Source organism: Silene latifolia, chromosome 11 (genome assembly GCF_048544455.1).
Source record: "Silene latifolia isolate original U9 population chromosome 11, ASM4854445v1, whole genome shotgun sequence".
NCBI classification, from domain to species: domain Eukaryota; kingdom Viridiplantae; phylum Streptophyta; class Magnoliopsida; order Caryophyllales; family Caryophyllaceae; genus Silene; species Silene latifolia.
Window position 1 is genome coordinate 51,121,467 of NC_133536.1, and position 72,089 is coordinate 51,193,555.

Here is a 72,089-nt window from a genome sequence, read left to right on the forward strand (position 1 = left end):
GATTAGATATGGGACAAAAAGTAAGAGAGTAAAGTAAGGATCAAAACTTTATAGGTGAACACTAATAATTATTATTATTAGTATAAGATGAGCAAAACTAATTACACATTGGAATTGAAACAATGAATTGGAGAATAAGAATCGTTTTCTAACTAATTACTATTTATGCATATTATAACACTATGATAAGATCAAATTGACATGTGTATCGTAATTTGGCTAAACAATTTGATTTGTAACCTGTTTGACAAAGTAAAAATAAAACATAAGTGTTACAAAGGAGACTAAAGTGTATGAAAGAGTGAAGGACAATAATGCAACAACATGTCAACAACTTATTAAAGATTTTTGCTACCATTCGATATTTCTAATACACCATTGTAGAAAAATGAAAAACTGACAAAAATGAAAGAGTCATCCAAACCAAGAAAAAAATCTGTAAAGAAGATCCATAGCCATTATTTCGAATCTCGTGCATTGTTATTGATATGTGAGTATGTCATCCTCTTATAATATTAATACAAACACACACACAAAAAATAACTAATAAAATTCTAATTAATTCAAAACATAATAAAAATAAAAAGTGAAACAATTAATTTAGTTCTCATTGTATAGTTTACCTACCAATTTTTTGAATAAAGTTGAAAATTCATTCTCCTGCAATATTAATATAGACACAAAAAAGTGACTAATAAGATTCTAATTAATTCAAAACATAATAAAAATAAAAAGCGAAATAATTAATTTAGTTCTTTAGCTATACCTTACCTACCAATTTTTTGAATAAAGTTGGAAATTCATTCTCCTGCAATATTAATACAAACACAAAAAATAATAACAAATTAATACAAAACATAAGAAAAATGAAAAATGAAAAATGAAACAATTAGTTTACTTTTCTATGTATACTGTAGGTGCTATTTTTTGAATAAAATTGAAAATTAGGGTGAATATAATAGTTATATATATGAAAAATTCTATTACAAATTCTCTCAAAATTTTATGAATGAAAGAAAAATAAAAAAATATGGTACATAAATAGGAGTATATATATAGTAATGATGAAGGGAAAGTTAAAAGGTCATTTCATTAAATAAAGGAAATAATGGTATTAAATAAATAAGGTAAATAAATAAATAAAAAATTATGAGAGGAGATCAATGGTTTACAATTTTTTTTTCTTTTTTTTTTTGTGTTTATCCCTTATATTTTTTTTTAACTTTTTTTAGCTTATATTTTTTAATTTTCTTAAATTGGTAATCCATATCACTTTTTTTTACCATGTCACATTAAAAGTTATCACATCACAATTAAACTTGCAATGTCACATTTTTTTTGTTAGCCTTTTAATAAGATTTTATAGATAGAAACTATTATAGGTTTTATAGCCATTATACAACCATAAAATCTAATATTTTAATTTTATTTTTAATTTATTTTGTGGTATTATTTAATTAGATAATTGTTTCCCGAGAAATTCAAGAGGTGAGTTAAATAGGAAAAAATGTTAATAAAAATTATTGGTGTTAACTGTTAAGTAATATAAAGAGTTTTAATCAATTTATTAACATATTATATTATAAAAATTGATTAAATAGAAAAAAAAATTTAATTACTTTGGTGGATGTTAAGTATTATGAAGAGTTTTAATCAATTTATTTCCGTGTTTAATTAAAAAAAATGAATTAGATAGGAAAAAAATGTTAATAAAAATGGTGGGTGGTAAGTAATATGAAGAGTTTTAATTAATAAGTTTTAATTAATTTATTAACATATTTTATTATAAAAATTTCAATTTTAATTATAAATTTTATTAACATGTTTTATCACAAAAATTTCAATTAAAATGTCAATATTAACTATAAATTATGAAATTTTGATGTAATTTCTAAGGTTACATAAATTTGGGAAAACAATATATTTAGTATACAAAAATCATTTAAGAATATAGATAATATCTTTTAATATTATAGATAATTGAACTAAATTAATTTATAGATAAATGAATTAAATTAATGCCATGTAATAATAAATTAATGCCGGTTAACAAAATGAGCGGAAAAAGGGGGATTGTCGTTGTCGGTAGGAATAGTGATGATAAGAGACGGGGTAATTAGGTATGAATGTGTATGTGGCATTTGGGTTATGGGGTTGAAGTGGGCTTCAAATGTCTGCGGGGCTTTTTTTATCCTACGTGGCATTGTCTACGTGGACTTAATTGAACATTTTAAGGTAGCATTTTAATAGTATTTATAGATATTACTAGGATTATTAATATTATAATTAATATTACCTTTACTTATTTTATTATTCTCCTTATTAATATTATTATTAAATCCCGAAATAATTCCCGACTACTACTCGTACTAAGCCATTAAAATCTAACCCTACAATTATAGCACACGGCCCAAGGCCCTATTATTAGCTAAGCCCAATTACCGACTTGCTTATTTATTTTATGATTTAATTAACGTCTTATCTGCAACTATTATTAGAAATGCCATTAATTAACTATTTGAATTACATAAATTATTCATACAAAATATTATCAAAATACGGGGTATTACAGTCTTCCCCCCTTAAAATGAACTTCGTCCCGAAGTTCGCCCACAACTACTACCACAACACTCACCACAACACTCATAGACATTCTCATAACTAAGCATCATCCAACACAGTTATCATATTACGATTATCAATCATGCCAATCTTATCACAAGGTGTCACAACAATAACTCAAAACATTCGTAGTATTACATTCCTTCCCCCTAAAAATAAACTTCTTCCCCGAAGTTTGAAATAACAAACAATAGGAACAACCAAATCCTTGTTGAAATGCCACAAAATCAAGAACGCACACCGTAACACAAGTCAACTATTATTTCAAACACAACTCCAAGTAATGATTCAATGAATAACAAAATCTTTGATTTTCTTCCAAATAGCAAACCACATCATATAGGATATTCGAACTAAACTTTACTTAAACTTAAACTTCTTACTTTAGCTATCGACGAATACATTGCAAGAGTAAATAATAATCTCTAACAAAATACGCATAATTGTTTAGTTAATCTTGTCTTAATAATGACATCTAACTACAACATGGATGTAATTAATGTGAACATGTATATATGGTTTAGAGAACACATTCCGCATATCACTAGACATGATAATCTACTTCACATAATTTACAACATCAAATTATCAACGTGCAAAAGATAAGAAACAAAAACTTATACTTTTCAAGGCTAGGAAAATATGTTATAACTTCTAAAAATCAAAAATAAATAATAACTTAATTACTCCCGGAGAACTTATACTTTTCAGAAAATACAGAGAGTTAGTAAATTATGAGAAAAAGAATCAAGTCAAAAACTCATAAGGTTAATTTATAATACATTTTACAATTTATTTGGTCAAAACAGAAATTTCACAGCAACTTGTCAGAAACTTAGGTCAACTTGTAAAAATCACTATTAATTGTCAAAAATTTACCTTGCAACGTGGCTTATCAATTTAGAAACATATACGAATATTTTAAACAATGGAGTTGGAATTACACCAAATCGACAGGTAGTTTTTACATGTCAAATTTTACAAAAACATGGCGCGAAAACATCACTGTACAGGAATATTCTGACCACTGTCCACTAAAATATTTATTTTTCCTAACCCGTATATTATTTGAACATGAGACAGTGGCATATGAAATTTAACTCACAAGGATATCACACCTAAAAATCTCGAAAAAGAACTTTAAACAGACAGCAAATGACAGCCACAACAATCAAGGGTAAAAATCTTGTGAAATCAACCAAAATCACATTCTTCCCAATTCCACACAATAATTAATACCTCACATGCTTAATCATATTCACACCTTCCACATACATGCAAACATATTTCCTCATATCAACATACTTATAACAATGCTTACAATAAATCATATCACATCCCTTCACCGAAAAAGCAAAGTTACGTCCACATAATCGCAAGCATTAATGAAACAACATTCACACAAGGCAACAAAACTTTCAAAACAAAATAAGCAATGTTCCTTTTAAATTACCCCAACTCTCAAGGTTCCCGATTCGAAACTGAGAGGGCCATGGTACGAATTAAGGCGCGCTTCTTAACCGCACTAAGAGGGGCTCCTAACAGTTTCTACCCGGGGTTCATTTTATTTAGACACATCCTAAGTTCATTATTATTCATTAGTTAGGCCTGAGGATTGTATTGCTCTGATACCACTTTGTAACACCCCCATTTATTCGGGAGCCTTTAGATAGACATTCCCAAACAAATAAAACTGTTACCATCTCGGTTTCCCGAGGTAGTGAATAACAAAGTACAACAAACCAAAGTACTTTAAATTAAAACTTTAATGATTACATATGTTTTACAATTTTGATCAACTAAGACTTAATATAAAATAATACAACTCGCAGCGGAAATAATAAATAAGTGATATAACTATTATATGTGATCTAGACTTCATCTAAGGTTCCAAGTTGAGCTCTCATCCCAATGCTTCCAAGTCAGCTAATCTTTAGTACCTGTCAAATCTGCTCCCCATAAAACGGTTCACCGCAGGTGTTCACGAATACACTGTCAACCACGAGGTTGAGTAGGAAACTAAACAATGAATAAGAATAAAGCAACCCGCAATATCATTGATAAACAAATAGATTCCACAGTTACACACTACTACAATATTAATCTAAGAGAACGGTTAGAGACCGTTCTTAAAGGAGTTTTGGACCGTCCTGTGGCCAAGCGTTCTCTTTGATAAAAGAGAACGGTTAAAATAAAGTCAACCCGGTCTCTTTGTAACAACAATTAGAACGGTTGTGCTTCACAACCGTTCTCTTTGATACATCAAACAGAACGGTTAAATATGAGAACCGATCTCATTGATAAAACTTCTCTCCTGTTTGTTAATTTCAAAGAGAACAGGTTTTACAAGGAACCGTTCTCTTTGATTCTCGCATTTTTAAAAAAAAAAAAATTCTGTTTTTATCGTAACCCCTACACGATTGAATCGTATAGCTCATATGACTTAAACCTGCATTACAATTCAGAAACTCCAGCATGTTTTACGCAACAAAGTTCTTCAGATTTAATTTTAATTCATAAAGAGAAATCCTTGAAAAATATACAAACATGCTATGATATTTTTATGAGACTAAAGGATATAAATATCAAAATACGTAAAACATAGATAAAAATCCTTCAATCGTCATCACTTAGTCGCATCTAAGTGCAAAAATAATGAACATCAAGAAACTCTAATAATCGTCTTCATCCACCATTACTTCTGGGCTTAAAATTGAGTGTGAATTCGGCCCAAATATTCCGCACCTCGTCAATTTGCTCAACCGTATATGTCTTTGGGGCATTAAGCATGAACTATATAAATAAGACACCCAAGTAGTTAATACACTATATATGACGAGTAAAGTAAAACAACTACTAAGATGGAAATGAGACAAAGAAAGAAATGAAAATGATTGAAATGAATAGGTGGTTGAAATGAGCGGGTGCTGACATTGGATAGATTAGCTAAAATGGGAATTACCACTCAAACATTGTGTTTTCTATATGGAATGTATAATGAGGATCATAATCATCTATTTGTAATGTGCCAGTATACCAAGCAATGTTATGAGAAGCTGTGTATTGGCTCAATATCAGTATACGTGGGAATATATCTATTGAGGGTATGCTTAAGCGAAGGAAATGTTCGTGTTTAGGGTGAAGTTGATGGAATGCAATATGGGGACAATCAGGCATGGGGGTATTCTATGGTGCAGGCTCTGCTTATATATTACTTACATTTCCAATAAAAAAAATGATTGAAATGAATAATATAAAAAAAACTTACATTTGGGGTAATATTAATATATCTTCCTTTGATAAGCTCCAACATGTATCAGAACTTTACTAAATTGGCTGAAGCACCTTCATTTCTTAGATTTGTCAAAAAACCGTTTGAATGATACTTAACGGTATAACCACCAGTCAATTCTTTCACCATCCCTGTCAAAATAAAACTCCGTTTAAGCCGTCAGATTTAAAGGAGAAGACATCGTCTAAGTTAAGATATGAAAAATGCTCACCACTCAACATCTGTCACTTACTCCCTCCCTGCCTCTTGGGCTTGTTACCATTTCTTCCCTGGCTCATGGGATTTTTGAGTGTAGTTATTTGTCTGAATTCGGGTTTGACATGGCCAAAAGCGACCCTTATGACAAGGATATTAATCCTAATGGGATAATGCAGCTTGGTGTGGCAGATAATTTGCTACATTAGATTCTAGATTATAGTCTGACATTAGATTTTATCATAGTGATAAAAAGGGAAAAGACACTATTTTTTCTCAAAAGTTGAAAGATTACAACAGCAAGAACTTGAGGTGTTACAGTAACTTCTTGGCCAATTATTTAAAACACAAATCCTTACAGTTGTATAAAATTTCAGAATAGATAATGTTAAAATCCCCTAATACATAGTGAATACCACAAAATTAGAGCTATGCATAGGGATACTTACAGTGCGAATTGCTTCCAGTAAAGCCGTAAAATTAACAATAACACCGTTAACTCCCGCATTGTTCACCTGCAAAGCCCAAAGAGTTATTCTGATGAATTTGATCGTATCTAAATCTAGTGACCAAAGAAAAAGAAAACATTTAAGATGATGAGTACCAAGATATCAAGCTTGCCAAAATTAGCCTTGATGGAATCGGTTAGAGCAGCAAAACTAGGTGGGTCAGTAACATCAAGCTCATGATATTAAATATTTTCGGAATTAACTCCTGAATTCTTGAGCTGCTCGATGGCTTCTAAACCTCTCTTTTGATCCCTGGAAGTCAGCAGTACGACCACCCCTTGTGAAGCAAGTCGTCTGCTTATTTCTGGGCCTAGTCCTTTGTTTGATCTTGTCACGACCGCATACCTAATACACAAAAAACACAGTAAGACTGCTTTGTTGGCTGAAGTGATTCAAACATGATAGTTGGAGGGAAAAGAGGATAACAAACCTTTTGTGTGTAAGAAATGAAGGTGCTTCAGCCATTTTATTTATTTTGCAGCAGGAAGTTAACTGAGCACAGAGCAATGATACCTGAAATAAGTATGAAATTTAACTACTTGTGATTATTGCGCAGGGGAAATTGTTCCTGATATATCAATATCTGTCTGACAGTCTGAGCATGGACTTTCATGAGTCTTAGCATCTTAATGAGCATCACAGCAAGATCCTCATTCTAACTCGCTAAATCATCAGTTAGGTCTAAATATAGCAGCAAGATCCTTGTTAATGTTTTTCTGTTTCCGAAAACTCAAGATCCTCATTTAATGAAACATCAAAAGATTACCTTCATAGCCAGTTCTTCAAAGCACTGCTCAACATTTTCTCGATTTTTAGCGCTACACTCTGTAAATAGACTCCCCAGCTGCTCAGCAAGAGCCATACCTTCTTCCCTACTTACACCTCTTTCAGAATCCTGAAACCAAAGTCAAGTTAGTACTTCATTAGCTAGAACTACTGAACACACCAATAGACAACCCTGCAAGAAATTTGTGTTAGACTTAATAGTCGTAACTAATGATTTAGTGAGTTAGAATGGTGGACAGGGTCCTGAGAGAAGTTAACTATATCTCTTGTTTAAATGTTTCAGTGCTTCCTTTTATACAAGCCAAAAAAATTAAGAACATTCAAAACCCCTCTCTGAATCACAAAAGAACATAAGGCCTTATTTGTATTTCAGTTTGGGGTAATATTACCCCAATTTTACTTTTTTTTTCTCCCTGGATGAGCAAATTGCTTAAACCCTTTGTCCCAACCACCAAACCTTCATCTTCCCCATATTCTCGTAACCATCATCTCCCCCAAACCCAATACCCAAACACAAATCCAGTAAACCCTTTGTCACCATCAACCTAACCATATCCCTACCCCCAAATCATCAATTACTAAGAATTAAGTGAACCGTTTACTAAAATCGCTACCCTAACATCACCAAATACTAACCCTAACATCACCACAAATTGAATTAATTATACATGGGGTTCATGTTTAAGTCATGGATATTGTCTTAAAGTAGCAATTTAATGAATTAAGTGAAAAATATAGTGTCGATTGTAGTATTATCTTAAAGCTAACATTAAAAAGTAGCAAAAAATGGTCTTACCAACAGCAAGAACGATCGGCAACGAGAAAGGCGAGCGACCAGGGACAACCAGGTGGTGGCCGGAGTACGAGGGATGACGGAGAACAAGGGTGAGACCGTGCTAGATAGGGCAAATGCGATGATTGTCGGTGTTTGAAAGAAAGCAATGGAAGTGTAGAGGCCGGGTAAGTAATTAGGGATTTACAAATAGAACGGTGGTTAAAAGGGACCGTGCTCTTTGTAATTTCAAGGAGAACGGTTCTAGCTATTGACCGGTCTCTATGTTATTTTAAGACGGTTGGTCAAATCTAACCGTTCTCTTTGTTAATGTACGAGAACGGTTCAAAGAAACAACCGTTCTCTTTTGAAGTCATATATGCGCGCTATATCTAAAAATAAGAAACACACCGGTTCCGCTATCAACCGTTCTTTAAGTGGCGTTCTCGTAGCCTTAAATTGTAGTAGTGACATTTCGTCCACTTCACCCCACGACACACAACCACTTCTAGACACACAGTCATACTCCACTTCTAGACACACAGTCATACTCCAGGACACACAGCCCAATGGACACACAGTCCCGCCTCAGACACACAGTCTGGTTCCACACAAAACTCATCTCCAACAACAATCGATAATAATGACAATCTCAGTAATATAACCAAACCAACATGATATAGAATAATGGCATAAGACAAAAAATCCAGCAAGATAATAATATCGTTGTAAACAGTTAAACATATCCTTCACCAATCCACCACCTCATACATTTAATCCATCTTTAGAAATAACAGAAATAAGACAAGATTGAGTAGTTTCCTACCTGATAGCAAATCTTCAAGTCACACAAGCAATCAAATCGATCCTTTACAAATCTGATAGGTCCATTTTATATATATTTTGACCCCCTATTTTAGCTCTATTTTACATGTCATTTGCACTAATGTTAGTGTTTGCGAGCTAATTCCGTGTTCTAGTTGTGTTTGCTTGTTTCCATTGTGTTTTGTAGGAAATTAAACTTTTAGTAGCTTTTTCCCGTCAAAGTAACTAGTACAAGAGTTCACGAGGCTAATAAGAGCAAGTATTGATCATACAAAGGTGTTTCGGGAAGCATAGGGGCATTTTGGGAAGAAATTTGGAAGCCCGAACAAGAAGAAACCAATATTAGTTGGTGGATATGTAAAGAAATGAAATACAAGTAAAAGCCCAAGCCATATGCAAGCATTGGATGCCAAATGATGCTTAGGATGCCATAGACGGACGCATTAAGAAACAGGCATCGGATTCCGCATCAAAAATAAGTGCAAAGTTAAGACGAATTTAAGAGAAAAATGAGAAAAGTTACGGCCCCGATAGGGGTTGGTATCCCCGATCGGGGTTACCCCCCTGTAGCTTATTTCCGTTACTCCCTTCACTCCTATAAATAGAAGCTTTGGTCGACACTTCATAGACACTTCTTACACACCTTCTACACTACTTTTATACTCTCATTTTAGTTCTTAGTTTAGTTTAGATTAGGTTTCCCTTTATCATTTCGTTTATGTTATATACAATTTCCTTAAGCATTTCAATTTATATTACAAGTTCATTTACAATTTCCATTTCAAGTATTTGTTCTTCTACATTCAAGTTCTATTTCCATTGTCAAGGTAATTTCATTTCTAGTATTATTTTGTTATTTCTTAGTATGTTTATCTTTATCATTTCGTATGTCATTACATTAGTTTTCATTATGCATAAGTAATTCAATTGTCTAGGGAATAAGGGAAACCATGCATAAGTAGTTCTTGCAATTGTTGAACAAGGGTCTTATAATATTGTCTAATTGTTTCTATCACATATTTGCATCGTCACGTTTAATCTTTGTTTAAAGGCCTTATTCATTGATTAAGTTTGTTAATTCGTTCTATAAGTCGAGAGGCACGGAATCGGATTAGACTAAGCATGTGTAGTAGGACGACCTAGTCATAAACGAGAGTTTCTCTAGGACTCGGTCTATGGTTGACACTAATATCGTGAGGTGGGTGTCTTTAAGCCTAAATAATTGACAATGTTATTATTTCCGAGTTTAACATGAATATATATTTACATTCGCATGTGTAACCCGACTCCCCTAGAATCCTTTAATCATATATTGTTTTATCACTTTATTTGCTAATCATCAAACCAAACCAAACGTAATCCACCTTGATAAAATTCATTCAATAACAACAAATTAACAACTCTCGTCTCTCTGTGGATTCGACCCCTACGTACTACATTAATTTGTGTCTAGGGTGTTTACTTTTGCATAGGTGTGCGATAGCCTATCAAAATCCATAACCTACATAACATAATTATGTACAATTACAACATAACCAACAAAATAATCATGCACTTATCCTAAGTCAATCACATCCTAATCCTTTTGACAACTTCAATGTTAAATCTCTAATTCTACCGTTTTACAGTACAGTTCAGTCTCGCTATAAAATTCATAATTAATTCACTAAAAATCCAAACGATGCAAGACCAATGGGGTTTGAACCCTAAGACACATATATACAGTTCTTGTGAAATAGACTTTCTTCAAATTCTGGACTTATCAGGGTTTTCTTGAAGGAATAATAAATACTAACGAATTCCGTCGCATAAAAAGTATTAACCTCTAAAATATGTTTAACAAATCCTTTTCAAGTGAAACAAAAGCCTAACATCATCTAGACTCTCCAATTTTAATGTATGAAAAAGACCTAACTCAATTTCAATTTATAAATTAGGTTTACAAAATAAACTTTAGACTTATAGTTCATTCGCGGATTCTCAGTCGACACGTTCATAAAGAATTTATTCTGGAAAATCTACACGTTCAATTGCTACGATATTTTACAGGCATCAACTAGGCTTGAAAATAACCTAAGTCTATTCTTTACGTTTTCGAAGACAACGACTTTAGTATGGTCTGATACTTCGTTTAAGACAACTTACAAATTTACAGAATTGTTGTAACTTTATTCTTTAACAAAATTGTCACAAACTTAACTATAGATGATTATATTTAATCTAGACATGATTAGGTGATGAAATAAAACTTAAAACATGTTTATAAGGATTAAAGATTAAAACTTTGAAAGATTATAGATGAACTTACAAAATAAAAGATTCAATCTAATGGAAGCAGATGCTAAAATCTCCAAATTGATTACTACCAAATTCCCTTTTCCCTTTTTATCTTCCTTCTTATTCTCCCTATCCCTCCCCAACTTTTATGTGATGTTGTAAAAGTGAATAAGTGATTTATGAATATACTACCATGATATATATAGTAATAAGGTAGTATTATTTTAGGAAAGTTTCTCTCTTTATTATTATTATTATTATTATATTATTATTATTATTATTATTACAACTACTACAACTATTATTACTATTACATATTATATTTTAGTCTTTTCATAACTAGGATAACCATATACTCCCTTTACTAATTTATTACTAATATTACTAGGATTATTAATATTATAATTAATATTACCTTTACTTATTTTATTATTCTCCTTATTAATATTATTATTAAATCCCGAAATAATTCCTGACTACTACTCGTACTAAGCCATTAAAATTTATCCCTACAATTATAGAACACGGCCCAAGGCCCTATTATTAGCTAAGCCCAATTACCGACTTGCTTACTTATTTTATTATTTAATTAACGTCTTATCTGCAACTATTATTAGAAATGCCATTAATTAACTATTTGAATTACATAAATTATTCATACAAAATATTATCAAAATACGGGGTATTACAAATGAAGGTCGGCTTGATTTCAAAATATGTCGCACCGATTTGGGTAGTGACAATACCCCTTGGAAGCGTAGCTTTGGTGGGCTTAAAATGATCGGATAAACGAACCATCTTCTTTGTTGTTCGTTGGGAACAAGAAGCTTCCTCCTCAAGAACATGGAGATCTTCGATGTAAGATTTTCGAATACTTTCAAAATCCGCAAGAAACGCGGCTTCGGAAATTTCCTTGAGGAAACGTAACCGTCTACGCAAGGTTTTCTCGGGTTCGGGATCAACGGGAAGTAGTTCACCGATTCGAGAGGACCTGGGCATAAGATAACAACCTAGAGAAGATTGTTAGTAAAGGTCAAGGAACAAGTGTTCCCAAAGACAACGCAAAACATGATAGAATTCAACTAATCACAAGCAATGAAACCGTGCTCCCTGGCAACGGCGCCAAAATTTGATAGGCTTATCGTGTACCTAGCAAAGATAATTACCCTAAGCTTAGCTAACAAACAAGTGAATGTAGTTAGGGAAGGATGGGTCGATCTCAGGGAGACGGTGGATGCAATATGACAAGTTATGGGTAGAATTCTATCAAGGTCGATCACGATTTGATTTGGTTTGGTTTAATTAAAATAAAAGCAATAATGAAAAATAAATTGTAAACAAAGTTGAATAAGGATCTAGGGGGAATGCGGTCACACATATAGATTAGCATAAATCCATGTCAAATTAAAAGAACATAAAATCGGTTGTTGTTTAGGTTTTAAGTAATTTCCACTTGGCCTATTACAAACTATAGAACGATTACTAACGACTCTCGCACAAATTAGATTGAACTATTATATCATGCTTTGTCTGAATCTAATCCCGACTTTCGCTCTTAGGAAAAGAATAACAATTTAACCAAAGATTGTGATCAAGAACCAAAGGCTAACAAAAAGAACAAGCATGTATATAAACAATAATTTAAAAATATAGTTCTCTAATTCAACATGTGTAAATGGCTAATCAAACATGGCTTTCCCTCCCCTAGATTAAGAAACTACTCACACATAATTACGGGTAAACTAACAACGGTTAAACAATAGAACTTAAGCATAATAACAATATGGAAATGGAAATTGAAATGGTAAATAAACTAGAGAAACAGAGAATACCAATTTATAGGAGATAGAACAAGAACTTGAAAAATAAGAACAAAATAAACCCGTAAACTCACTTGAATAAAGCTTGAACGATTATTGAAAATGATTACAAATTAGGATTATAAAACTAGAGGTTTTAGGAAAAACAGAAAGATAAATTATTTTATACCTACAATGACGGAAAACCTAGGATTATATAAGATAAAGGGGAGTAGATGAAGAGCTTTTACGTTGGAACAAGCCACCCCGGGTGCCCGGGGTCAGCCACCCCGATCGGGGTCATAACGATTTTCCTATTCTTCATCAAATTCCTTTTTATAATCCAAATAAATATCACCTCGTGAGGCCGAGGTCACTCACCCTGACAGGGGTCGTAGCTATTTCATTTTGGTGCTTATTTCTTCACAAATGCCTAGTGAGTTGACCCCAAGAGGTAGGGGTCAAGACTCGGGGTTGTGTGAAATCCTCCTTTCTTCACTAGAACTCCATTTCTTTATTCATGTAGCAACCAAATCTCACTCTTTTTTCCTCGGGTAGCATGAATCTTCCCAAAACGCCTTTCCATGGCCTAGACTCGCTTCAAGCAACCTCGTGATACTCGGTGAATGCAAAATTAATAAGCCGGAAAAACCAGTCAAATGCTCCATTTCCTACAAAGATACAATAAAACATGCAAAGCACCTAGAACACGGAATTAGCTCATAAAATCACTTTGTAAATTGCAAATGTAAATTAAAAACGAGCTAAAAGAGGGATAAAAATCATATAAAAATACGACACATCAAAAAGTAAGGTCCTAAACTCCTAATTATGTTTTCCGTCCAACGGAAATATGATTTTTTTTAACGGCAATTACCATATGGTACATCTCGAAAAGTCGACATAAATTTTAGGTACCTTTGGACCAAAAAAAAAAGTTAGGTACCTTAGTGTCAAAGAGGCTTTTTTTGCTGGAAAGATAGAGTTTTACATATTGGAGACTAATTGCTAGGTATTCCCTAACAAAAAAACCCATAAGAATTAACTATGACGTTTAAAGACATCAAACCATGGGCGGATCTAGGGGCGGGTGGGCAAATACCCACCATGAACGCCTACAAATAAATACGCGAAAGTGGTAATTTGCCCCCTTAACTATGTTTAATGGTGAAATTAGGCCCCTCAAGTTTCAATTGTAGCAATTAAGCCCCTTAATTTAACAAAAAATGAAATTAAGCTCCGATTTTTAATAATCACTTAAAATTCAACAAAAATTCATTTTTATATTTATATTACACAACCAATAACAAATAAAAATTGCTAATTTCAATTTTAATAATTTATACAAAATTAATTATTCATCTAAACAATAATTTTACATTCATCTATAATAAACAAAATAAAAATATGATAAAAATTGATGAACTATTCTAACATTTATAATAAATTGTCTAACAATTGTAAAATTATCAACAATACTCGTTATTACAATTATAATATAAAATTATAAAAATTAAACTTTGTACTTGATTAATTCAATTATGAAATTCAGTTTGATGGAAATTCATGAAAAAGCATATAATGGGGCTTAATTTCACTTTCGGTCAAAGTTATGGGGTTTAATTGCTACAAATGAAACTTAAGGGGCCTAATTTCACCATTGACCAAAGTTAAGGGAGCAAATTATCACTTTCGCGTTTCTTAAAATTAAGAACAACCTTTTAGTTACAATAGAAGAACTTTTTATTTTAGGTTCTTATTGATAACCCCAAGAATAAGAATCACTATTACTATTGCTCTTATCACTCAACACCAATCCTATGTGATAACTTCTCAATTTTTATGATTATATTAGGACAATAAATTTTCAACCAGACATATTTAACTATTTGAAAAGTCAAATAATGACGACTTATATCGAGTGTTATTTTGTTATCCACTCTCAATTTCATTAATTCTGTTAAATTGTTATTAATTCAATGCAAGTAAAATCCATGTTGGTGTTTGGAATAATTAGAACACCGAAGAGGAAGCAACTAACAAGTTAAACATTTTTCTCATAGTAAGGGAACCCGCATCCGTTATTTTCGGTGTGCACTGTGTAAATCCCCAAGTATGGGTAAACTATACCATGCATCATCCGTTACTCCCTTTTCTTAATTTTTTTCTTATAATAAATAAATTATAAATTTAATAAATTAGAAAATAATAAAAAAAATATTATTATTCATAATTTTTATTCCTCTACAAATTGAGATCAAATTTGATATATTTTGTTATTTGTTTTATTTTTCCTCACATATTCACATAACGTAATTGACATATTCATATTCATATCATATCACATAATTTTTTTTCCTTCAATTATTTTGTATTATGCGATTTTGGTATGAAATTAAACGTTCATGATTATTGTTCAATATATTTGAACAAATAAACTCATATTCACTAAACAACTAGTTTTATACCCGTGCAAAAAATGCACGGGTCATAATAGCAGACGTTATTATTATATACATGAACATATAATTGAGCGTGATTAAATGTTCAATATTGTGACAATATAAATAGTGCATATTTGGAGATTCGAATATTTGATAAATATTAGATTTGAATATTAGATAATATAAAACCATATTTTATAAGAATTATATTAAAGGTATTTGACATGTTTGACCCGTTGCATGGATGTAAATTGTGATATTTTAACTTATGTTTTAACATAAGTAGTTAAAATAGAAGAAAATAAGAGATAAGAATAGGAATTGTGTTGAAGAGAGAGAGAAATTAAACAGAGTAAGAAAACATGGGGACCCACATGTAAAAACTCAACAGCCAATCAGAAGCCAAGAAAAAACTCAGCTTTTATACTATGTAGATAAATGTCATATTCACTAAAGTGAAAGTAAATATAATAGAACAATCGGATGAACATCACACCCCATAATACATATTCATTAAACTACACTGTCATATTCATGAAACTGAAAGTGAATATGATAGTGTCCTATTGTGAATATCGCACTTTAAAGCACATATTCATTAAGCAATATTGTCATATTCACTAAACAAATGAATATAATAATGTCATATCGTGAATGTAACACTTAAACTGAATATAACCGTCCTAACTTTTCTTAAAAATGGAAGTTAATTTTTGTTTTAAAATTTTAAAAGAAAAAAAAAAGTAAAAGAAGAAAAAAAGGAAAAAAAAAAAGGAGGAAGTTGAGGATGAGTGGGGAGTGGGGGGTTGGAGGGAGTATGTAGTATCCTACACATGGGTGTAAGATATAAGAATTGATATGAGATAGCCTGCAAAACACTTATAACATATTAACCACCCTTTTTTAGAGGGTGACAGACTCGAAGTCTAAAAGGCATAGCCCAAAACAATTTTACTCCCACAAAATTGCTCTTGATGGGACTTCAACCTAAAGTCTTCTCAAATTTCATCCAAATTTTAATCGAGACACCATAACAATCAGCAAGTTAAACATTAAATTAGTGGTACTTAACGGAGCTATCAAGGTAAGGCATCAGATTCTTATCTGAACGTGCAAGCGTGCCTCGGTTCCTTGTGTTAAGACTTAAGATAAGATGCAAAAGCAACTCCTTCCTTTACCTATCTTTCGGAGTTATCTTCCAAATTAGTAACCCATCCAATTTTTGGCTTCTTTCTTAAGCTTCATCTCTATTCAACCCAGACAAGATTTTTACAAATATGATAATGATATTTAACATTATTCTTCTATTTTTCAACCAATTGGCTGTCACTTGTCGTCATTTGCCAATCAAATTACGATTAACAATTTTAAATTTTGGGGTTAAAATGTAGTAATACTTCATCCGTTTCGGTCACTTGTTTACCTTTAATTTTGAGAAGAGGAGACCAATTATGGGAGACTGACCACATGGGGTTGTTATTGAGTGACAAGTGGACAATAGATTATGAGAACAATAGGTCTTGGTATAGACGGGTGGGGCGAACGGGTAAAGACCTCTAATAAAATGGGTAGGGGGGACAAGGTGGGGCACCCCCCATGTGCTTCCCACTTTATGCAAATGGGTATTTTGTGAGGGGAAATGGTATCCGTCTATACATATAGACGGATAGTGTCCGTCTATAATGAGAATTTGTGTTATGAGGATGATCAAATTACCTTTAAAAATATTCTCAATATAGAAAGGTAAACAAATGACTGAGGTACTCATAAATGGAATAGGTAAATAAATAACCGGTACATAGATAGCATACTGGAATATTTGTGGGGGTGATTATGGAGTATAAAGCAATTAGAGGAAGTGAGAAAACAATTGTAAATTTTAACTAAAATATTTTTTATCATGGTAAAAGGAAGCAGTCTCGATCTCTAAATTCATAATCAAATGGCTCCATGATAGGGGTGCATTCTCTCATGAAAATTAGTCGAAGAAGGGTGACGACGACGTGATTGTGAGTCGTAAAAATGGTTGTTGTAAAGTGAGATTTTGACATTGTGGTGTTTGAAGCGGGGGCGGACGCAGGAATTTTGTATAAGGGGGGCACCGAATTTTTTTCGATGCTTTATTTTTATCTTAAAAAATATTTCAATATTTTGAAACTTTTTTCTCTAAAATAATGTCGTAAGAAGTAAAATAAAATGGCAAATTAATTAGTTAGATCGATATTTTTTTTTAATAAATAACGTTTTCCGTTGATTTTTTTTCTCCAAAATGCTTTAGATTTCACTGAATTTATTTTGTACACCACTTATTATAGAATATATTGTATTCTAATAATTATATGTGCAATAAGCACAAGTGGTTCAATGAATATGTTGTTGGTATATTATTGTGAGGTCTAGAGTTCAATTCTCACCACTAACGAAATAACACACAGAAATATCAGTTAACAAAAAAATAGACAACAATGGGAGTCGAGCTTGAGACTTTCCAGGTTCCAACTGCATGAACACACCTCTACCAACTGAACCACCATAGCTTGTTGTACAATTAAAAGACTTATACATATTGATTTGCGCGAAAGTGGTGATTAGCCCCCATAACTTTCACCAATTGTGAGATTAAGCCCCATAACTTACAAATGTAGCAATTAGGCCCCATAACTTGGAGTAAAAGTGAAATTGAATCCATTTTTTTTATTTCTAACCAAAATTGCACCAAAAAAAAAATCAATTTCATCCATTTATACAATTTATCAGTACAATAATTTTTTTTTATATATTTATAAATTGTATGAAATTAATTATACATTTTGGGAAAAAAATATTCAAATGAATTACATAAAATTTATAATTTGTAGAGAAATTTCATACGTTTATATCAATTATATTAGAACTAGTAAAAGCATTTTATCTAAAAACTATGTTAATTAATAAATTATATAAATACTTTTAAAATATTAAAAATAATTTATGTACAATGAGTCTAAATATAAAATGATTTAATGATATGTTTTTGTTAAAAATAAAAATAGGGTTGGATTTCACATTTTGTCAAAGTAATGGGGCCTAATTGCTATATTTGTAACTTATGGGCCTTGATCTCACAATTGGTAAAAGTTATGGGGGTTAATCTCTACTTTCGCGTCCGGCTAAATTATTAGAATTTTAAAATTTTATCAAGAATATTTATATTAATGCAATATTAGTATGAACCTTGTGCAATAAATGCATAGTATATATAGAGTTTTTGATTTTTGTATATTACTTATAGATTTAAATTTAATAGCTCATTAATTGTTCATATTTCTCATCATTACATTTTGTATTTAATGGAAACAAATTGAAGCTGAAAAAAAAACCAAAAAAATTGAGTAAATAATGTGAAATGTATATTTTAATGAAAATAATTTTCTACCACAAAGCTAATCATTTCAATATATAAAATTTCTAAAGCTAATCATTTCAATATATAAAATTTCTCAAAATTTTCACTAAGATAATAGTATACTACTCGCAGTTAACAGTTTTATTTTATACGATCAATTAAAGGTGCGTCAAGTCATTATCTAATCATAACACCATTGAAAGATTTAAGAATTTGTACTATAAAATCAATATTATGCATCTCATCAACCGAATCCTAGAATGGACAATGCCGATATGACGATATTTATACCCCGTACAATAACTCCTACAAAGCGTCTTGCTTGTGACGGGCTATTCCCGTCACAAGCTGAAGACCTCTCACAAAAAGGGAGAGGGAATAAGGTGGGACATCCCCATGTGCTTTCCCACTTACCTCTCATGGGTATTTTGTGAGAGAAAATGGTATCCGTTTTCAGCTTGTAACGGATATCGTCGTCTTCAATGAGATTTTGTGTAACTCCTAACCCATGACCCATGTAGAGAAAAAGCCCCACAGTGTAGAAGACACATGGTATGCAGCAAAATAAGGTGCGATGAAATAGGAAAAAACAAGGAGGGAAGAATAATAAAGAAGCCCCTGTCCGTGACCTGGACATATAAACATAGACCCACGCGAAGGGTGGTTATTTTCCAATTTACAAAACCAATTTAATCAAGTGACAGGATCACATTCAAAGCCAAACACCCAAATAACCAAATTAACCAACCCCACCTTCCCACACTGTCTCACACTGTACTCTTCAACCTTCTCAACTCCATTCCCAATTTAAGTGTGTGTCTTTCTTTCACTTAATTAACTCTCTAAATATTTGTCACATTCTTATCATTATTATTATTATTATGGGCATTTACTCAGCAGCCACCATTTTCATTGTCTCTATCTTTCTTCAAATGCAGCTTTCCTTTTCATTAGCTATGTCTGCAGGTATTACTGCTCTCCTTTTTTTTTTTTTTACTGTTTTTGGGTTGTTCTGACTCTTTAGTGTTTTGGGTTTTACCGTTTTGTACATTCTACTGTGTAAATCTTATGTGGGCAGTTTTGTTCAGGTTCTATTAGTGTATTAGGTTGATGAACTCTATGTTTGTTGGACTTTGGAGCATTTTGACTATTTGGGTTTGGGAAAAAGTGATGTTCTTGAAAGCTAATTACTTTTTCCGTCTCAATCATTTGTTTACCTTTTGTATTCAGTGTAAGCGGTATTTTAGTCAAAGGTGAACAATTGATTGAGACGGAGGAAGTAGTTGTCCAACATAGAAATGTATGACTAACCAAATTTACTGGTTTGTACATTGTACTGTATAAATCTTATGTGCCCACTTTTGTTCAGCTTGTATTACTGTATTAGATTGAAGAACTCTTAAGTTTGTTGGACTTTTGCTGCATTTTGACTATTTGAAAGTTAATTACTATTTCTGTCTCTGTCATTTGTTTACGTTTTAGATTCATTGGAAGGGGTATTTCAATCAAAGGTAAATAAATAATTGAGACGGAGGGAGTAGATATTTAAGATAGAAATTTGTGATTAAGCTACTCAGTTAGTGTTGTTTTTGTTCAGTGTTTTGATTTGATTGCATTTTGTTGTTAAAGGTTGAGCGGTATTGTATGAATTATGCAATGTATTTTAAGTTTTTATGTTTGACTGAATTTTTGCATAGTTAAGAAAGACCCAACTGAGAAGTCTTATCCTTTTAAATTTGCGTGTTGCTTAAACTGGCATACTTATGTCTTTCCCAATCTGGGTTTGGAGCTTTGGTTGTGCAATAAGTCTCGCTTGTGACCTCTCACAACCTCTCTCCCACTTGCAGTTTGTGAGAGGTCACAAGCTTGTGACGAAAAATGTCCATCACAAATGAGAATTTGTGTTGATTGTGTATGATGAGATTACGAGCATTTCATTGCTCTTTCGGAGTCGACAAATTGTTGCTTTCATTTTAAGTCACATTTTTTTGATAATAATCACATGGCTGATACTTGAGGTGTTTAGAAAATCATCTCATTGCATGTTTGTTAGCTTGATGAAGTTTTCTTTGTGACACCCCTCGATGAGGCAACTAAATATAACTAGTAAATCGTGGCGGAAACACGAGATTTTTAAAACTTTTAAGACTTCTAATGAAGTCCAACGCGAGGTATCACCAACACGATAAATAAGTTTAGATAGTTAGCTTTAAGTTTACAATACAAGTCTATTTATTGGGGAAAAGATATCCCACGAATTAACATAGATTCGAAAAGTAGGTGAGTCTATTATGTGATAACTAAATAAGGTCCAAGGTAAGAACTCGCTAGCTCACACGGTCTTGCCCACTTAAGCTTCATCACCAACCTGTCATTCATAATAAATATGAAAGCCACAGTCAGTGGGGAGTAACTCAGGGTTCTCCCAGCCACAATATGTCAAAATACAAGTAATTAGGAATGTAATTAAACAAACAAGTATAAGAATAAATACTTACGGTAACAAGGGAATCATGATTAGTATACAAAATGCAATAAGAGTAGTTATGCATAAATGAGAGAAGAATAATTAGGTCCAACGGTCAAATATTGACTCAACTCAAATGTAAGACAAATTACAAAGTATAGACTCAAACAAGACAACCCTCTAGACTCCAACCTCTTGGTAGGACAACGATCATAATACGGTCCTATTCTAAACCTGGCCAGACTCTCGGGATGGACGACACCCGATTCGACAAACGATACCAAATCGTATCCAAGACTCGAAATATGGTACATCTAACCGTGCCCGAAAGTCGAGTAACCTCAAGCGGAACCTTGTCACCTAACCGTGACCCCCGGTCCGAAAAAGGCGGAAGGAAAAATAGCCCAACTCGGAAACAATGGCACCTAACCGTGACCTAATGTCCGAGGGCAATTAAACAAGGAATGTCGAGTAGTCTCACAATGTAAAACATCACATTCGGGTCACAAATACGAGTGGAAAAGATTGAACAAACATAACGTAAACAATTCATGTGAAGCATGTATAAGTACGAGAGTATAACAAATGTAAAGTACTCCCATGATAAAAGAGTCTCAACACACCGTACACAAGTGTTAGAACCAAGGTTAAGATGCATACCCAACAAGAAACTCAAAACCCAATCTATAACAACAAGTTTAGTACTCGACTACAACAAGGGTCAACTTCAAACGGTCATAACTTGAGTTCTAAATATCTAAATAAGGTGAAAATAATTTGAGATGATAGATTATCCTTTTACGGTTCTAACGGTAGGTCATAAGCCTCAAACAAACATGTAACGAAGAAGTTATGGCCATTTTACGAAAAAATCGTCAGGCTTAAACCGCACTGCGATAGTGGCGAGCTGCGGTGGGTGCCGAGCTGCGGTGGGTGCCGGAGTCTGCGGTGGGTGCCGGAGCTGCGGTTTTCCCCTCCACCGGCATTTGCACGACAATTTCCTACCCTTTCCGAAAGTCGATTTCTACCAATTTTTCATCCCAAATTCCTCTTAAATATACATGTTAACACAATAATACCTAATAGAAACCTCAAGAATGTAATTATCACACATCTTGATGGATTCAAGCACAAGATTTTGACCCAAAATCAAACAATTAATTCATCCAAACATCACAACTTTACCCAATTGAAAATCAATGTAACAACATGCTTAAAACTCTTCAACCAACCATGAGATGGTTGTTCATACAAACTCATTCAACAACATACATGTGAAACAAGAAAAGATTCAAACTTTAACATACATATGAACAAACTACAAAATATAAACACACAAATTTGACATAATGTCGAGTAACCCATCACCGTTACCTTTTTGCACTTCAATCTTCTAAAGACTCGTCAATGATGTAGCTATCCTCCTCCGGGTTGTCCAAGTTCTCCCCTAAACACAAAAATAAAGGTATTAAGTCAAGAATCCATATCCTTGTAAGATGAGAATTTCGAAATAGAGGAAAAGATGGCAACTTTCTTACTTAGAAAGAAGGGAAAAGAGAAAAGGAAGAGAATGGCGCGAAAAGGAACGAGATTGGTGAAGAATTGAGTGAGATATGGTGATTTTAGGGTTAGTAAAGGAAGGTTCAACAATGGTGGGGTGGTTGTTGGGAAATTTCAGAAATTACAAGTGAGGGAGATGAAGTTGTGAGGGTTTAGGTGAGGTTTTGTGTAGAGAAAAGAGGGGAAAAAGGCCCATGAGTCAAGTTAAGCCCAATAATTCAAAATGAGTCGGTATCCACTAGAATTTTCGTCCCAAGTCTACTATAACTCGAGTCGGAGAATAATATTATTAAAATCTACACTATTATTACCGTTACACGGCTACGGCTATATTTTATGAAAATAAGCTTTAAATAATAATTATTTAATAAAAATTACTTAAAAGTTTATTCAAAAATATTAGGAAAGCGCGGGTGTTACAATCATCCCACCTTTTAAAAAGTTTCGCCCTCGAAACTTGAAACGAAAAGGTATTACCTTAAGAAAACAAACTAGGGTACTTGACACGCACGGAAGCCTCCCGGCTCCCAAGTCTCTTCTTCTACATCACCACACTTCCACAAAACCTTCACCAAGGGCACCACTTTGCTCCTTAGCTTCTTCTCCTTCTTATCCAAGATACGAATCGGTCTCTCCTCGAAAGAAAGACTAGGCTCAAGCTCGGGAATCTCATTTTGCAACACATGACTAGGGTCGCTAATGTACTTCCTAAGTTGAGAAACATGAAAGACATCATGCACTTTACCCAAACTCGGGGGCAAATCCAATCTATAAGCCACGGCACCAATCCTTTTTATCACTTCATACGGTCCAATGTACTTCGGGCTCAACTTCCCTTTAACTCCAAATCTCTTTACTCCTTTCATCTAGGACACTTTCAAGAACACCTTATCTCCAACTTCAAACTCCAAGGGTCGACGGCGAACATCGGATAAGATTTCTCGATCTTGGGCGGCTTTCATTCTTTCACGGATGAGCTTCACTTGATCAATCGTCTCGGCTAACTTGTCGGGTCCTAGATCACGAACATCACTTGCTTGGTCCCAACAAATTGGACTACGGCATTTCCTTCCATAAAGGGCTTCATAAGGGGCCATCTTGATAGAAGCATGATAACTATTGTTGTAAGAAAATTCCACCAAAGGTAAGCTCTTCTCCCAACTAGAATGAAAATCGAGGGCACAAGCACGCAACAAGTCTTCTAGAGTTTGAATTGTCCTCTCGGATTGTCCATCGGTAGCGGCATGAAAAGCGGTACTCATCAACAACTTACTACCCATAGCATCTTGCAAAGCTTTCCAAAATCTTGAACAAAACCTTGGGTCACGATCCGAAACGATCTCCTTAGGAACACCATGGTAACGAACGATCTCTTCAACATAAGCACTAAAGAAGACTGGTCTAAACTCCAAGTCTCTTTGATAGGAATGAACCTAGCACACTTGGTCAACCTATCCACAACAACCCATACGGCATCCTTTCCACCAACGGTCTTAGGCAAAGCCATCACAAAATCCATGGAAATGGACTCCCACTTCCATAAAGGAACATCCAATGGTTGTAGCAAACCACCGGGTCTCTTATGCTCGATCTTTACTTGTTGACAAGTAAGACATCTTCCAACATATGACACGATGTCATTCTTCATGTTAGGCCACCAAAACTGAAGCTTCAAATCCTTATACATCTTATCTCCTCCGGGGTGAATCGAATAAGGGGATAGGTGAGCTTCATCAAGAACTCTCTTCCTCAAATCAACGGCATCGGGCACAAACATGCGTCCTCGGTAACGGAGGTAACCTCTAGCATCAATCTCACAATCCTTTGCTTTCCCTTCAAGGAGCTTGGCTTGAAAACTTTTAAAAGTAGCATCGTCCACAAGGCTATCAAGGATCTCTCGGTGAAGAACGGGCTCGGCAACCATAGCACCAAGATAATCAAAACCACTCTCCACAAGTTGCAAACTTAGCTTACGAAACTCGGCACAAAGGTCGTCGGGGAGCACACGAATGACACTCAAGGAATGAGTAGACTTCCTACTAAGGGCATCGGCAACCACATTTGCCTTACCTTCATGATACAACAACTCCATGTCGTAATCATTCACCAATTCCAACCATCGTCGTTGTCTCATATTCAAATCCTTTTGGGTGAAGATGTACCTCAAACTCTTATGGTCGGAGTAGATACGGCAATGGACTCCAATGAGGTAGTGTCTCCACATCTTCAAAGCATGAACAATGGCGGCTAACTCCAAATCATGAGTGGGATAATTCACCTCATGAACTCTCAATTGTCGCGAAGCATAAGCAACAACTCTTCTATTTTGCATAAGAACACAACCCAAACCCATCTTAGAAGCATCACAAAACACATCAAAATCAACTCCATCCTCGGGCAAGGTCAACACGGGAGCGGTAGTCAACCTCTTCTTCAACTCTTGGAATGCACTTTCACAAGCTTCGGTCCACATAAACTTGGTCTCTTTCTTCAAAAGTTGAGTCATCGGTCTAGCAAGCTTGGAAAAATCTTTCACAAAGCGACGGTAGTAACCCGCCAAACCCAAGAAACTACGGATCTCACCAACATCGGTTGGACTCTTCCACTCAATCACGGCTTCAATCTTCGAAGGGTCTACCATGACACCATCCTTAGATATCACATGGCCTAGAAAAGACACCTTAGACAACCAAAATTCACATTTGGAGAATTTGGCAAACCACTTTTGACGACGGAGGATTCCCAAAATGATACGGAGGTGATCGGCATGCTCTTCTTCGGACTTGGAAAAGATGAGGATATCGTCGATGAAGACCACAACACACTTGTCTAAGAACTCACCGAAAGTCCTGGTTCATTTGGTCCATGAAGATAGAAGGGGCATTGGTTAAACCAAAGGGCATCACCTTAAACTCGAAATGTCCATATCTCGTGCTAAAGGCGGTCTTAGGGATATCGGACTCACGAACGGGGATTTGGTGATAACCGGATCTCAAATCAATCTTGGAGAAAGTAGAAGCACCTTTGAGTTGATCAAACAAATCTTCAATTCTTGGTAGAGGATACTTGTTCTTGATGGTAACACGGTTAAGCTCACGGTAGTCAATGCAAAGTCTCATGGATCCATCTTTCTTCTTCACAAAGAGAACGGGAGCACCCCAAGGCGAGGCACTAGGTCTAATGAATCCTTTCTCAATCATCTCATCAAGTTGCTTCCTCAACTCCTTCAACTCGGTTGGCGCCATACGGTGCGGGGCTTTAGCAATCGGTCCTGTTAAGTACAAGGTCGATAGAAAATTCTACATCACGCTCGGGAGGGATTCCTGGCAATTCTTCTGAAAGACGTCGGCAAACTCACAAACCACGGGCACTTCTTCGATCTTCGGTAAGGGAGGGGAGGTCGAAGTCACCACACAAAGAAAGATTTGGTAACCTTTCCTCCTCATACTCATCAACTTCAAAGCGGAAATCAATTTCACACCTTCTTGGGAACGAACTCCTTTATAGGATACGCGAGTGCCTAGCGGACTCTTGAGGCGGATCTTTTGGTCTCTACACTCGAATCTTGCATCATACTTTGACAACCAATCCATACCCAAAATTACATCGAATTCCTCAAGGGGAAAACGAAGTAGGTTAGCGGGGAATAAGGTTCCCGAAATAGAGATAGGAATGTCGGAGAATGTGAGGGAACAAGAGAACGTTTCTCCGGAAGGTAAGGATATAGAAGTTTCCTCACTAGGAATAGGCTCAATGGCTAGTTTTTCCGAGAACTTGGAAGATATAAAAGATAAAGATGCGCCGGTATCAAATAAAATGAGGCAAGGTTGATCAAAAATTGAGAACATACCCGTAATGATATCGGGATGAGCGGCGGTTTCGGCTCGACTCATGACAAAGATAGTTCCTCTTGGCTTAGCATTTGGAGTAGGAGCATTCTTCTTCTCGGGGCAATCGGCAACACGATGTCCGGGCTTCTTACAATGAAAGCAAGTCAAGGGCTTGCCATAGCATCCAACTCCGGGGTGTAGAGCTTGTCTACAATGGTAGCACTTACGGTCCTTCTCAAGTTCATTAGTTGGTGAGGGAACTTGTCCTCTAGGTTCTTGAACTCTTGGTCCTTGTCTTCCATGGTCTTGCATCCTTGGCACAAACCTTCTCTTGTTGGCATAGTTTGGAGTAGAAGGCACAAATGGTCTCTTGCCATGAAAGTTAGAACGATAAGAATGAGAAGAGGAGTGGATTTTGGAATCTTCTTCAATGGCCTTCAAAGAGCTTTCGGCCCAAATGGCATCGTCATAAACTTCCACAAAGGTAGTTGAGCTTCTTCTCACCATGCTTTCCACCTTAGGATTCAACTTGTTCTTGTAGAAGTAGACACGATCCTCTTCATCTTTCACGAACTTGGAGGCATAATGAGCAAGTTCATTAAACTTGTCGGTATAGGCTTGAATTGATAGCTTCCCTTGCTTGAAGTCCATGAATTCCTTCAATCTTTGTTGCTTGAGCTCCTTAGGGTAGAAGCGGGTCTCCACAAGTGACTTGAAGCGGCTCCAATCAAAGTTGGGGTCTTGAGTAGCGGTAGGACCGGTCAAAGTCCACCACCTATCGGCTTCCTTCACAAGAAAGTGAGAGGCTAATCTCACCTTGTCCTCCTCTCGGGCATCAAAGAGAGAGAAGTTCTTCTCCATATCACGAAACCACTCCGAGAGAGCAACGGGATCCACTTCACCACCATAGGTCTTAGCCTTGTTCCTTGCTAGTTGACTTGCAATCCAAGCATAACTTCCTTGACGGTTAGCTTCGGGTGCAAGGGGAGCGGGTTGAGCATTTTGTTGATTAGCAAGTACTTGAGTGAGGGCTTGCATGATAGCATTTTCCACTTGGGTTGGTCGTGCCATCTTTCACAAGAGCAAACAAGTTAGAACCTAACACAAAACATACACAAAAAGGCTACCAACTTAGGTCCTTAATTCTACCCATCTCTCATTCATTATTCAAGGTCAAGTGAGAATTTTAAGTTGGGGTACACGTGTGTGCGTCGGGAGCGATATGGCTCTGATACCAACTGTGACACCCCTCGATGAGGCAACTAAATATAACTAGTAAATCGTGGCGGAAACACGAGATTTTTAAAACTTTTAAGACTTCTAATGAAGTCCAACGCGAGGTATCACCAACACGATAAATAAGTTTAGATAGTTAGCTTTAAGTTTACAATACAAGTCTATTTATTGGGGAAAAGATATCCCACGAATTAACATAGATTCGAAAAGTAGGTGAGTCTATTATGTGATAACTAAATAAGGTCCAAGGTAAGAACTCGCTAGCTCACACGGTCTTGCCCACTTAAGCTTCATCACCAACCCGTCATTCATAATAAATATGAAAGCCACGATCGGTGGGGAGTAACTCGGGGTTCTCCCACCACAATATGTCAAAATACAAGTAATTAGGAATGTAATTAAACAAACAAGTATAAGAATAAATACTTACGGTAACAAGGGAATCATGATTAGTATACAAAATGCAATAAGAGTAGTTATGCATAAATGAGAGAAGAATAATTAGGTCCAACGGTCAAATATTGACTCAACTCAAATGTAAGACAAATTACAAAGTATAGACTCAAACAAGACAACCCTCTAGACTCCAACCTCTTGGTAGGACGACGATCATAATACGGTCCTAGTCTAAACCTGGCCAGACTCTCGGGATGGACGACACTCGATTCGACAAACGATACCAAATCGTATCCAAGACTCGAAATATGGTACACCTAACCGTGCCCGAAAGTCGAGTAACCTCAAGCGGAACCTTGTCACCTAACCGTGACCCCCGATCCGAAAAAGGCGGAAGGAAAAATAGCCCAACTCGGAAACAATGGCACCTAACCGTGACCTAATGTCCGAGGGCAATTAAACAAGGAATGTCGAGTAGTCTCACAATGTAAAACGTCACATTCGGGTCACAAATACGAGTGGAAAAGATTGAACAAACATAACGTAAACAATTCATGTGAAGCATGTATAAGTACGAGAGTATAACAAATGTAAAGTACTCCCATGATAAAAGAGTCTCAACACACCGTACACAAGTGTTAGAACCAAGGTTAAGATGCATACCCAACAAGAAACTCAAAACCCAATCTATAACAACAAGTTTAGTACTCGACTACAACAAGGGTCAACTTCAAACGGTCATAACTTGAGTTCTAAATATCTAAATAAGGTGAAAATAATTTGAGATGATAGATTATTCTTTTACGGTTCTAACGGTAGGTCATAAGCCTCAAACAAACATGTAACGAAGAAGTTATGGCCATTTTACGAAAACTGGTCAGGCTTAAACCGCAGCCTGCGATAGTGGCCGGAGCCTGCGGTGGGTGCCGGAGCCTGCGGTGGGTGCCGGAGCCTGCGGTTTTCCCCTGCCACCGGGCTGTTTGCACGACAATTTCCTACCCTTTCCGAAAGTCGATTTCTACCAATTTTTCATCCCAAATTCCTCTTAAATATACATGTTAACACAATAATACCTAATAGAAACCTCAAGAATGTAATTATCACACATCTTGATGGATTCAAGCACAAGATTTTGACCCAAAATCAAACAATTAATTCATCCAAGCATTTGTGTCTACAAAATACGGGGTATATTGTAGTGGTGTAGGTACAACATTGGCCCTCTAATTCTTCTGCAAGTTCAACCTATAGTATTTAGTTTAACCAGCTTTGTTAGGGGGATGGGAAAACATTATTTACTGTGGTTTTTGCATGTTACATCAAATTTTTTGTTGTTACCTTTTTAAAGGATCGAATTTTTACTTTGTTGAAAAGACGACATAAAGTCATACGATACAATATCTGTGATAACCTCTATCCCATCATCCACCCAGACCGTCATTGAGCAACCCAATAGGGTAAGATTTCTGAACTGGAGCATGGCCTAATTACCTTTTCTCCTGACAAAACTAAACCCAACCATTAAATTTGCTAGCTAAACAGTAAATTGATCTACCAATGTTATCAATTGCATTGCTGTTTTTCATAATTTGGCTTAAAGGAGCTCACTTTTCCATTGTAGGATGCCCCTTGGATTTACATGGTACCAACTTTACTCTTGTGGCTACCATGTGCTCAAATCCTGCTGCTCGTGGAAAATGCTGCCGCTACATCAATGCATATGTCGCACTTTCTATTGCTCGTTATTCCAATGCAACAAGCAACCTTGGTGTAAGTTCAGATCTTTCTGAGGCCTGCCTCACTTCAATGTCACAAACCTTAGAACTCTATGGAATGCCGGCAAATGCAACCGTCTTTTGTGGATTCGGGACCAAAATTCCAATAAACTATGAATGCAAAGGTAGAACAAGTGTAGCACAAATGCTGCAATCTCCAGGCTTCAGTGATGTAGCTGAAAATTGCCAAGTTTCACTTTCAGAGGGAACTGGGTGTAGGAAATGTATAAATTCTAGCCTTATGTATCTTCGTCAAACAATAGTAGCACAAGACAATATTACACTTATCACTTGTAGAGATGCTATATTTGTCACCCTTGCCAGTCAATCCGACAATACATCAGCTCTTCGTTTTGCCAGCTGTTTCCTTGGTGTTCCACGGCTCCGTTCTGGAGGTATGTATTACTTCCTCTGTCTCGCCCATTTGTTTATGTATTCCTTTTTTGTCCTTTTGAGCCATTTATTTACGTTTCCTAGTTACTGAAGTATTTGAGTTACAATGTTTGTTTTATCCCCCATTGCATCCGAGTTGTACACTTGTATCCTTGTGATAGATCGATCCCACCATTATTACACTCTAAACTACCTACAACTTACCCTGCCTGTATGTGCCTCCAAATTAACCGATCCAAAGCACACATCAACAAATGGGCGAGACAGTAGGAATATTACATATTAGCGTCTCTCATGACTTAAATTCTTAAACCATAAATTTCGGTATCGTGTGTCAGACCATAAGCTTTATTTGTTTAATACGATCAAAGTAGCCTAGTCAAGAAACAGGACCTTAAGGTTTATATATTCTTCAAGTTATACGAAGTAATATTTTTCCAGCAGTCAAAAACCTTTACTTGTTGTCCGGACCTAGGATACTCCAAATCGGCTTCAAATGTCGACACGGTACGATGTTGGGAGTGTCGGATATGGTTATTTTCTGCTAAGTTTTCTATTTTTTGGTCTAAGTTGAAGTGTCAAAGTATCGTGTCATGTCGTGTCGGACACTTCGACACACAACCAAAGTGGAGTGTTGGAGTAACACGGGTCCTGACTATTATCTCTTTTGATAAGAAGATCTTTTAAAACCTGATTTAGCTCGTGCCATTAACTGTAGATCATATTTGGCTATAACTATGTATGTTATAAGGACAGTGTTGAACTGGAAAACTTGCGTTGAAACTTTATTATGTAATGTATAGTCTGACATGTACTGATGTGTAAATTATAGACGGCTTACTTTTCTGGGTTTCTGATTGTTGCCCTGTCGTCTAGTCATGCAAGTTTCCGGGCCACCATCATCTTCATTGCCTCCAATGGGGTCTCCAAGTCCAGTGCTAGCTAGCCCAATTGAGCCGTCATTGGGCATATCAAGCCCATCTCACCTTGACAATCACCATGCCAATCAGCTTTCAGCTATAACGAGTGTTGGAATAGGTGTCACAGTAATTTCATTTGCGCTACTTTTGGTCTTGGTTCTTCTGATCCGTCGGAAAAGCAGAGAGCTAGGTGATCCCGAAAGCGGCTTTACGACTTTTAAAGTTCCTTGTCGACCTGGACGAAAGATGCACGATGGTATGCTAAAACATTCAAATGATTTCTACTTATTTGTCATTTGCTCCGTCTCTCTTTCTATTTTCCCGCTTTTAATGCTGTTACTCCCTGTCAGTCTATCAATTTTAATCTTTTTTTACTTTATAATTCCGCAGACAGATACTTTGGATCGTCGGATACTACCCCTTCTCATTTATATTGTTCCCATTTTAATTTGGTGTCGATCAACTTCACTTTGACCATTACTTTCTCCATATATGTGGAATCGCAATATGTATTTAACACATTTGATTTATCAAACGTAACTATCTTTACAACATTATTTTAAAAAGATGTAAATATTGTTTGTAATAAAAAAATGGGTCAAAGATGAGATCATTTGACTATCAAAGTCAGATCGGGACAAAAATTATATTTGCTCGAGCGTGTAACACACATCAACATCAACATCACCATCACCCCAGTGTCTCAATGGTTTAAACCTGTGGCAGAAAAAAGGGGACTGTATGAACGCCTTACCCTTTGTGTTGAAAACGGAAAGAGGCTGTTTTTTGACGATTCACTATGAAAATTGCGTCCTAAAATGCATCACCATTTTGCTTTATTTAATCATATTCCAAGACCGGGGAGTACTGAGCCTTTGCCCTTGTTGGAAACAGAAACAGTTGTCATAACTCAAAAGAGATTTACATTGCTGAACGTTTTCAGGGAATGCATCAATGTTCAAGGAATTTAGCTACAAGGAGACAAGGAAGGCAACTAATAATTTCACTACAAATATTGGACAAGGTGGATCTGGTACCGTGTACAAAGCTGAGTTTGGTGATGCTCTGATTGTTGCAGTGAAGCATATGAACAAAGTATCGGAGCAAGCTGAGGACGAGTTTTGTAGGGAAATTGAGCTTTTAGCTAAATTACATCATCGTCATCTCGTTGCTCTTAAAGGTTTCTGCATTCAGAAGCAAGACAGGTAGTCAAAATTGAATACACAGGTCTTGTGCAGTTGTGCATGCATTTCTATGCAAATATACTTATTACACATATATTTTTGTTTTTAGGTTTCTGGTGTATGAATATATGGCAAATGGAAGTTTGAAGGATCATCTCCACAGTAAGTTTGTGTAATGCTTACATTCTCTCTCTCAAGACACAAATGTTACTGTAAAATTTGCTTGTTATCTTGTCCAAGTTAGTTACTAATAGTTTTTTTGTAGGGGTATTTGGGTAAATAACATGCGGTTTTACAATTATCTTATTATCCCACATGATGCTGTGAAACCCACCTTACACGAGACTTTTTGCCACAGCTTGAGGAAAACTCATCTTTTAACTTTTCACAACATACTCGTTGCCAAATGCCAATTGATTCTATTTGTTTTGTGAATTCAGCCCCAGGCAAGCCGTCACTCTGCTGGCAGACAAGGATCCAAATTGCTATTGATGTCGCCAATGCTCTGGTAATCTCAGCCGACTTGGGCTGTCAAACAGATTTTGTTTTAACAATATTTGACCTGTTGGTGCTTACATTTTTGAGCTCTTCCGTGTAGGAGTACCTACACTTTTATTGTGACCCTCCACTTTGCCATAGAGATATCAAGTCCAGCAACATTTTACTGGATGAGAATTTTGTAGCAAAGGTAATACTTGTGTTTTTGACTCAAATATCATTTATGTTCATATTTAGCTCAGCATGCCCCATACCGCAGTAGCAACATTGCCCTTGTACCTCAATGGGATAAGGGAGGTCAGATGTGCCCTACGTCCCAGTTAAAAACACTCAACACTTGGAGAGATGACCCATAATGAAAATTGTGACATAAAATCCATCGACACTCGGTTATTTCATCATACAAGAAGCCCTATTGAAAATGGAAAAATTGTGTTCCATGCAAACTGAATGATGCATGCTGCCCCATAACTTTAGATCTCTTGTCTGTTGTCTTATGTTCTTCTAGCAAACTCTATTCATGCCTCAACACTTGGCGGAATGGCGGTAGTAGGTAGTTGTAGCTTAGTATCATCGTCATTCCCCCAAATATCACACGACAAGAAAATAGAGAAACATGTTTTGTTGAAAGTGGATAGTGTTTACCATTTTGTATTGAAAGAGCAGTCCGTAGGGAAAAATGCTATGTCACCACCAAATAGTCGCATTTTCCAAGTCTTTCTTCGGGGTTATGTGTATAATGATATAGGCAACTAACGAAATGTATTGTTTCCAAGACTTTTTATGCTGATTTGGCTCTTTGATTTCACATTACCTCTAGGTTGCAGATTTTGGCCTTGCTTATGCTTCAAAAGATGGTTCTATTTGCTTTGAGCCAATAAATACTGAAGTTCGAGGAACTCCAGGTTGGAAGAACAAAATTCATCCCGTTAAACTTACAGTAATATTTTACTGCATCCACCCCAAATTTATTTACCCCATTTGACTTTGTGGTCAACTGACGGAGACAAATGGGGCCATTGGGATGATACAAATGTTTTTTTTATTAAAACAAATCTGACACTACAAGTTTTCAGGTTACGTGGACCCGGAGTATGTAATCACTCGCGAGCTTACAGAGAAGAGTGATGTTTACAGCTACGGCGTTGTTCTACTGGAGCTAGTGACAGGAAGGCAAGCTATTCAAGATAACCGAAATCTGGTAGAGTGGGCTCAAGTATTTCTATCCTCGGAAACAAAACTATCACAGCTCACAGACCCGACTCTAGGAGATTTATTTGATTACGATCAATTACAAACAGTTGTTACTATCGTAAAATGGTGTACGCAACCAGAAGGTCGAGCTAGGCCTTCAATTAAACAAGTACTAAGGCTGCTCTACGAGAGTTCTGACCCATTACATAGCGGGTTCATCCATGATATGCAAGATGAAGAGTATGAAGAGGGTCAGGGTACAGGAAGACCAAGCAAAGGGAAGACACACAGGAATGAGGTGGCTTTTCATAGTGGGGAAGGAAGGTATCTTGCTTCTTCTTCTAGTACGAATAAATCTTTTTGTAGTAGAAACTTTCTACTTGAAAACGGATCTCCGCAGTCTCCCCCACATAATATACCGTAGCTTTGAAAGTACATTACCACTTTACCAGTGCAACACAAACAAGAGTTCTCGTTGTCGTCCTGGAGATGACGTCAATCGAAAAGCTCACTGGACAGACATATTCATTGTCCTCATCAGCCGGTCTCCAAGGTCAGCTGTAAAGTTATGTAGAAATTTTGAAATTTTTTATTGTATTGAAATGAAATTCATTTGTTAGATTCTTTTGTTCATGAAAACACTGTGCTTGGGGGGCTTGGTTCTCTTTTCTCTTGGAATTGTAATTTATTTTTCCAATTTAGTTTAACTGTTTTTCCGTTTGTGACTCATTTGTCGGATGATCGCAATTTGTAGCCTTAATTGTATAATTTTAGCGATATATATTTGAGCGAAAACTAACCTGTTGGAAACACTCTTATGGCAAAGCTGGCCACTGTAAGTCTGTGTAACAATGTAACTACTATTGTTATGAGGTTAAAAATGTTTTTTTTTTTTTTTTTTTTTTTTTTTTTGACAGCAGTAAAGAAAATGTTCTTACAAAGTAACTACCCGACTCTCGGAGTCGGATCAATTACTACATTATTAGGAAAAGCAAATAAATTACAGATGGGGTTGACAATCAATATAGGCTTCTTAGCGGGACGATCAGAGCTAGCCAATTGCGCGAACATTTCTTCTCTCTTCTTTAACAACTGAGCCTCAGAAGAGTACCTCCAACAAGACACACTTACGCCACGAGGACGTAGAAATTTATGGGAGAGAGATCTACTTTTTGAGAAACTTTTTGAGAAAGTAGATAAATTGTGTCTTAGAGGTTCATCTCCTTTGCTTTGATTCCTCTTGAACGTGGTGATTCTCCGTCTCTCTTGCACATGATGAGTAGAGGGGTACCTGCAAAACAGAGGAGTAACAGGGGCACCTGATGGCTTCTCAAATGAGAGAATCTTACACTTCTTAGGCCGAGCTGAAAAGATGAACGGCTGATGGTCATTAGAATCATCCCGAGCTTGGGGACATGAGTACCTAAAGGAGGAAAATTGTCACAAATCGAAGATGCGCAAGACGTCCCGGCCCCGATGAGAGGGACGAGCTCAAACTTACGCTAGGACTATCAGGTTCTACCTTGATAATATCGGAGGGGGTAATGTTTTCCTTCATTGCCCCCATCATCTTAGACTTCCCCTTTTTGGGACCGCTCCTCTTTTTCTTCTTCCTCTTCTTCTTCTGGTGACATTGTTCTTTTATAAAGTCTATCTCCTTAGTAGTCTCACCCTTAAGGATTCGAATTGTTAAAGTTGACAAATCACGTTTACGGTAAAAGCTCACCGTTCTCCCTTCCAGCAACTTTTTATAAGCATTTGTTGGGATCCTTAAAGTAGAACTACCACCTCCCTTTTTGGAGAACTCAAGAACTGATTTATTAGCACCAATACTTTGAACCTCCGTCTCTTCCATATTCACACTCTGAGTATCCCTTATACTCACCTCACTTTGTTCATCCATCACCTCTGTAACCACGCTTTCACCCCTATCATTTATACTCACATCAGGTGCCAAAGCATGAACAGACTTCTTGTTGTTCTCCTCCACGCAATCTTCATTAGCAACTTCCAGCACTCTTTTTCCATTTCCCTTTATGAGAAGACGACCTTTTACCACCTCTAATTCCCTTAACACATCCTTATTACTTGGTTCCACCATTAAAGCATTAACTGAGATCCAATTCACTTTTTCGAAAATCTTTTCAACTTCATATAAGCAATTGCCCGACGAAAAAGTGCCTTAACATTACGAGGGAATGTGTTCAAAATCATGGAGCATAAACCCGAGGCACTCTGTATTCCTCAAGTTTCGGGGCACATGCGGCCATATTAGACATAAGAGAAACAAAGAAGGTCGATACCGATTGAATATCTTCACCTCCAATATCTCCCAAACTCAAACTAAGTAATTTACAAGCTTCATCATAACACTCCGCGGCACTATCAAAATCATTTTGCCTAAAAAGACCGTTCCCCTTATCTTTAAGCTCTTTTACCTCCGCTAAAATTAACGGAGCTGACCTCTGCAAATTCATAAAGTCGCCTAACATCCTATCCCCATTATTCTCCATAAACCCATCGCTGACATGGGCACTAGCAAAAGTTTCAAGAAACTTTTGATAAATATTAGCGGAAGACATAGCTACACAATTCGGAAGAAGGGATACAACAAACCACAACACCGAAACGACTCAGAAAAACTGAAAAAACGGGAGCAGACCAGTACACCACAGCATCGAACCTACTCAAAAACCGGAAAAGGGAGAAGCCCCTCGACCAAGAACAAAGCCCAGCAAACAAACAGAATGCAAAACCCAGAAAAAACAAGGACGAAATAATCAGTCACGAAAAGAACCCCGACTAAATGCAAAAACCCAGACAACGAAACAAACACCAAGGACGACGATCGGAGGAGATGGCGTCCCCGGTGACTAATCAGTCACGAACTAAACAACAATAGCGAGCAAACACTCGATTACACGAAGACGAAAACGGAAACAAACCCGAACCCTAAAATGACAAACACGATTGATTGAAGAAAATGAACACAAATGATCAGCTAATACGAACAACTCACCGGGTGACGGTGAGGGGAAGGAGAAACAAACGTTAGAAGGAGTCTCGCCGGCGACTCAGAGAGGCGACCGGAGAAGCCGCCGGCGAGGGGAGGTCGAAGTTTGGGGTTTTTTTTAATTTGGGGGTTTTTTGGGTTTTCTCTCTCTTCAGCGTTATGCGTAGATAGAAAATAAAGGCTCATTATTTTGGGGACTAGGTTAAAAATGTTGAAATGCTTCTCTTTTCTCAGCTTTCCTACTAGAGATCATGCATCAGGCTAAAACATGACCCCTTCAAACCCTTGAAATTTGGTGAACCGAAACCGAAACCGACCCAACACAACCCAATGTTAACCGACAACAACCAATTATGTCCCAACTTGACCCGAACCAAAACCGACTTGAGATAACCCGTGACCTAACAAACTTTGAAGGAAACGTGGCAAAGGTAAAGTCGTTAGTCGCTACTTCAAGTAACATTGTACTTTTTACTGATATTTTATATCAATAATTCTACGGTAGGGAAAAAGCCACTACTTGGGGCATCGACTTAACCCTGTTAAAATTTCTCAAATATATCTTTGTTTAATTATGTGTAAAGATCAGAACTCCAAACTTGAAATAGCGACTTTGTTCCAAATCTCACGTGGACTCATTTTCTATAAGGAGTCGGAGGAAGTATGAGGTAGTGTTAAACAACTTCAACATGAGATGGAAGTAGGACACGTATTAGACTGTGTTCCATGCCGGCCCACCATGTCCGATTGTCCGGAGGATAAAATTAGCATAGCCCATAGGAAGGTAGGCTTCGTGTCATGGCAATGAAATGAAAATGACGGCCAGGCACAACCCACAACCTAGGCGTGTCGTGCCAGTGAAATGAAAATGATGTGACCCACAACCTATGGCGTGTCGTGCCGTGCTTGGACATGCCTAAGCAATTCCTCCACTTAAGCCTTATTTTTTTGTATTTTAGAAGTGCCCGAGCGTACCGTTTTTAGGCGGGTCGTGTCGTGTCTAGGCTAGGCACGGTCTTCTTTCTCAAACTCCAGCCCAAACACAGCGCATGACGTGCCATCCCGTGATGGGCCGTGCCAATACTGTGTCGTAATTAAATGGGGGCATAGACCATACTAGAACGTGTCAGCCCAGTTACCCGCGTGCCCAGTTCCATCAACTAAGGCACCGACAGGCGGCAGGCTGGTCTGTTTGATGAGGCCTACCGTCCAAATACCCTCTCGCTGCTAGCATGAAACGAAAATGATCGTGCTAAACGTTCGACATTTTACTAATTATCGTCGACATTTTTTAATGACTTTTCTAATCTACGCCTTACTCTAAACCTTCCATATTTTAACATCTTTTTTTCAAATACGGCATTTTCGTCACCACCGCTTCGATTCCGCCACCAAATTCAAGGAATCGACGACAAGTAATTTAACTAGTTTAATTTTTTAAAAATTAGTTAGTAGTTTTACGTGGTTTAGAATAGAATCGTTATTGTTAGAACGAATTAGTGATTATCGATTACCCGGCAAAAATTAATCTAAGTCTAAAAATGAATTTTTTTTTCAAAAAAAAAAAATAAATTCCGGACGAAAAACATTTTTGTCCAGACGGAAAATATTTTCGTCCGGAAAAAAAAAAATTGACAAAAAACGTAGGTCCAGACGAAAAATATTTTCGTCCGGAATTATTTTTTTTTTTTTTTTTTTTTTTAATTTTGGACGAAAATATTTTTAAAACTTTTACTAACTTGATCGTTGTTACCGTATGTTTAAAACCGTTTTAATCGAAAAGTTCGTAAATTAAATTACGATTTTTTCCGAACGTTAATCTTTGCTCAACAATCCTCTTTATTAAAAGAAGGACCACAGAGCTGATGTGTCAGCCCGTGGTTGAAAGTCAGCCAGTCAAAATTCCTATTACTTTTCCTGAATTTAAGCATCCACGATCATTTTACCATTTAATTAAGTGATTTGCTAATTACATGCTTTCATTGATGCGTAAATTGATCAGTTCAATTATAAAAATAAATCAACAATACTAATAAGATTAAAATACACAAATTAATATCAATATAAAAATTTAATTATAATTAATGAAAGTTAACTAATTCCAATATACAGAATCAATAAAAATAAAACCGTACATTTGGGGAAAATAGACCACTGGTACCAAAATATAATTAGAACAATCATCACCATATCATGATACACAAATCAAGTCAATAAAAAATATTGGGAAGCTTCAACAATTTAAATAACTAATTTATATTAGAACAAATAAAAATAACGCATAAAGCTTAAGCAATTCAAATAAATATTTTTTACTAAATACCTGTAGCAAATTTAGATATTATAGACTTAAAAAATTCACAAAATGATTTTAAAAAAGAATACCTGAATCAATCAATAAAGAAAAATCATGAAACAAATGAAAATAAGAAAGATCTTAGCCAACATAAATTATATAGTCTGTAATTGTTTTATGTAGGTTTCATGTGTTTTTTAAGGAGGAACTGAAACTAGATGCGAGGCGGATGGAGCTTGAGTAAGGGCGCAGTAATTGAGAGTTTTGAGTAAATGCGGAGTCGATGGTAGAATGGAGCAGCACAGCAAATAAAAGTGATGGAGGTGGGTAAATAGGGTTTACCAAGTACTAGATGGGCCAAATGCGGAGTAGATGGTAGAATGCTGTGGTTTGTAAAGTACTAGCAAGTTGGGCTGACATATTAAGCCACATCCACGTGACATCCCAGTTTAAATTCGCAATGTCTCATTATAGATGGCTAAATATTCACTCATTTAAGCATAAGACAAACAACAAGTTACATGGTGGAGTCTAAAAATGTGACCACTTTAATTATATTTGACCCATCTTTCACTTTAAACGGATATATCCGTCTATAATGAGATTAATTGATTTAAATCTAATTCTCATTCTCATTAGTCATTAACAAATTGTCGTCTATCCGTCACAAGCTTGTGACGGGTTAAATAAAACTCATAAAAAAAATAAAGATAAATTAATTGTAACTCCTTAAACACTCTAATTTTTGTCTTATCTAATTATATGAGTGATACTTGACATGTCACAAGTTAATAGTCATAAACATCTTATTAATCCAAATTCTTATTTAAGATGACAATATACGTCTTAAATAAAACTTTTGGGTAAAATATGTATGAAATAAGATAAAAGTAAACTACATACTACAAAATAACAAGATATATTATTTATTACCAATGGATTGATGATATGTATACCAAAATTGGTTGGTGTGAATGAATGATAAAGGTTTTTATCTCTTAAATAAATGGTTAAGGGTTTGATTTTTCAAATTTGTGAATGAAAAAACAAAATCAAACTTGGGCCATTAAGTTGCTTCAGTAGGGGATACTGGCGATACTAGCATACTGCTTGTCAACAACAAAAAAAAAAGATAAAATAAAATAAAATAAAATTAGAATGACCCATATATATTACGACATCTATAAAATAGCTTGAATTGTTAATGGCGTTTTTTTTTTTACCATTTCTTAGATTGATTTTTTTTTTTAAATTACTTAGATTGATTTTTTTTATTCATAAATTAAATCAAATAACGGTAGAATAATTTATCAGTTATTTTAATTGTTGTTCATATAGGGTGATATGATTGATTTTATGTATACAATTTTTTTTACACATATAATAATATTAATAGTGCATCTTATATTTTGATAAAACTGAAGTATGTAATATTATTGTTCACTTTTTAATTATTATATATATTTATGTGATAATATCATGAATTTTAATATTTAACATTTTCACTAGATCATTCTAAACGCACAAATTTCATTTTGTTTTGTTTTACTAATGAACTATTTATACTATATAATAAAAAGGGTAAGTTTAAAAGTTTACGTGTCAAAATTTTCTGTTTGACCGTGCATGGCTCTACAAACATGCATGAGTTTAACTAAATGAAAAACAAGTCTAACAATTTGCACGGTTCATATTCGTACAATTTTTCTATTTTTTGTTGATATATCATTCTGGTTTGTATGAAGTCACCTGAATAATAAGGCAAAGTAGAAATTCAAATTTAGTTAGCAAGATGACATGTCGTATGACATACAACAACTACTTACCCAATTGACCTTAGTGCATCATTTACACTAATTGTAAATGAAATTTACAATCAAATCTAAAAAAATTTGTATATGGGTTTATAACTCAATTTGTAATTTAACGAAAAGTAGAGAGATTTTGTCACTTTATGTTAAAATTTTATTTTTAAAGATAATTAACTTTATAAAGAAATAACTACTTAATATAAAATTTATCTTAAATGTTATTTTTTTAACATAATCTGAAACAGTATACCCGTGCAATTTGCACGGGTTTAAGACTAGTCTCTCATTATTCAATTTCCTTGTCAACAATAACTGAAGTACTCACGTCTGATCTACAGACTACACTTCACCCTTCCGCCTTAGACGGATATACCCGTCTTAAATGAGAATTTGCTGTCTTCACTTTTTTTTTTTTTTTTTTGACAAACCTTCTTCACTTTCTTTGATTCTTCTATTATCGTTTATTCGTTTCTATACTCCCAAGTCACAACATACTAACACAGGTATTCCTTTCTTTTTTAATTACTGCACTTGCTTAATTCATCTTTTCTAGTTTTTTTTTTTTTTTTTATGATTTCTTTAATCAGTATTTGATTTGTATCCAAATTGCTTTATTATTCTGGGTTTATTGGTTTTCCTGCATTCATCAAGTTATTACAGTATTATATTATTTGTGCTCACTCAATTTGATTCTTTTTCTGGGTTTCATTGATAATTAATGAGTAACTTGAGGTTTAATCATTAGTCAATAGTCATAACAGTAGTGATATAGGTCACAATTGTCACTTACTACCTTTGTCCCAATCGTTTGTTTACGTTTGATTAAATCATCAAAATACCGGTAATTAAAAAGCGAACAAATGATTGGAATTGTGGGAGTATTGATCATGGTGGTGTGCAGAATCCCTTTATTTAGATCAGATCAGATAGTTTTAGTTTAACTGATGATGAACTTGCCATTTTTTAAAAGTTATTGTTTACCTTCTTGATCAAGGTCTGTCACCTTGATAAAAACGAAAGCTATCACTTATGCCCGATGATTTACCCAATGCGCATCAAAAGTAGTGGTTCGAGGTTCTACTGTTATACAAAACAATGGCAAATCACCGTTGAAATTTAACTTTCTCAGCTCATCAAATTACCATTTAATGAGCAAAAATGAGTCTTGATATAGGTCAAAGTGGCCCTAAGGTGTACATAAGTTGGTGTGATAATTTCCGATTCGTTATGGCAGATGGTCTCAGGAAAACAAATCTAAAGGCTATAATTCATACCTAGAATGACTTTCGAGCATAATTCACACCTAAAATGGTTTAGAGGAGTGGCGTCGCCGGTGGTGGTAGGATGTGGTGCTGCAGTCAGTTCTGGTGGTAGTGGTGGCGCATGCGGTGGTGGTTATGGTGGTATTCAAGTGAAGTAGGGAAAGGGAATCCCATACCTTAGGGGGGGTTGGGGGAATGGAAAGGAATGAAGAGGGGAAAGAGAATGAGAAAAATGATGAAACAAACAACCTTTTCCTAAAAAACCCTAACCAAACGCCTCCTAAGTGTAATAACATGATTTTGCCAGTTCTGTAGCTATCATTTCCCTTAAAACATCTTGAACTCTCGGTAATGAAGTTTACCAGTCGAGAGTTGTGCTAAATTTGTTGTTAGCGAGGTCATTAGCTGGGAAATAAACCCCGTCTCTCTCTTATGTTATTAGAGTATCCGCTGCTTCTATATGTTGTTCTTTGATTAACTTGCCTGTTGCCTACCTAATCATGTGTAGGAGTTAGTTTAGGAAAGGGCCTTTATACCGCTCAAAATTATATGGCCAGAAGTACATAGTTCAGAGTATTCATTCCTGATTGTACACCACGATAGTGCTGTGGTGCTGTGTCGAAGAGCAGGTTGGATCCCTGATAAGTGCTGAGGTGCTGTGTCGAAGAGCTGGTTGGATCCCTGATAATGCCGACGGTTGCATTGTTGCGCACGCTGCCTTGCATCCCTAGCAGGTGTTTTCGTGTTTCTATTTCTTTGTGGTTATACTGTTTTGAGCTAGTGTAGGTTTTTGGGGTGGTGATTTTAAAAAGCTCAGGGCATTCGTCCCGAAAAATCCAGGGTTATAAGAATTTTTTAAATTGCAAAGTCCCAATTTCAGACTCGGGAAACCCAAGTGCAACACTAATCTGGTAGATTTTAGAGCTAGTGAAGTCATGAAGTTGGTACTCATGACCAGGGTGTAAACTGCGTTAGCGTTAAAACTGCCCTCGCCCTTTGTGATTCCCTTTACAGTACTAGGGGTGGGCACCGGTCCAAAACCGGACCGGACCGGAACCGGAATCGACAAAATTCATGGACCGGGACCGGACCGGATTACAAAAATTCCGGACCGGGACCGACGAAAAATTCCATCAAGACCGGACGGACCGGTTGGACCGAATTACCCACTTTTTCAAATTCGGTCAAAAATTCCGGTCCATTGGACCGGATCGGACCGGTTGGACCGGAATAAAAATACAATTTTAAGAAAAAAAATGCAAATAACAATAATTCCGGACATTCCGGTCCAAACCGGTCCGGACCGGAAAATACCGGTCCCGGACCGGTCCCGGACCGGACCGGACCGGACCGGACCGGAATCTTGAAAAATGGTGGACCGGAGACCGGACCAGAATTTTTAATTCCGGTTCCGGTCCACTAGATTCCGGTCCGGACCGGTCCATTTTTCCGGTCCGGACCGGATTATGCCCACCCCTACTTTACACACAAAAAATAAACATTATTCTATTGTCCAATGGGCTGCTGAAAATGGCGGTGTAAGGAAGGTTTTGAATGTATGTATACAGCATTGCCCTCGTTTTAATATACAAACTATAAAGAGACCTTCAAAATTACTTATAATGAAAATTGCTGTGAGAATTGCATCAAATCATTGATTTTGTATTTCACATTGAAAAGAAGCATAGCCATTTTGCAAGTCATTTTGCTTTATTCCATAATAATGTACAACTAAAGTTTAGTGAGTTCCATATCTCTGTTGAATGCTAGACTAAATCCTAGAATGCCGAACAAATTACAGGAGAGATGCGATTAGTCAAAATAAATGGATATACGTCACAAGTGGTACTTCCTGCCGATGTATAAAAAGGTTGAAGTTTGCTGGACAAACTGTCAGTCTTCCAAAACCCATTTTTTCGACAGCGTCCAATGCCATTCCTAATTCAAATGACGGCTTGCCAGTGGCTTTAGCAACTGATGAAAGCTCTAGCATAAACCATTCTCCCACTCTTGAAACTCAACCTTTGTTCAGTAACTGGTCTCCCCCTAGGCCCCTATGGAGGGGATTATCCGTCTTCATACTTGCAGGGCAAGTAATCTTCCGAACTCTTAAGGGAAAAGTTCACTGGAAGAACACTCTCCAGCAATTAGAAAGAGTCGGGCCGAAATCAGTCGGAGTCTGCCTGTTGACATCAGCGTTTGTCGGCATGGCCTTTACTATCCAATTTGTTCGGGAATTCACAAGACTAGGGCTAAACCGATCGGTTGGGGGAGTATTAGCTCTAGCCTTCTCTCGGGAATTGAGCCCCGTTGTGACATCAATTGTGGTGGCAGGGCGCATGGGAAGTGCATTCGCTGCAGAATTAGCAACCATGCAGGTGTCTGAGCAAACCGACACTTTGAGGGTTCTAGGGTCTAACCCGGTTGACTACCTTGTTACACCGAGGGTACTTGCTTCTTGCATTGCCTTGCCATTTCTAACCCTGATGTGTTTCATAGTGGGCATGGCGTCTAGCGCTTTTTTGGCCGACAGTGTTTATGGAGTTAACGTTAACATAATTTTGAATTCGGCCCGTAGAGCACTTAAGCCATGGGATATAATCAGTGCCATGATCAAGTCTCAGGTGTTCGGAGGCATAATCGCGGTTGTGAGTTGTGCTTGGGGGGTGACCACCATGGGTGGTGCTAAAGGTGTTGGTGAATCCACGACTTCAGCTGTAGTTTTATCACTTGTCGGTATTTTCATAGCTGATTTTGCACTTTCTTGTCTATTTTTCCAAGGCGCTGGAGACTCACTTAAAAGTTGTGTATGATCTCATATCTCAGCTTGTAACATTGCAATTTACCTTATGTTTTAGTCAGTTTTTAAACCATTTTCTAATTCATTGGGGGTACAAATATATAAATGTATACTTTCATTTAAGTAGTCCTTTTAAACTGCACGCGATGAATGCCTCAGGATGAGAAGATTTTAAATCTCTGGGAATTCTGAGTAAACAGGTAAAACAAATCCAAGCTTGTATTGCAAGTAAATTAGTTGAGCTTCAAACTAATTGTTTCGCGAGTCGAAGGCTGGTGTAGTGGTGTTGACTGAGTAATAGATTTTTGTTTTGAAGAAGCTTTCATACATAAGCCTTACAAATGGTTTTTTGTGCTTTAATTGTGACGCTCATAAGCTAACTACTGAAATTAGAAAACGATGACAGACGACTTAAACGTTAAACGTTAAATATATGCTGGTTACTCGAAGTAATGAAAACCCAGATACCCGTTATAATTTAAAAAATCGAAAATTGATAAAGCAAGATCTTGAATCAGTTATATTGTGACATCATGATTCATGAGCTACATGTATTTTTAGTACTTTGCAAATGTGAGGAATCAAAGTCTAAAGACCAACAGAGATTTGTGTGGTCATTTTGTGTATTACAATTAGTGTTGCTGAAGACGGGTCGGAGCAAGTAACGGATAATGTCACTCACAAAACGGATAGGGGGGACAAGGTGGGGACACTCCCATGTGCTTTCCTCTTTCCTCTATTTGGGTCATTTGTGAGGGAAAATGGTATCCGTCACTCCAAAGTGACGGATATGTGCCGTCACAAATGAGATTTTGTGTATTAACAATTAGTCTCTCAGCACCCGTCACAAGTTGAAGACGGAGCGAATAGATACCGGATTAGATAATACGGATCCTAGTGGGCCATTTTTGCTATTATTATATTGTAAACATAATTTGACAAAAGAGATTCAACAACAACATCAGAGCCTTAATCTCAAAATGATTTGACAAAAGAGATTAAAAAATAAAAATGGGGAACTCCCATGCATGAGTCATGAGTCAGGCGACTTCATCACATCCTCACTTTTCCTCTTTTCATTACATTTTTCAAATCACGCTCTCTCTACCTCATCACATTATTTCTCAAAACCCAAAATAATTAAAATCTCTACCATCTTCATCCTCACATCCTCATCATCTTCATCGTTTAGAGCTTCATCAAGCTGATGGCAAAATAAACAATGGCAAAATAGAAAACACCGAAAAAAAATATGGAAGGTATTGTGTTTAACATGTTGATTTTATGGTGGTATTTTTTGTTTAGTAATTTATTTTAAAATATTGATGGGTTTTTTTTTGTTTAGCAATTAATTTGTAAAAAATGGTCATAATTGTTTCATTAAGATTCGTTTTTTTTGTCTAGTTATTTTTGGAAGATTATCAAAATGTTTGTTTTGTTAGCATAAACACCAAAGAATAAACATGGTATGAATCTTTTGTGTTTTGATTTATTGGATTTTTGTTTGATTTATGTTAAAAAGTTTGAATTTTTTGTGTTTTGATTTGTGTTTTAATGTGCAGATCTGAGTTATTATGTCAAAAAAATGAGGATTTTATCCAAATCATAGAGGTTTAAAGTTCTAATTTAGATGAGAAATTTGCTTTAATTTGTCACCATTGCCCATTTTTTTTTTTTTTTTTTTGCAGTTGAGTTGGTTTAATTATCTATGCAATGGTAATACTGTACACTGAGATGATATCATTTTATTTATGTTTGTTTGATTTACCTCAAAGCCTCTTATAATGATTACGTATATGAATAAACATGGTGACATATGAGATTGTGTTAAGAATGTTACCATCTTAGTTGAGAGATGTAATTATTATACGAGCTGTTTGATTTTACCTCAAAGCCTTTAAAATGAAAACATATACGAGTAAAATTGGTGACTTAGGGGTTTTTGTAGCAATGTAATCACCTTAGATTGAAATGTAACCGTTAAATAATATGTTTGTTTGGATTTGAATGAATGTTATAATGATAACATCCAAGAATAAATATGGTGATGTATGCCTTGTGTTAAAAATGTAACCACTTTAGTCTCGAAATGTAATCATGTTTTAAATGTAGCAATATTATTTAGAATGTGAAAATGAATGTTATAATTATAACATTTATGAATAAACATGGCGACATTTGATTTGTGTTAAAAATGTTACCACCTTAGTATTGAAATATATCTCTGTTTGAAATGTTATCATATTAGCTATAATGTGTGAATGGATATTATGATGATAACATCCATGAATAACACGGTGACATGAGAAAATGTTAGCACCTCACTTGAGAAATGTAACATAAAATAACGAGCACAAATACGTCTATAAAACTGACTTAGACTAATGTTAGCATGAAATAAAATGCAGTGTTACCATTTGAGCGTACAGTGTTACCATTTTAACCAAAGTTGCAAATTTGGTTGCTCTTGTCATAGGTACTAATCTTTCAGGGTATTTACTTGAAATAAAAGTTGCAAAATGTTACCACTATAACATTCTTTCAAATTCTGCATAATATCTTTTAGAGTGGTCACATTTCTCACTTAATTGTTGATATTTTTAAGACCAATTAAGGACTATTATTATGGTACATTTGAGCCTACGATGATATCATTTTATTTTTATTAACATATATTATATCCTCTCCCATATATGTTCCTATCTTAGTCTAAATTGTCACCATATCATCTTAGTCTAAATTGTAACCATAATAGTCATCCTTTGTTTTGTAAATGAATGAATCTTGTAATGATAACATATTTGCATAAACATGGTCACATATTTGCTTGTGTTCAAGATGTTATCACCTGAATATGCATATAAAGGAGAATGTGTCACAATAATACTATCTTAGTATGTAACAACATAAGCTAACATGGTTACAATGTGACATATTGTCTTATGTCACCACATTCATGCATAAATGTTGTCACTATTAACATTCTTTCAAATATTGCATAACATCTTTTAGAGGCGTCACATTTATCACTTGTTGACATTTTTATGACCAATTAAGGATTTTTATTATGTTTACATTTCAGCCTAAGATGATATCATTTTTTTTAACATATATGATATCCTCTTCCATATATGTTCCCATCTGAGTTCATAAATGTTCCCATTATAAGACACTTTAAATGTGATCATTTTAACATATGTTTTAATGCTAATACTGGTCAAATGCTGACAGGTTTATCCAGCAACGAGACATCATCTATGTCAGTGTCACATTCAACAAAACGCTATGTTTCACTTTGGGAAATTAAAGGATGATCGGCCGTTCCAAAATAATTTAACAAATGCCTCAACGTATATGTGTAAACATTGCGAAATATGTACTAGTTTTGAATATATGACCATTTTTCCTGAGAAATGGTCCGGTGTTAGATTCTTTTGAAGATTATAAAAATGTTTGTTTTGGTAACGGTAAATGTAACACCCGCGAAATTCCCATTTTGGCATTTATAATTTAATTAGCTATTTTATTATTCTACTTATATTTTAAACCCACTTTTATAACAATGTTACTCTATATGTATAATAATAATTATGGTAAAAATAATAATAGCCGTCTTAGCCTTTTAAAATGCGTAGTTAGTCTTGAGTCGTGTTTTTAGTGAGATCCGGCTCAATTTGAGTTGTTGGGCCTTTTATAACTTATGGGCTTTTCTCCTTCTCTTTTCTCTTCATAAAACCCTCACAACTTCATCTCCCTCATTATTTTTCTGAAATTTTCCCTCTCAACAAACACCATTAACACTCATCTTCCATCAAAACCTAGATTCATCATATCTAACTCAATTCTTCACCAATTGGAACCATTTTCGCACCATCATCTTCCTCTTCTCGCCCTCCATCTTTCTAGGTAAGAAAGTTCTAGCCTTTTGTATCTTTTAGAAAATCCATCTTTTTGTGAGATGAGTTTTCTCACCCTTTTTGCCTTAAACTTGTTCTAGGATGAAGTTTTAGCATTCCGAGGTGATATTGAGTCGAATCATGACCTTTGATGAGCTAAAAGGTAACGATGATGGGTTACTCGACATTATGTCAATTTGGGTGTTTATATGTTATAGTTTGTTCATATGCGTGTTAAAGTTAGATTCTTTACATGTTTTTACTTGTTTGTTGTTGAATGAGTTTTTGTGTGGAATCTCTCTTGGTGGTTTGAGAAAGTTTATAGTCTTTTGTTTACATGGATGAATTAGTGAAGAAACCGTCTTATTCATGCTTAATAATTGTGTTTAATTATGGCATGAAGTTGTTAGTTTGGAATTGTTTGAATTTGAATCAAATCTTATGTTTTAATCCCTCTTTTATGTTTTGATTTCACCCTTAATACTTGTCTGAAGCTACTTGGGTAATATATAATGGAATTGGTATGATAAAAATTTATTTGGGGATGAAGATGAACTTGTTGTGTCGTGCAACTCAGTGATTTGCGCAGGCTGCGCATCTCGGCGCAGGCTGCGCCACAACCTGGACTAGTCTTCGTAAAATGGCCATAACTTCTTCGTTACTTATTTGTTTGAGGCTTATGACCTACCGTTAGAACCTTAAGAGGATAAAGCTATCACCTTCAACTGGTTTCACCTCATTCTCATGATTAGAACCTCAAGTTATGACCGTTTGAAGCTGACCCTTATTGTAGTCGAGTACTAAACTTGTTGTTATAGATTGGGTTTTATGTTTCTTGTTGGGTATGCATCTTAACCTTGGTTCTAATGCTTGTGTATGGTGTGTTGACACTCTTTTATCATGGGAGCATCTGATATTTGTCATACTCTCGTACTTATACATGCTTCACATGAATTGTTTAGGTTATGTTTGTGCAATCATTCTTACTCTTAATTGTGACCCAAGTGTGACGTTTTACATTGTGTGACTACTTGACATTCCTTATTTCCTCTTTTAGACCTTTGGTTACGGACATGTGCGCCATGTTTCCGGATTAGGATACCCTTCCACCCCTTTCGGACCTTTGATTACGGATATGTGTGCCATGTTTCCGGATTGGGTTATCCTTCCGCCTTTTATCGGACCTTTGGTTACGGATATGTGTGCCATGTTTCCGATGTGAGATTACTCGACCTTTGGTTACGGATATGTGATGCGTGTCTTTTATATGATGTTTTACATCCCATTTTACACGCATTTCAGAGCTCATTCATGTAGTTTATGCTACATTTCTCCCTATTTCCGCCTACTTCCGTATTTTTGTACATTATTGCAGAAATGTGAAGAATCCAGCGGAAATCGAGCTAAATCCGCTCCCGAGTATCCTGCATTGCATTTGACGTGAAGTATTCGCTTAAGGAACGAGTTTGGTGCGCAATCCAAGGCCCAAAAGACAAATCCACGAGATTATAAAAGTCAAGTAGCAGCTAAAGCAGTCGATCGACCACTACCTTCAGTCGATCGACCAAATCACGGGCTCCAGAAGCTACTGTACACTGTTAGTCAGTCGATCGACCACCATGCTCAGTCGATCGACCACATCGCTGCTTCAGACGAGAATTAAAAGATCGAGGAACTTGAAGCCCATTATGTTTAGGTTTTGGAAATAAAAGTTACGTATACTTTCTATATAACGTAACCTAGAACATCAGATACAGGATCCGGTTTTTATTCAGAAATTTTACCAAGTTTCACATATAGTTCTTTAGAAATAATTAGGGTTCGAGATTATTTTCGGTATTGAATACAATTTGCTTTGTCATTCGGCTTTGTTCTTTTCCTTCGCAATTCACACGGTAATCTCTGGTTTTATTCTGTTATTTTATTTTCGTTCATAGTTGTCGAATTGCTAGATCAGTTCCCAAGCCGAATTGCCATCTTTTGTTAATTGTTTATTTTATCGTATTAAGCATGAATTTCGTAGCTTTAATCCTTACTATTATTGTTGCCTTTAATTTCAGTATGAGTAGCTAATTTATTCGTGCTAGGATGTAGGGGAATTGTAGTGTAGGCGGCAATATAATGAACACGGACTGAATCGCGTTTCAGTCGATCGACCGCCATACCTGGTCGATCGACTGACCACGTGAGGTTTTATTTTCGTTTTAATTCTTTATTCGACGAATCGAGTGCACACGACTAGTTGAATGCTTAGGATATGACTGACCCATTAGATCGAGAGATAGGGACAGTTGTTAGATCACCAATTAAAATGACTAAACTATGCTGAGATCGAAAGATAGGTAAAGTTTAGACCATAAATCACTTTTCAGGACGAAAGTTAGTATTAGTGATATTAGGGACCTATAGCGAGATCGAAAGATGCTATTTGTTAAGAGTGGACCGAGAGGACCTCTTTATTTCCCGCCTCATGTGTTTGATTAGACCTGTTTAGTATCTTTGCCGCCAAACTATAACGAACCGACCATCCTAGTACCTCTTTTTATACTTGATTTCATATATTTCATTAGCTTACATTTCTTTTACTGCTATTAGTTGTAGACCAAATCCAATCAACCCCCCCCCCCCACTTTATTGTTACCTTAGACCGAATTTAAACAACTAGAAATTACGTCTGCCTCTCTGTGGTTCGACCCGACTGCCGCTAGCTATAGTTGTAGTTGGAGATTATAAATTTATTTTTGACACCTCACGGCGGGTATCAATATGTGTGCCATGTTTCGAGTCTTGGATACGATTAGTATATCGTTTGTCGAATCGGGTGACGTCCATCCCGAGAGTCTGGATCCAGGTTTAGACTAGGACCGTATTATGATCGTCGTCCTACCAAGAGGTTGGAGTCTGGGTTGGTTGTCTTGTTTGAGTCTATACTTTGTATATGTCTTTCAGGGCAAGAGTCGTGCCTTGTATTGTTTGGTTGTGAGAGTCTTGGTCCTATCGGATACTAGAGGTGAGATGCAAGCTTCTAGTTGCGATATGATCGCCGGGATCGATGTTCCCATCCGTTCTTATGGTGAGATGAAAGCCATAAGTATGAATGCGACATTAGTAGCCACGTCCATGTATTTCCTATTTAATTGACCCGTTATTTATCTTCTTCATATGATTCAATGCCTAATCTCATATCTATGTTATATTTCCTTGAAATGCGTGCTTTTGTCTAAACGACCGTATTCGTGTCTTCCATATTATTTTAATTATCTCACATAAATAGTTGAGCCGAGTTAATATGAAATTGGTTGACTTCGTTATTCTACTCCCTTGAATGCATATTTAATATAATGTACCTTGCCTATCTCATTATGAATTTAATATGCCTATCTCATTATGATTATCGTTTATATCCCCTTGTTCATTATTATTCAAGTATGATGTATGATCAATATATTTAACTAAGTTCTTGCTTACTTGTATTTTGACATATTGTGGCTGGGAGAACCCTGAGTTACTCCCCACTAACTGTGGCGTTCATGTTTACATGAATGACAGGTTTGTGATGCAGATTATATGGGGGAGACGTGTGAGCTAGCGAGAACGTTGACCCTTGGACTTTAGTTACCGTTTTTCTTAGACTCACCTATCTTTAGACTTGTGCTTATTCGTGGGATATCTTTTCCCCAACGCACTTTGTTTTTAATTGTAAAACTTAATTATCTTACTTTTCATTTCCGTTTGATCACTTATGGTGGATTTCGCACTTTAAAATTTTAAAGGTTTTAAAAATCTCGTATTTTCCGCTTAGATTTATTATTTCTCTTTGATGCCCTATCGAGGGGTGTCACAGTTGGTATCAGAGCCTATATTGCTCCCGACGCACACACGTGTACCCTGAATTTAATTTTGAACTTGACCTTAAATAGTAAATGAGAGATGGGTAGAAATAAGAACCTAAGTTGGTAGTCTCTTTGTGTATGCTTCGTGGTAGGTTCTAACATGTTTGTTGATTGTCAATTATTTCTGTACCCTTGGATCAATGACCGTGAGCAAACCTATGTGGAGATCAAGACTTGGTGCCTATTGCCGGAATTGAAGATTTATTCAACTTTTTAAGAATGCTTCTATTTCCTCGAAGATATTTCTCATTCTTTGTGTACCTTGCCTCATTCTTTTACTTCTTGATGCGTATTTCTTCTTCTAAACTCTCTTTTCTTTTTCCTTATAAGTTACTCTTGTACTCTCCCAACTTGTCCTTTGTTCCTTGCTTATCCTCCTTTAACGCCTTTTTATAGTTCTCTTTCTTTTGTGGGGTGTTAACCTTGGTTGGATATTTTTGCTTTGTGGAGTTTGTTTGTGGTTGACCTATAACCCTGGTTTTGAGGAGTTGTGATGTTAGAAAGACTTAGGTAGTGTGATGAGGCATACTTAGTAATTCTTATACCTAGTTCCTTGATAAAGTGAGTATGGTTGATTAGTGGGATTATTTGTGTTGTCAAGTGTGAGTTGCATTTGTTACTAAGGTTATGGAACTTGGCTTTGTTGTTTATGTTTGGGATTGGAAAGGCTTGGGAAGTGTAGTGAGACGTGGCATGGGATACTAGTGCCTAGTGCTTGACTTAAAATAGGTGGAATCGAAGATGTAAGATTGAGTGAGTAAGTAGGTTGAGTTTACATTGGCTTTCGTGATCACTTTGGATATGAGAGTTTGATAATGTAGATGTTACCATATGAGAAGTACTAATTGTGGGACTATTAGTTGGTCTAAGTGAGTGATCTTGATTACTACTTGAGGTATGGTATGAGAGTGAGACTAAGGTACATTATTGGAGAGTCTTAGCGCTTGCCTTGGAAGCTAGAAAAGATAATGGTATGGTTGACGCCAATGGTTAAGTTGAAGAACATAGTTTCAATTTATGGTGTTAGAATGAGGAAATATGAGGTGGTAAAGTGTTGTCACTACTACAATAAAAGCATATAGCGGCGCTTCTATTGCAACGCTTGGTGAGAAAACCGCTTACTTGGGTCAGTAAAGCCCAAAACTAAGGCGCTATTCTAGAAGCGCCCCAAGTCCTATATTCACAATTCCGGAAATTGAAAACTCACAAACGCGGGACTGGAATTTCATTCAAGCGCCATCACTTCCTCTCGCTAAAACAAAACCCGTTCCAAGGAAATTAAAACTACAATTTTCATCGCCATTGAGGACTTCTACTGCTGTCATTGTGAGATTTACGGAATTAAACTATTGTCAGATATTGGAATTAGGTATGTATTCTATAATTTTTTTCCCATCATAGTTAATTAGGGGTTTCATAATTTTTTGACGAATCTGATTCTTTCTTTTTGTTACAACTTGGATTATGCTTACTGGATTAAGAAAATACAAGAGTTTTAGCCATTATACATATCTTTACATTCGTTTTTAGCAAATCAAATTGAGTGCTTAGGTTTGCTTATGAATTTTCCTGATAAATTAGGGATCTTTTTTTATTAAGGTTGTTAATTAAGCTTTAGTAAAAATTATGAAGATTCATGGGTTTGTTGATTCACTTTGATGGTTTGATTGTGTCAATAGGCGACGATATGCCTAATTTTGATAACTGTTGTTTTAGTCTCTTTTAGCAGCTATTGAGCTTGTGATGTTTTCACAATTTTTGGTCTCATATTGTATATACCAGTGGAGATTTTTTTTCCTGGATTAATGGAGTGAGACTATACCTGGACACACTCATCAAATATGTTTAGATAGTTAATACTTCTGAATCAATATTTTTCATTGTTCAGATAGCTCATGTTGATTAATATGAGTAACTGTTTTGGCTGCTACATAGATTATTGAACACGAATTAACTTTGCTATCCTTATTTCTTTTCAACTACTGCGTATATAATTACATAACCAAATGATGAGTTCATGAGCAGAACATAAATTTTTGTTTACATGGTCAGATAATGTACAAGTATGTTCTAAGGCAAATCTTTACATAAACAGGCTAAATATTGGGATTAATTATGAGTATTATCCGTTACCTTTTAAAGTTCCTTATTTTCCTTCTTTTAAGTTTTGTATGTACTTCAATAATCATGGATTTTTTTTACATGTGTTAGGTGAAATTGCAAAAGCTAAGAGTTTATGGGTTGACTGAAACTTACGGAGTAGCTCTTGTAAGGAAATTGTAATTGTAAGTCTTGTAACAATGACAAGAATGGGGTTTATATCTAAGTACGTTTTGATTATCAGTCTTGTTTGCTATAAGTGTTCTTATTATTATGCATTTGTTTACTCCAATGCTACTCTTATCATTGATTACAGGAAGCTCCTACTGTATCTAACATTGGAATGACATATTTCTTGAGAAAGTGCACCAAGTTCTCACTCTTGAACCGTAAGAGGTGAGTAAATGTAATGGAGTATTTCTGTATTTGTCAGAATCTTGTGTAGTCTAAAATAATGCGAGTTTGTTATTCTTACTATACTATAATTAAGAATGAGCTACTGGAGTTTATTTTGGGAGCACTTGAATTTCTGGTTTGGTACTAGTTTGATTTTTTTCGTCTTTGCTGCTTGTTTCCGTTTCAAGACGGATTGTCCTCTTCGTTTGGTTGTGTACTCTGGCACTGATCCTATTCACAGTATGTGATTTTCTATGTCTTGATCATTTAATAGCAAATCTTAGTGTATGTAATTGTATCTTGAACTTTGATCATCGCCATATGTCCAAGAATGCTTGTCTTTAGAAGAAAACTTAATTACTGAACTTTGGTTGTATTAATTTTGCTTTTATTCTTTATTGCAGATTAATGGTTGAAACAAGACAGGAAAATTTGTAATGAGAATGTGGAATGAAATTTCCAGATCAAGTAGAGTCACAGATTAATTCATACGCTATATTTCTTGTATAGTTATTTTCTCATATATCGACCGTGGATTGGATCGGAAAATGTATGTATAGTACGCTTATATTATTAATATTTCAATACAAAATTGAATTTACATTACTTCAGTACAAAGTTGTCTTTTGCATTTTTCTTAGGCGTGGTTAGCGTATATTAGGATACTGTAATGGTTATTAGAAGATACCCAAAGAAAATTATCCTGGCACCTGAACCATCGTTGCCATAATCTAGCAACGCTTAAAATGCGCTGCCATTCTCTATGAAAAGCGCGTCAAATTTCGCGGTGCTTTTTTTTAGTTTCTACCGACGCTAATAATAAGCGTCGCAATAAGTGCTAGCGGCACAAGCTAAGCCGGCGCTTTTTAGAGCGTCGGTAAAGCCCCTCCCGGCGCTAAATAGCGCCGCCAAAAGCCATTATAAAGCGTCGCTAAAATCTAGTTTTGTAGTAGTGTGTTACAACTAAGACCTTGTTTCTTGAAAACTCGATGGTAAGTAAAGTGCTAGGATGTCAGATTTGAAAGAAAATACTTTGGGATGTTGATGACCATAATGGATTGGTGACGTGATTTGATATTAGTTGGTTCTTGAGAGTTCTTGAGTTGATAGAGACGTAGTCTTAAGAAGTCTTTGTTAACCCTATTATTTTAGAAACTTTGAGGTTGTATTGAGTACTTGAGATGATGGGATGATGATGTAGTTGAGTGTAGTTCCGCTTTTGGGAATCTGTAATAAGTAGAAGGATAGAAGGACTCGAGATCCTATTGATTTTTCAAAATTGGGTGATTATGCATCTTTCTCAAAAGAGTGTAGTAGAGTGGACTTTCATGAAAGGAGACTTTGGATTGGGATGTTACTACCTTGTTTTGAAATGAGAACCTTGTGGAATATTTGAGGAACCCTTTCTGGGAATTTAGAGCTTGGAATTAGGACCCTTGATTGAGGATTTTACCATTTTGAGAAACCCATGGTTGACCCTAGTTGGATATGAGTATAACTTTGTTAGAAGCTTTGACCTTGATCTCGTGGGGGTTGTTTGTAGATGTTTGAGAATTTGGAGTGGTGAAATCACACTTATAGTGGAGTACCTTGTTTCATGGAATTGCTTAGGATGAAGTAACGTAAGTGTTTTGAGGAAATCCATGGGAGTGATGTGGCTATGAGTTTTGTTGCTAGGAAGTTTTCGGAACCGCTTAGGATGATATTGCTATTTGAGATTTGAGTATCTGGCGTTTCCTTGTTGTCTAATCTCCCTTCTTCTTTGTTCACAAGTGTTACCGTCATTCCTCTCTTCCTCACTTCATCGTACTCCTCCTTTAAGTTTGATGCTGGTAACTTATAAAAACTCTATCTTTGACATCCTTGTTGACCTCACTTCGACTCTTATCCTTAGGAAGTTCACCATAGCTCTTTTGTTGGTTAAGTTTGGATCGTCTTAGCGTACTTTATATGCATGATGTCTAAGTTGCTTTTCAATTCATACAATTTCTAAACAATTCAAGCTACCATTTTTGATTCATTGTTAAGAGTTTATGCTACTTTGACAAAATTCTAACTATTTTAAAGGTTTGAAAATGAAAATTTGATTTAGTCCCCCCTTTTGTTCTTTGAGTATAGACTTCCTTATCATTATCATTGATTGCTAAACTCGAGATTGCTTTATATTCGCTCAATTTCTAACTAGCTTTGATCTATTTATGATTTCTTTATCAAAGTTTGAAGTTATATTTTAAAGGACTTGACTCCTTTTGTAATTTGTGCCTACATTTGTTGGCATCTTTATGGGTATTGGCCATTACCTAATGACTTGAGGACTAATTGTATACATTAATACTTCCACAGTACTTCTTCCGTAACCGTATTTCTTTGGCCTACAGTTGTGAAGTTCAAGATTAGCCTGAATTTATTCCTTTGGCAAAAATGATTACAATAAAATACTAAAATGAAATTGCCCAGAAAATGACGACATGAGAAGAGCTTTAGAAAACGATTTATGGGTTTTTTGGGGATTGGGGTATTGTTTGATTTGTTGGAATGAGAGGGACTGAGGGAGTGTGTGTAAATTAAATAGGGTTAATAAGGGTAGTTTGGTCATAAAAAATGATCGGAAGTCGTTAAAATGAAAACGAGTCGATAATTTTATAAAACCGTCACAAGAATGTAGAATAAGTGAAAATGGTATGGATAAACACGAAAGTTAGGTGGTTATTTGTAAAGTTGAATATATTAGGTGGTAATTTATAAAAAATGGAACATATTAGGTGGTAATTCATAATTATGTTAAAAGTTCATTTGTTTACAAGTTACAACTAATTGATCATTGCAAAACCCATCCAAATTTCTTGCCGCGCCGACAATGCCGCTTTGTTCTTCAATTGCTCATGAACCTCTGCAAAATCATTTTCGAGCCGATCACTTTGTATCATCTGGTGGGCCAAGCAAGCAGTAACAATCTTTGTATCAGAAAGATAACGCGTTAGTTTCAAGTCCCTTAACTGTAAAAATTAAACGTTGAGGTCCTTAACTGGAAAAAATTGAAAAGTTGGGATCCTTATCTTACCCTTAACACGTATTAAATTGATGGATTGAGCATCTTAATTTTTCGTCATCGAGTTCAGAACTCATAAGGATCACCATAATAAACAGTTGAAAAATCGTTAAAGATGTTACAAGATATTACGGTATATTACAATATACCGTAATCGTAATAAAGTAATGAGTAAAGGAATTATACCAATCTTAAGATGAACAAATGGAAAGGAAAGAATAATAGAAGAGAGCTTGATTGATTGATGAAGAGTTGTCAATTCTCCAAAAAATAACCCAATAATCTTCATTCACCCAATAAGAAATCTTGAACAATATTTAAGGAAGGATTAAAGTGCAATTTGTGAAATGATTAAGAATAATCTATTCTAATCTACTCCTAATCTAATCTAATAAAGTGTGAACATGGGCCACCCACGCCGCGCACACCCGTGCGTTGGTCTCGAGGCGGCGTCACTTCTCCCACGGAACCTTGGTTTACCAAAGCACGTCATGGGCCATTACCGATTTGTGAGGCATTGAAACCGGTGAAAGGTTGAATAAGACTGCATTTATGGAGTCGCCACCAATTTATTGTGGAAAAATGGGAAACCGTTCGAATACCTCATGCCATGTCAAGACACGAAGTAATGACATAGACACTAAGAACTCGTTACCCTTAGCATTCTATGTCTAGAATGACTCTCGAAGATGCCAATGGACATGGATGTCCAGAGATAACTGGAGTAAGGGGTGAGGGTACGTATTAGGAAGGTCTTTAATTGAACACCTAATCCCGCCCGCCTCGATAGCGGCCTCTATTAATGATTAAGGAAGTTATTCATATTTGATATGTCGTCGACGTAATGCATGCAATGCAACATCCAATGTTTTATCCCTAGCATGTGAGATTAGACTAAGTCGGTGAACAAACAATTTAGCAAACAATTGGGGTTGAAGTCGATGTTAGATTAATCACATGTGAATGCCAATTAAATAAATCATACATAATAATAATTACGATAAATGAAATAATTAAAATTACAAGAATTACAAAGTTTATTTGATCTACGTCAAAAGCACGCTCAAAACGGGATTTTGAAGAAGAAAATAAAAGAAAATAAAAATAGAAATAAAAGCATGAAAATACGTCAGATTAGAGGTGATAATACGGATAATAGTTGATTTAAACCGTAATTAGGAGTTATGTCAAAGCGAGAAAGAGTTCAGGGATAGAAGCCAACCAGAACAGACGCAGCATTTGCTGCGTCCTTTGGAAGAGGCGCAGCACTTCCTGCGTCTGTTCTTGAGTTGGGTTCTGGATGTAAAGTCAGAATCGCGGGTTAGTTATCGTTCATTGGTAATTTAAGATTGATTATTGATATTAGACTCAAGTAAAAGTGTTTTAATTGATTACATGCATATAGAACCGTCATAAAAGGAACTAAAGACGAGAATTTACAGCGATTTACATAATTATAAAGACGGATTCGTGTCGAGAATACAAAAGAACCAAACTTAAACTTTGAAACCTGAATTAAATTTGGTAAACTGAAATCAAATAAAGAAAAGTATGTACAAAAGACGAATTTCAGAGAATCGATATGAGAAATTCAAACCTTTAAAATTCGGGTTTGAATAGATGACGAAAATCCGCAAATATCGAATTATAAAGGATTTATGTCGGATTATGAATTATATTTAAAAAAGGATTAGTAAAAAAAGCATGTTTATATACTGAAACAAACAAAAGGAATGAAAGAATAAGAGAAAAACAGAAAATTGCAGAAGGTCGAGGAAGGAGAAGAAGAGCAGATATAGCGGCAGCCTCAGGAAGAGGCGCAGCAGGTGCCGCGACTCTTCGAAGAGGCGCAGCTGCTACTGCGTTTCTTCTCGACGTCAGACTTTCGCAGTTTTATAAATACGGTTTTAAAAGATGGTTTTTAAATCGGTTTTTGAGCGTGCTCTTGATATAGATCTACATTAATTGGTACAAAATAAAAATATAATAAATAAAATAGGATTTACACCCTTAGACTTACATTTTTGACGAAACGAGAATGACGAAAGTTATCGTTTAGTGATTGCTCGACTCGAATATGCGTGGTAAGTGCCCTTGTTTAAAGGATTTAAAAGATTGATTAAGTTGATTAAAGTAGAGTTGGTCAAATTGGTCGGTCTATGCAATGGGACTGAGACTCAGAATGATCTGAGCTTACGTGGTCGATTGATCAAGCACGTACGCGTCGAAAGCAATAACGTAGTCTAGAATGCAAAGAGAGAAGAGAAGGGCGGTCACTCGCGTGTCAAACATGGAGACTGAAGGTCTCTATTTATACTAAACCTATGGAGGAGTTTAGGAATGACACGGATACGGAAACAAATCACGGAAATATTCTGGAAAGCATGGAAAGAGGGCTGGGGAAGAGGCGCAGCAGCCACTGTGACCCTTGGAAGAAGCGCAACACCCGCTGCGTCATTTCCCCAGAGGTTTCCTCCTCAGCAAGAAAGATTTCCGCATTTTTTATGGAATTTCAGTAGATCTATACTTCCTTATTCCATGAAACACAATATACGGAAGAGATTTCCTTAAAAATATTAAATTAATTAGGAATAACTATCCAGGGAATTCTAGAACACTTCGGAACATTCCGACTCGACATTTAAACGGTTTTTTAGAAAATGAAGCTGTTTTTTTTACCCGGACTCCAAATAAACTCTAATTACTGTCAAAACGACCGTATTGGTGCATAGATGACGACCATGAGGTTGACTCAAGTGTTTGAGCTATCACTTGTCGATGAACTTACAAACTGTCATAAAATCGTTCCGCGTATCAAACATGCGGCCCAATCACACTGGGTGGTTGGTGGGAGGTGTAGAAATGAGGTATCTACAGAGCCCCAACTTTGACTGAGGCTTGGACAAAGCGAAAGTCAAAGTATAGACACCAGGTCAATCGAAGAATACAACCTGGACTATAGCGACGCGAGGCGGCTCAACGGGTCTGAACCAAGGACCTGTCGTTGGGAACATTTTAGAGTCTGTCGACTATCAGGGAGGGTCGTTTAAAGTCCATTAGACTACGTAAGGAAGCTCGCCAGCCATAAGAAGAAACCATACCCGAGGAAAATAAAGGTCCGACACGCCCTTTGTATTACCGAGGAAAGAAAGCAAAAGATAAAAAATAAAGGTCCGACACGCCCTGAGAGAAATAAAGGTCCGACACGCCCTGAGAGAAATAAAGGTGCGACACGCCCTGAGAGAAATAAAGGTGCGACACGCCCTGAGAAAAATAAAGGTCCGACACGCCCTGAGAGAAATAAAGGTCCGACATGCCCTGAGAAAAAGAAAGGTCCGACACGTCCTGAGAGAAATAAAGGTCCGACAAGCCCTGAGAGAAATAAAGGTCCGACACGCCCTGAGAGAAGTAAAGATCCGACACGCCCTTTGCCTTGCTAAGGAGAAAATTAAGGAGAAAGCCCGCGAGCTATATTTGGTGATCACGAACTCTCGCTGGGAAACAAAATGTCGTGGGTTGTCTGTAGTCTGCTGAGGAGAAAACACCGATTCGGATGAAGAGAACACTCTAAAAGGAGCCATATGTTGGGGAAGAGGCGCATGAAGCCTAGGCCCACAAATAACGAACTTATAACGAATTTCAACGAATTTTGAGGAAGCTTGTTGAGGAAAAGGCGTAGTGAAAGCTTCGACTTTTGGAAAAAGCGCAGCTAGTGCTGCGTCCTTTCCCAAGCTCATCCCTGTTTGGGTAAAAACCCGACTTAAGTTGTGTTTTGTTTTTCATTTCAAAACATAAATATTTCGTTTCTTCATCAAAACCCAACCAAATTCCGCAAAAACTTGATCAAATCTCGCCATAAACCATTACTAATCAAGGTATGTGTCTTGTACTTGCTTTAATTTGCATTTGAGCTTGATTTTTGGGCTGCAAATTAGGGTTTTTATACCCATTTATGTCGAAAATTTAGGGTTTTCGTCCCAAATGAATTTGCCTCATGAAATTGACATTAAAAATGAGTAATTGGCCATGTTAGGAACACAACCATATATTGTAACCCCCCATCTACCAAGGAGCCTTAAACAAGACCTTCCCTAACAGATAAGGGCATTACCATCTCGGTTGCCCGAGGTCAGTAATAATCAAATGTCGATAAAAGAACGATTATATTATATTACAAGTGATTTAAACCAACATATGATATAAAAGATACAACTCAAGACTACTATCAGCTATGTGAAACTATATCTGCTATGACTCATGATATACTCATCCCACCAAGCACCCAGCTATGATCCAAACCCTAACCTGTTAAGACTGACTGCTCACCATAGTGGATCACGACAGACACAAAACAAGAGACAACACAACAAAACCACATAAGGTAAGTAACTGAGATAACAGGTATAAAAGCATACACACAACAACTACAATAAAACATACACCACTCCTCCTCCAAGCAACCACATACCTCTGACTGCCCGAAGGTCCAGTCCTGCCAGTGGGGGACCGCAGCCGTTCCCACCTAAGCCCCGCTCATCTATCCGAGCGATAAACCCATGTTCCTTAATGTGCACATCCCTTCTGTGGCGGGTTCCACAGAAGGGGAATCAAGGGCGTGAAGCCACCCCCGCAAGTGACCCCACTCAGCGTAGGACGCGCCTAGAGAACCACAGAGAACAATCCCAACCGCTGTACAAACAATAATCACCAACATCTATTCCAACACAATGTTAATCAACTACCACAACCGATCAACCATAAAGATACTAATCCAATTATACAACAACAAAGCCTCTCTAGACAATCAACAGTACTGAGTAGGCGAACCTACCTTAAGCAAACCGTAGCGATTCCGCGTCTGATCACAAGATAACACTCAACCATCAGAACCACCTATAACAACCATTATAATCACCCATTACTACTACCATAACCCTAACTGAAATCAAAGGAGATGATGATGATGATGACGATATACCTATACAAAGCAATCCGGTGTCAAGACCACTACCCGACTCAAGCATCCCATTCCTAAGGTGTAAGCACCCACAAAGACCTCAAGGAGGTGAACCATGGTGAAGGAGAAGAGGAATGATGGCATTTAAGTTTAGGAATAAAGGTAGAGAAATGATTTGGGTTTCATGATTTACGATTTATAATTCCCCGCTGCAAACCCATTACTCGATCAAGTGACGAACTTACTCGATCGAGTGGCATCTGCTCGATCGAGCTTCCAAGCTACTCGATCGAGTAGCCGCCTCAGCTAGATCGAGTAACACACATCATCACCAGTCATCACTCTTAAGGTTTTTGAAGGCCAAGGCGGTGTCTAAGATCAGTCAACGTTGGTCAACGGGTCCCTAAAACGACGGGTATTAAAGTCTTCCCCCCTTAAAAAGAACTTCGTCCCCGAATTTCGACTCATCCTCCCCCCCAAGACACAAGGTCCAAGGCACCAAGGCAACCACCACTGTTCATCCGACACAGGTCAACACAACCGTTTAAAAATACCATCCCGCTATGAATGTTCATCAACCATAATCATCATCTACCTTAGCACATATTACACAACACGACTTCCTATCGAATCACCAACTCTCTATAGAATCACCAAACACACATTGTACACAAAGACAACCAACTCTACTATTACTTGCACTCATCTCATGTTATTACTCAAATGTAAACTAAAACAACTATCATTCTATTCCCCCATCAATTGCTTGCCAATACCCATCAGTTACAAAACACCCAGAAGCAACAACTCTATTACTGGTACACAACAACACATCATTCATTCCAGTCATTCATAAAAATCCTTTTAAATAATCTCTATTACTCAATCGTGCAACAATAATTCTATTATTTAACCAATAACATTCAATTTCATGACAACATAGTGAACAATTACTTGAAAAGAAAATACAACAACATGCTAACTTATTCAACAATTACAAACTACCACCCAATTATACAATAACCACTACGAAATTATCGAAACAACCATTTAAAATACTACAAAATTGTCATAAAATACTATAAAATTGCCATAATTACGTCATTTTTCCATGCAACATTACTCTTCCCCTCTTAAAAGGAACTTCGTCCCTGAAGTTCACCATCAAAACAACTTTAACTATTACACAACTCGATAAATTATTATTCCACATTGACATTACGATAAATCACGACCACTATGCGTCCTTGACATTATATATACATGATTCGTTTATGTGAAAACCAACGAAATAGTGAACAATACGATTACGCATTCCGTCACCCATTATTCTACATGACATGGAATAAGTCCTTATGCGACGATACAACACATGCAACAAGCAACATAACCACCATGCACTATAGTACTTGAGATAATTTAGATTTAGCATGTGAAATTACATAAACAACACCTAAATTGTATAAACCATACAAATACTCACAACTGTATAACCACCGTTAAGACAGGACTAAGATATAACACGCCCAAAACAGAAAGAATTCTCAAAAGAACCATCAATGCGAGGATACAAACAAATTTAAAAACAAAATTACCAGTCTACAAGGGCACTCAATCGAGCTTGTGAGTTACTTGATCGAGCTGACGTTACTCGATCGAGTACGTCGAGATCAGAATGCACTTTTAAATTACCCCTGTAGATACTCGATCGAGTAGCCACAGGTCCAAATCCTCCACACGACCACAAGAAAACCAAGGAAATATGTATATATAAGTCGGAATGTCAACTCCGACATCAATCACCTGCAGAAGGAGTCCTAAAAACAACCAAAATACGACCTTATGGCCAAAATACAACCCAAAGTAAAACAAATGTATCAATCACAACAAGTACCGTCTAAGTATAAATCCATGAAAACAAGGGAAAAACAAGAAAACACCATCACTCCATGTTCTGCTTATCCATCATCTCATTGCCACCATCTCCTCCGGATGTGCCCGCTCCAGCTGTGCCCGCTCCAGCTGTGCCCGCACCTGCAACATCACTAGTGCCAGAGTCGGGTCCCACTTGCCATTGTGCCAAGCAACCGTATGGGTAACTCGTAGGCTCTCCCCAGGTAGGGCGGCCCACGCCATAGGAATGGAAGACCCCGCAGTCATCTCCCACACCTCTCCACCACACCGGCTGAGCCGCCTCGATCCCGATGCCCTGAAAATAAGCCATCTCATGGAGGTTCTGGAGTGTCAAGGTGGCAGACACTTGCTCCGTGAGCTCACTCACCCTCATCTCAGAACTGACGAAGGAATGATAGCTGGGAAACTGATGCTGTGGAGGCACATGCTGCTCTGGCTGGGTCTCAGCCATCCTTTTCCTCACTCGTCACGGTCCTCTCCCCACTTTAGGCTGTCTATCCTCGGGTCTAACCTGATCCCTTTTTGTCGGCTCAAGCATCACCTCCAAAATATCAGCATCAATGAGGTAAAACTTCCTAGCAGGGGCCTCCTCCTCATCATCAGAGTCTGCTGCAACTAAAGCCGCCGGTAAAGGCTCAGTCACGGGAAGGTGCTCAGGGGCAGGTACCCTCATCCAACTCATCCCCCAAACTCTCCAGGCTAACCCACCACCCTCCAAAGTTCTCAACCATTTCTGGTCGAGAAAGTACTCATGGTCCAAGGTAGACACCGATGAGGTCAAAGGTGTATAGGCCGAGGAGGCCTCAAAGGTGGTAAACCGCTCCGCCAACCATGTGGCAATGGCACCACAACTCAAGAAACGGGTGTCAGATAAGGCCGTCAAAGCTAAGGTAGCACATACTATGGCCAGGGCACTGAAAGAGACTCTCTGGGCTCGGGTGGGGTTAAGGTAGGCAGAAAGCAACATCACCTCATGTGAGTTAAGCTTACTCACATCTCTCCGCTCATAAAGTAAACAAGTCAAGGCACAAAGAAAGGTCTTCAAGGTGATGTGTTGCACATCATTGATCAACATGTTGCTAGAGGTGGGGGCGTTCTTACCGGTAAAGCAAGGCATGAAACTACCTGCTCCATACTCAGCTGGGATGTCCCTAAGGGCTCTCTTCTCCGGTCGGGCCAGGCCAAGGTGGGTGGCAAACATATCCATGGTCGAAAGGAAAATAGTGTTCATGAGGCGGAATTGGATGGTCTTTTCTGCCGCATCATAAAGAAAAGAACTCATAAACTCCAAGGTCAAAAAGGCATAGGAGTGTTTCCTAAGACGGTACAATCCGGTCAACCTCAAAGTCTCAAAGATGTGCCTCACATCCGTCTCCACCCCTAAGTCCGTTAAGAGTGTGGTGTCGATACATCGGGTAGGTTTGATACTACTTCTCTATAACTCGACAAACGCATCACTTTGCTTGAAATGAGCAAAGACGATGGTAGGGTACTCAGGCACAGGTGGGACCGTAGGTCCCCACTCCCTTCACCAACCTCATGTTCAGCAACCCTCCCCCTCTTACTTTAATGGGTACCAACTGTAGGTCTCGACATCTGTTTTCAATACACATTTTAGGCATACAAACAAACACTTACTTGAATGTACATAAACTTTCCTGCATAGTTATAGAAAAAGAACAACTATATACACACTTTCACCAAACAATCCCAAAAGGTTCTAGTATACAACTTTCAAATTCTCATCAGACGGTCTTACAACTACAAAAATTATGGAAAGCATAACATCAATTAACACATCAACTAACAAATTTAAGGTATTAAACTTTCAAAATAGCTTCCCAAATTACGTAATCATCAAAGGAATTGGGGCAATTTTCAATTTGGGGCACTTTTAAGATGGAGTTTTAAGACAAAATTTTGAGCAAAATTCATCAAAATCAACTCTAAACATGATACCCATAACATACATTACTTAATTTTACCCCTTCCATATGCAAAAGACAAACAAAATTCAATTTGAATCCCCAAACCCTAGAAATTTTGGTCCATTCAAACCCCCAAAGTGATTTGATTTTTCTACTTCTAGCATCAATACTCAACAAATTGAAGCAATAAAACCATGTTATAACAATCATAAGCAAGATTATATGCATATAAATCGAATTTTTAGAAAACACCAACAGTTTACATGTTTCTAATCAATTAAAAACATAGAAAAGGATAAACATTCTTACCTTGAATGATTAGCAAGTGGAAAGGACGAAATAAACAAGAAGAAAACCAAAGAATCAACACAAAATCACCAAGTTCTTGAGAGAAGAAGAGAGATTTAGAGGAAATTAGGGTTTAGATATGAAGTAGAATAAGAAGAAAGAAGACGAAAAAGGGTATAAGAATCCCGTATAAACCCATGTACTGTTCACTTACTCGAACGAGTAAGTAGGTTACTCGATCGAGTGGCCTCTACTCGATCGAGTTGGAGCTGGCAGTCCCATGTTTTTCGATCTTATAACTCCTCAACTAAATCGAATGAGGTCTACTCGGTGGAGTAGGCACTCATACTCGGTCGAGCAAGGTTAGGGACAAGGTCAAAAGTTACGAGTTTAGTTAACGATTCCTACAAAACAACTCGTGTCGATTCCAAAGTATATTTGGAAATCGTCACAGATTATTATATTCATTCACGACACATTATTACTACTCAAATGTAACTCGACTATTTCATCCAAACATGACACATATCACTTCATCCTATAACAAACATTACGCAAAACGATTCACCATGCCATTAACTTATTCGTACCTGCAATCAACTCATTACTTCACTTCTAATTATGCACTTGCAAATTCAACTATCCAACTTATGTATACACTACTCTAAGCATCCATTCTACAATAAACCATCCTATATGACTCAAATCTGCTGAAATCCCAATTATGCCACAACAATTCATCAACCAAATATCCGACTCAATTATGCCATATCACAAAAGTACTTAACAAATTCACACATCACCATTCCAATAACTATTTGTCCAACATTACAACTAGTGCAAGACCTACAACTTACTATTATCATCATATACAAAGACTCACCATTCCCTTATAAACTAATACGCATACAAAGACTTAGAGCTCATTATTATCACCACATCACCCAATACTGTCATGCAACTATCAGTACTTTCACCATCTCTACTATATCCACACACACTTCCATTCTACCACAAATCTACACAGTTCATCATCACAATTACACGCACTAAACATTACCAGAGACTCTATCACGGTTATTTCTAACTTATCTATCATACACACTAAGCACATAATTCCCGACTCGATATTCCATACCCGGTGACTGGCTTAAGCATAATGGGGCCGTGATTTTGAAATGAGGGCGCCTACTCACCCAAAATCAAGCATCAGCTAGGGCTCCCAATGTACATACACCAGGTTCATTTTATCAGACTCACTACGTTCATTGGGCTCATTAGTTACAGGTTCCAAAATCGTCGCTCTGATACCACTTTGTAACACCCCCATCTACTAAGGAACCTTAACAAGACCTTCCCTAGAAGATAAGGGCATTACCATCTCGGTTTCCTGAGGTCAGTAATAATCAAATATCGATAAAAGAACGATTATATTATATTACAAGTGATTTAAACAAATATACGATATAAAATATACAACTCAAGACTACTATCAGCTATGTGAAACTATCTCTGCCATAACTCATGATATACTCGTCCCACCAAGCACCCAGCTATGATCCAAACACCAACCTGTTAAGACTGACTGCTCACCATAGTGGATCACGGCAGACACAAAACAAAGAGACAACACAACAAAACCACACAAGGTCAGTAACTGAGATAACAGGTATAAAAGTGTACACACAACAACTAAAACAAAACACACACCACACCTCCTCCAACCAACCACGCACGTCTGACCGCCCGAAGGTCCAGTCCTGCCAGTGGGGGACCGCAGCCGTTCCCACCTAAGCCCCGCTCATCTATTCGAGCGATAAACCCATGTTCCTTAATGTGCACATCCCTTATGTGGTGGCTTCCACAGAAGGCGAATCAAGGACGTGAAGCCACTCCCGCAAGTAACCCCACTCAGCCGAGGACGTACCTCGAGAACCACAAAGAACAATCCCAACCGCTGTATAAACAAAAATCACCAAAATATATTCCAACACAATGTTAATCAACTACCACAACCGATCAACCATAAAGACACTAATCCAATTATACAACAACAAAAACTCTCTAGACAATCAACAATACTGAGTACGCGAAGCTACCTTAAGCAAACAGCAGTGATTCCGCGTCCGATCACAAGATAACACTCAACCATCAGAACCACCTATAACAACCATTATAATCACCCATTACTACTACCATAACCCTAACTGAAACCAAAGGAGACGACGATGATGATGATGACGACATACCTATACAAAGCAATCCGGCGTCAAAACCGCTACCCGACTCAAGCATCCCATTCCTAAGGTGTAAGCACCCACAAAGACGTAAAGGAGGTGAACCATGGTGAAGGAGAAGAGGAATGACGACATTTAGATTTAGGAATAAAGGTAGAGAAATGATTTGGGGGTCACGATTTACGATTTATAATTCCCCGCTGCGAACCCATTACTCGATCAAGTGACGAACTTACTCGATCAAGTGGCATCTTCTCGATCGAGCTCCCAAGCTACTCGATTGAGTAGCCTTATCTAGATCGAGTAACACACATCCCAAGACTCACATCGTCACCAGTCATCACTCTTAAGGTTTCCGAAGGCCAAGGCAGGTGTCTAAGGTCCGTCAATGTCAGTCAACGGGTCCCTAAAAGGATGGGTATTACATATATCCCTTTCGAATCTTCGTCGAGTATTAAGGATTTGAGGGCGAAATGTGACGGTTTCTCTACTAAACCGTACAACCCTTCGAAAATGGCCCTATACTAGCCCATTTTTGATGAAACTTGGTGTTTTGGAACCCTTGAGTAGTGGGTAAACTGGCTATCATGCCGGATTTTTTTTTATTTGTGACAGCTTTTCGGGGACACTTTTATACGGCATAATTGACATTGTAGCGAAATGCTGCCAAATTTTTGACTCAAACCCGCTACTAGGCTCAAACTTAGACTCTTCTTGACCCATACTACCAAGTGTTTGGTTAGCCTTTGAAAATTATGGCCAAAGATGGCTAGAAATGCGGTCTTAAACGCTTGAAAACGCTTGAAAATGCCTAGGAAACACGCTTAGCATTGCTTTGATTTGTAGAGGACGTTCCTTATACGTCGAGGAGAGACCCCATGGAGATTGACGTTGAGCCTTCTACCGTTCATGAGCTGAAGGCAGAGGATATGGAGGAGGAGGCCCCACGGAGGGCCAATGTGGGACGAGGGGGCCTTCAGCTCACGTGAGCGCCTGAGTGGGCCGAGAAATGGGATGAGAGGCATCTCATTTAGGCGGCAGAGAGCCACTTGTTGTACAGGATGGCGAGGAGTACGGTAAGCCTTTGATTTGTCATTTCTTGATTCATTTACTTCTTTATTTCTTACATATATCCTTGTTTGTTTATTTGCGGTTTTCTATGCATAAGAAGGCTTTCTTTTGAATTGACGCAGGAGGCTGGGAACATGAGGACCATTTATGGCTACACAACAATGATGGATGCCTTCGAGAAGCTGGCGGAGGAAGAGAAGGCCATCATCGAGCAGGGAGCTTTTGGTGCCTTGGTGCGAGGTTTGAGGGAGATCAAGGAAAGGAAGATTCGGACTAACTCATCCGAATTCGAGCCTTTCTTGATCGGTTCTGGGAGACAACCTCGACTTTCCATATGCCTTTTGGAGATATCGGGGTCACCCTGGAGGACTACGACATGATTTCGGGTTTGCCGTGTGGAGAGGAGCCAGTGGTGTGGCCTTCGACGGCCATGAGATTAGACTCGGCCGAGGCGAGGAGTCTGATCGGCTGGAACCTGGCTGCTAACGCGGCCCAGGTTCCTGGTTTAGTGCCAAGTACTTACGTCAGGGACTACTTTGGCGGTAAGGTTCCGGCGAGGGTGAGGATGGATGGACGCATGGTGACTCCACCACCTTGTACTGTTGAGAAACGGGCTCGCTTGTGGCTGTGGTGGTTCTTGTCTTCGATTTACCTTGGAGACAAGGGGGTGTAATACTACAGTTTTCTATGTCTTTGGGTACTCTATCGAGTGGGGCTTACTCTGTCGAGTAAGTAAGTTGTTTTACGAAACAGTGTTATGTCTGATAGGTACTCGATCGAGTAAGTGTGGCACTTGATCGAGTAAGGGTCACTCGATCG

At 36.9% G+C, this 72,089-nt stretch overlaps 3 protein-coding genes and 2 long non-coding RNA genes across 9 annotated transcripts; 4 read left to right on the forward strand and 1 right to left on the reverse strand.

The window, feature by feature from the left end:
* Positions 1–5,201: 5,201 nt before the first annotated feature.
* On the reverse strand, positions 5,202–8,422 carry LOC141614845 (salutaridine reductase-like). Of its 2 annotated transcripts, XM_074433569.1 has the most exons (8): positions 8,201–8,422; positions 7,385–7,513; positions 7,049–7,131; positions 6,714–6,963; positions 6,559–6,624; positions 6,126–6,183; positions 5,891–6,045; positions 5,202–5,415 (listed from the first exon to the last, which is right to left on the reverse strand). In XM_074433569.1, the coding sequence occupies exons 2-4, from the start codon at positions 7,478–7,480 to the stop codon at positions 6,801–6,803; spliced, it is 342 nt and encodes a 113-aa protein (XP_074289670.1). In that variant the 5' UTR covers positions 7,481–7,513; positions 8,201–8,422; the 3' UTR covers positions 5,202–5,415; positions 5,891–6,045; positions 6,126–6,183; positions 6,559–6,624; positions 6,714–6,800. The 2 variants fall into 2 exon arrangements, with proteins under 2 accessions (XP_074289670.1, XP_074289668.1); XM_074433567.1 differs by lacking the exon at positions 6,126–6,183.
* Positions 8,423–19,497: 11,075 nt separating this feature from the next.
* LOC141611624 (putative receptor-like protein kinase At1g49730) lies at positions 19,498–35,154 on the forward strand. Of its 2 annotated transcripts, none has more exons than XM_074430208.1 (9): positions 19,498–19,872; positions 30,017–30,565; positions 31,440–31,739; positions 32,427–32,688; positions 32,777–32,829; positions 33,108–33,175; positions 33,266–33,355; positions 33,986–34,070; positions 34,242–35,154. In XM_074430208.1, exons 1-9 carry the CDS (start codon positions 19,788–19,790, stop codon positions 34,781–34,783), a joined length of 2,034 nt encoding a protein of 677 aa, XP_074286309.1. In that variant the 5' UTR covers positions 19,498–19,787; the 3' UTR covers positions 34,784–35,154. The 2 variants fall into 2 exon arrangements, with proteins under 2 accessions (XP_074286309.1, XP_074286310.1); XM_074430209.1 differs by having other exon boundaries at positions 19,869–21,077; positions 29,561–30,565.
* Positions 35,155–41,772: 6,618 nt separating this feature from the next.
* On the forward strand, positions 41,773–45,623 carry LOC141611626 (protein TRIGALACTOSYLDIACYLGLYCEROL 1, chloroplastic-like). 2 transcript variants are annotated; one of them, XM_074430211.1, is made up of 3 exons: positions 41,773–41,982; positions 43,345–43,475; positions 44,543–45,623. In XM_074430211.1, the coding sequence occupies exons 2-3, from the start codon at positions 43,429–43,431 to the stop codon at positions 45,552–45,554; spliced, it is 1,059 nt and encodes a 352-aa protein (XP_074286312.1). In that variant the 5' UTR covers positions 41,773–41,982; positions 43,345–43,428; the 3' UTR covers positions 45,555–45,623. The 2 variants fall into 2 exon arrangements, with proteins under 2 accessions (XP_074286312.1, XP_074286311.1); XM_074430210.1 differs by having other exon boundaries at positions 41,774–41,982; positions 43,250–43,475.
* An 890-nt stretch (positions 45,624–46,513) lies between these two features.
* On the forward strand, positions 46,514–51,331 carry LOC141611627 (uncharacterized). The gene is made up of 4 exons (XR_012528679.1): positions 46,514–46,800; positions 48,773–49,447; positions 49,539–49,600; positions 50,813–51,331. It is a non-coding gene; the product is annotated as an uncharacterized LOC141611627 (long non-coding RNA).
* A 3,036-nt stretch (positions 51,332–54,367) lies between these two features.
* On the forward strand, positions 54,368–56,432 carry LOC141614846 (uncharacterized). Of its 2 annotated transcripts, none has more exons than XR_012529402.1 (4): positions 54,368–54,699; positions 55,542–55,656; positions 55,747–55,826; positions 56,231–56,432. It is a non-coding gene; the product is annotated as an uncharacterized LOC141614846 (long non-coding RNA). The 2 variants fall into 2 exon arrangements; XR_012529403.1 differs by having other exon boundaries at positions 54,372–54,699; positions 55,542–55,615.
* Positions 56,433–72,089: the final 15,657 nt, after the last annotated feature.

Excerpts from the sequence above, each read along its gene's own strand:
- LOC141614845 (XM_074433567.1), bottom strand. The coding sequence starts at position 7,480 with ATGGCTCTTGCTGAGCAGCTGGGGAGTCTATTTACAGAGTGTAGCGCT. Across the intron at positions 7,132-7,384 it reads TTGAAGAACTGGCTATGAAG|GTATCATTGCTCTGTGCTCA; the intron begins GTAATCTTTTGA and ends TACTTATTTCAG. Across the intron at positions 6,964-7,048 it reads TCATTTCTTACACACAAAAG|GTATGCGGTCGTGACAAGAT; the intron begins GTTTGTTATCCT and ends TTTGTGTATTAG.
- LOC141611624 (XM_074430208.1), top strand. The coding sequence starts at position 19,788 with ATGGGCATTTACTCAGCAGCCACCATTTTCATTGTCTCTATCTTTCTT. Across the intron at positions 30,566-31,439 it reads TCCACGGCTCCGTTCTGGAG|TCATGCAAGTTTCCGGGCCA; the intron begins GTATGTATTACT and ends CCTGTCGTCTAG. Across the intron at positions 34,071-34,241 it reads TGAAGTTCGAGGAACTCCAG|GTTACGTGGACCCGGAGTAT; the intron begins GTTGGAAGAACA and ends ACAAGTTTTCAG.
- LOC141611626 (XM_074430211.1), top strand. The coding sequence starts at position 43,429 with ATGCCGACGGTTGCATTGTTGCGCACGCTGCCTTGCATCCCTAGCAG. Across the intron at positions 43,476-44,542 it reads CTGCCTTGCATCCCTAGCAG|GAGAGATGCGATTAGTCAAA; the intron begins GTGTTTTCGTGT and ends AACAAATTACAG.